Source organism: Gigantopelta aegis, chromosome 4 (genome assembly GCF_016097555.1).
Source record: "Gigantopelta aegis isolate Gae_Host chromosome 4, Gae_host_genome, whole genome shotgun sequence".
In the NCBI taxonomy this organism is placed as follows: Eukaryota; Metazoa; Mollusca; class Gastropoda; order Neomphalida; family Peltospiridae; genus Gigantopelta; species Gigantopelta aegis.
The window spans coordinates 119553332-119622926 of NC_054702.1; the positions used below are offsets into that span (position 1 = coordinate 119553332).

The 69595-nt window shown below is 37.1% G+C and overlaps 2 protein-coding genes across 7 annotated transcripts; both read right to left on the reverse strand.

Annotated features, from left to right (window-relative positions):
- Nucleotides 1-28001: 28001 nt before the first annotated feature.
- Nucleotides 28002-32255, reverse strand: LOC121371915 (zinc finger protein 665-like). Its single transcript, XM_041498157.1, has 2 exons — nucleotides 31678-32255; nucleotides 28002-30077 (listed from the first exon to the last, which is right to left on the reverse strand). The coding sequence occupies exon 2, from the start codon at nucleotides 29301-29303 to the stop codon at nucleotides 28095-28097; it is 1209 nt and encodes a 402-aa protein (XP_041354091.1). The 5' UTR covers nucleotides 29304-30077; nucleotides 31678-32255; the 3' UTR covers nucleotides 28002-28094.
- Nucleotides 32256-43067: 10812 nt separating this feature from the next.
- LOC121371916 (gastrula zinc finger protein XlCGF8.2DB-like) lies at nucleotides 43068-57752 on the reverse strand. 6 transcript variants are annotated; one of them, XM_041498161.1, is made up of 4 exons: nucleotides 57657-57752; nucleotides 53867-53964; nucleotides 52083-52264; nucleotides 43068-46213 (listed from the first exon to the last, which is right to left on the reverse strand). In XM_041498161.1, exon 4 carries the CDS (start codon nucleotides 45750-45752, stop codon nucleotides 44613-44615), a length of 1140 nt encoding a protein of 379 aa, XP_041354095.1. In that variant the 5' UTR covers nucleotides 45753-46213; nucleotides 52083-52264; nucleotides 53867-53964; nucleotides 57657-57752; the 3' UTR covers nucleotides 43068-44612. The 6 variants fall into 6 exon arrangements, with proteins under 6 accessions (XP_041354095.1, XP_041354097.1, XP_041354092.1 ...); XM_041498163.1 differs by having other exon boundaries at nucleotides 57673-57733; XM_041498158.1 differs by lacking the exon at nucleotides 52083-52264.
- Nucleotides 57753-69595: the final 11843 nt, after the last annotated feature.

Here is a 69595-nt window from a genome sequence, read left to right on the forward strand (position 1 = left end):
GACTATCTTAAGGGCTGAGTTCAGCCAGACTAAGTGAAAACAAAACGTTCGTTAGACTGATTTGTGCGCTTCAAGTTAAACCAAATGGAGACGACGAACACCAATCAAATAGTTCGCGAACGTCAGGAAGAACGTTTGTTGGCTGAACCGAGGACAGCTCTCAGCGCAAATATACATCACGCTTCAGTCCGCTGACACCCACGTGTCAAGAGACATCGTTGCAGACTCTAAACAATATGATTACACAGGAGTAAATCTTGATGTAAATTTCTAGAAAAACAATAGTTGTTCGCATCAATGAATACCTAACTGCAGTTTTTGCCTATTTCCTTTGTCTTTGTTAATTTCGTACCTATGGTCGAGAGCACGCATTCAAATCATGATCGCAGGAAATGAACATGCATTATTTATACAAATTGCAGTTAAATGTACACTGAATAAAAATTAGTTTACAATAATCATATTTGTTAGATAATTTTAGATACAAATTTGTAAAACTGTGAGGTGACATTTAATAAGTTCTAAAGCTGGATTTTAAAAAGACCGTAAATTTTAATTGTATTAAGATTGTTTGGGGTTTTTTAATAAATGGAGTATACTGTGAATTCGGCATTCTTAGCCTAGATATTTTGCAAGAAGAAATCACAACAAGCATTTAACACGACACTGAAATCAACAGCAATAACATGGCACAAATTATGAAATTGTTTGGGGTGGGGAATTGATGGGTAACTAAAAAAAACAAAAAACAAAAACAATTCAAACTAACATAAAGATTGCCATTTAAAGAATTAATGAGCTCTATATTAAAAAAAACCCACCCTTTATGTTTGTTAATTTAATGTCATAGGCCTTAGAAGTGGGGGTGGATGTACGGGGTACTGGCTTCCAACTCTGAAGATAATGCATTACCCCAGAAAACCCCACACACCCACCCTTCAGTGAAAAATCGAAGTAATATATTAACTGTCCCTACCCCCACTGAGGTTTTGTTATTCAGATTTATTCCAGTTTGTACACAATTAGCTGAAAAAGATGCATTTTCATATTCATATATAAAATTTATATTAAATACTCTATAGAAGCCACGGTGATGTCACATGTTGTGATCACGTGGTACCGCGTGAGCTCTGGTAGGCAAGAACCACTGTTGACATTAGTAGTAATGAACAATTGAATGTTTTTTTCGTCAATTAAATCAGTGTAGACTAATTTTGATGAATGGTATTTTGTCATGGTCATTTCATACGTTGTTGTTAGCCGCACAAATCACTGTAGGAAGGATTGTGGAATTATTTTCATCAAATTGGGGTCTACTACTGGAAGCGAAACGTCAAACAGTAAGCTGACAACAATCAACTTTGCCTATCCCACATTTTATGTAACTCTGTATTGACAGATCCATTATAGCGGGTAAAAAAAAATCTGAGTGTATTTTATATTGTATCATGCCATAAAATATGTAGGTGGCTGGAGTATTTATATTTTTAATTAAATAACAGGGAGCTGTGTGTGTGTGAGAGAGAGAGAGTGTGTGTGTGTGTGTCAAATCATGCTGTAGTTACTAATACTAATATGTACACAATATAAAACTTTCATACTTATATCATAGAAAATTAACAATTTTGATATTTTTTCTAGATATCAATGATCCCTGTTTCTGGACAAAAAGAGAACCGGCAGCTCTTGGTTGAAATAGGGCCTTTCAGGATGATATATGGGATTTTAGGGTGAATTAAGGGATGCTAATCCCTAAGGAGAACACTGGTATCAGATTCGGCATTTGTTTTCTACAGTATCTCATGTTTCTGTGAACAAGGATACCAGAACTTTTTTCACTGACTTTCCAAACTATGCAACATTATTGGGGCTATTCAGTATTTGATGACGACATTAATAACACATCTTTTTTTACCACGATCTCTATTTTCTAATAAAAACAGAATTTACAAAATCAATAAAATTATATCGAGAAACAATAGACAAGGCATATTTTTTTTTTTTATCATTATAAACCAATGATCAAATGATATTTGCATTGTGTTAATTTGTGTTTTAAATTATTTAAACATAAAAACATTTTATTGTTACAATTTACAGTAATTAGTTGTTTTAACTGGTTTTTTATTAATCAGGTTGAAAGTGAAAGCCTTTTGAAACTGTGCCTCTTGCCAAAGGTAACTGACACAATTTGGGATTTGAAAGGAAGGAATCTTTTATTTAACGATGCACTCAAGGCTTTTCAACTCAATTCGCGATGAGAGTAGACGTGGTTAGCTGCGCTCTTGACTTACCCCCCCACCTGGGGGGACTGCTCGCCAGTTTTGGAAAGCTGAGTGAGTATCGCGTCACGCACACCGGGTCACGGGCTTCCGTGACCTTGGTGTACGGGACGCAATCTCACCGACAAGGAATCGGAAGTGGAGGAAGAGGAAACCTGCGCCAGGAGCGGCACGGGGGGGGGGGGGGGGGGGGGGGGATCTAAGCTGGCGGCTCAACCGCCAGTGGCGGTCCCTTCTGCGACGCCGCCCCCAGTCCAACCGGTATCTGGACAGCCAGTCGCCAGGCCCCGTTTGGAGGAACCGTCGGCCACCGAACTGGACGAGCTCAACACTGCGGTGTGTGAGACGCCCCAACGACCCTCCATCCCACGACCGTCACATGGCCCGCGAAGAACTGGCCGGTATCTCCGGTACAGAGGCAGTCGCCTCGCCACTCGGCCCGATCGGCCACCGTTGGAGGACAAAACAGGAAGGCAACACATCACCGATACGACCGGCCAGCCAAGGCCGAGAGACCAGCCCCGGTAGTGCGTACTTTGCTACCCCAACCATGGGAAGAGTCCGAAAGTGACCGTCGCTGTTGAACGGACTGAATTTTTTTATAAATAAACAACTTCACCAGTACATGCAGGGGGGTTTTACACGACTGACCCGACGTAGGATTTTAGGAACTTAGGTCTACGAGGCAGCCACCTCAACACAGACTGGCCCGAGATCCCTGGAGGGGCGGGCGTGTGACGGAGCAAATACGAACTCCACAACAAGATGTTTGGAACTCATGACACTGTAGTCGTGACGCACCAGAGGGTCAAGACCTACCGCCAAGTCATACTTCCTATTTTGCCAAGTTGGACAACAAGAACATCCACAAGATGATCCGGGCGGTCTGCGGCCCCGACTACGGTGCTGTAGTGCGTACTTTTCGCTACGACGCCAACATGGGCGATCCTGCCTCTACTCCGGGTTATTAATCTTCAGGCTCGCCAAAGTAGACACCATTGTCGTACCTCCATTTTCCTTTTTTGGGCTTAGTTGGTTCTACTTTTTTAAAAACTCCCAAATCTCGGCCGCGGCGCAAAATTCTTTATGTTTATTTTTTTGATAAATTAGTCCCGAACGCACCTTTACTTTGTGGCCCATGCGATCAATCGGTCCCTAGCGTCAGCTTGTCAACTATCACCTTAAAACCTTTTAGGCCGAGCAGTCAAAAACTTTTGGTTTTAAATTCTTAGTCCGGACATGTGTAGAAGTTGTAGAATGTCGTTAGGATTTTAGGACAGAATACTTACCAACCAACCAAACACAAATTTGAACTATTTTTTATTACTTAATTTACTGTAGGTCTTTGACCGACCACTAAATTTTTTATTCCAAATTCCAGCCCACCTCGCAACATAACCCCTCCCCCCTCCTGGGCCCGGACTTAGTCACTGGTAGCGGCGAGAAGTCAGTGAGTGATTAATTAATCAGTGCCGGTTGAAGCCAAATTTCACATGGGGTGCGAATGAAAACTTCGTGGTATCGATACGCACGTGTAAAAGCATGCTTTTAACGCCTCGGACATCACTCAAGTCTACAAACCCTAACCCTTACACTAACAATAAGTTCATAACCATTGTCAGCCATTGAAACAGGGGTACGGGTAGCCCGAGTACTCTGACCGTAAGAGAGCTAGACGGACATTTGGACATAAACACGCTCTCATTACAGCCCAGTGCGCGATCACGTGGTCTACGTCTCGAAATAGATCGCCGAGCTTTGCAATTGTTGCGACGGAGTGTCACGAAGCGTAGCTGAATGTGGGTGCTGTCGGGTTTCTTTCTGTAGTAAGTGTATTAGTGATTAATATGTGGATTTTTTTGTATCACTTAACTCGAAAATGATTGATGTAAAGGTATTTGACGTCAAACATAGGATTGTTGTGGTATTAGAGCGGGACTCGTTGCCTACCGTTTGGTAGTCAGGAATTGCCAAAAAAAGACATAGGTTGGTCTCTGACTGTAATGAGAGCGTGTTTATGTCCAAATGTCCGTCTAGCTCTCTTAGTAAGAGTAAGAGTCTTACAGTCAGAGTACTCGGGCTAGGGTACGGGTTGAACTCATGCCCATTTATATATCCACTTGTGTCGGGTTTTTTGTTTTGTTTTACATGTTTCTACATCTATCGCTACATGATCCGGTTGGTGGGGAAAATCTGCTGCCGTACACACGACAGCGTTCTGCGCAGCCTTGTCTCGGACAATGTGAATGTCCGACTTCATTTGTCATTTCAGTAGTATCCGCGTTAACACAAGTAGACACACAACTTTACTCCTACATGTTAAATACAAAAACAACATTTAACAACGTTCGAGTTAACAACAATGGAATAATTCACAAACCAAAAACGGATCTAGTAGCTCTCTCTTGAGCTGTTAATGGAGGGTTGATATTTAAAAGTTGTGCAGCACTTGCAGCCATGCTTAATCGTTTGTGTTTTAATATTCCTCCTTCCAGTCTGAAGCACCACTTCACAACTGCTACTTACCTGGTGTTGCGCTGACAGTATAGTAAAACATTTTTGGTATAAAACCCCTGACACTCTAGTCCGCACTTGCTTATTTATAAGATATGCTTAATAGTAACAACATTGACAAAAGTCTATTAACTAACGCTAAAATTCACCCAAAACCAAACACTAGCTACGTAAGCAAAGTCTTTGATGACAGATATTACGAACACTTTAAAAACTAAGCAAAAGAACTCTGAAAAACCCCATATTAAAAACAAATATGAAATGGCAAATTACTTGAAATAGTCCGTGGGCCTGTTTCGGTGAGGTCCCTGTTTCGGTGGTTTCATCGTTTGTGCCCAAAAGTACGTACATTTGAAGATTTCTGACGTTGTTGACTTTTGCATGAGTAAAGTAAACAGATGTCTGTAACATTGACAGAAATGTTCGAAAAATAAGGTTAATACGAGCAAAGAAAGCAAGATCTAACAACCCTGCATAAACACTGCACATTTCTTAATACCTTTTTTTTCTATTACTATTTTTGTCTGTTCTCAGCTGTACTGCTATTTTGTTATTGATGTCACATGATTGTCACGGCGTCTGCTGGCAAAACTCTCTTTACAGATACTTGCTAAAATATATGGTCCTTATATCTTTTAACATAAATATATTTCTAGATATCTGTTTATATATTTATTAAAACTCAGAATGCAGATTATATTTCTTAACCAAACAATTTTACCATTAAAACTATTAATTTGTTCAACTTTTAACACAATTGCAAGACATCAGAATTGTTATATTCGATTTCCTACAATGTTGTCAGTTGACATTGGTTCTCGAGGACTCCATTTTGTAATTTGTCTTAAAATATTTAAAATATTTTTTATAAATTATTATAAGTACATGTTTTGTTGAACAACATATATGTTTTGATAAAACACTGAACAGTTTTGTGTTAGAAAGTTTTGGTTGTAAGCTATACCACTAAAGGTTTCACTCACCGAAATAGGTTACGTAGTTAACAATATTTACTGCTGATGCATGCTACATTTTTTGACGCACGTGCGGTGATCTTTGCTACATAGAGGCCAGTTTAATGCTCATTTGAAGCTTAGAAATATTAATAAAAAGGTAGCTATATATATATATATATATATATATATATATATATATATATATATATATATATATATATATATATACCAATTTTGGACAAGCTCTCACTAAAGTACGTCTATGTAGTATGTGCTCACAGACTGGAAATAGAGATTGGACGTTATAGGAATATTCAAAAAGAACCAGAAGATGAGATTAAATTTTGAATTCTGTGTCCAATAAATATGCATTTAAGAAAAATACTATACTATAAAGTCAGTCAAATATGTTCTGAGTTCACATTTCTGTCTGAACTGAAAAAAAAAGTGTTTTCCTTCTTGACAGTCCAGAACAGGTAACTCCAACTGTTGGCCAATAGACCTCTTTCACATTCCCATTGCGCATGTGCGCAAAGAGTACCGGCCCTTGCCGAATTGGACGGTATCGAGGCTATATACAAATTGGGGGCATGATCGACAGTTGTCATGAGCGTCGTGAGTAGCTTCGTAGGAGCTGTGAATCTCTAGCGACTAACGTACATATTTTGTATAAATGTTAAAATGGCTGCGAAAAACGGTCTACTAAAGTTTACATCGGAATAGTTTAAGACCAAAAGCAGTGAAACATTAACTTAGACGAAGTCTCTGGAGCCGCCTGTCAAGGGTATTTTAACTTTAGTGGAATGTGTTTTTCACTTTTAACGATTAGAATTATAGTTAAATACTCACGAGGGTTTCCAGTGATGTTTAATACTCCACATGTATCAGTATTTAAAATTAAATAAAATATGCCTCCCCTTCCCACTAAAACCCCCCAACAAAACCCCTAACTCACGTAGACCTTTATCACAGCTCTATTTTCCCCTTATCGTTTCATTAAAAAAGACAGTCGTACTAATCAATGTTACATGTCTAACTACAAATTATTTATTTATGTATTTATTTATTTACTTATTTATTTATCTTATTTTATTTATTATTTTATTTTATTTTATTTTCACTATCATTTATAACAGATACATACAACTTCACTTGAAATAATATCTGATATTTACGAAGTTTTAAAACATATATACAATACAATACAATACAATACAATAACTTTATTTCCATGTTCATATATGTATAATAAAAACATAGTCTGGTTGACCAGCAAAAATAAAGTACATAAAATTAAACGCTAACATAAAAAAACAACTAAACTACAACTCTTGTTTAATAAAGTACATGTAGTGTAACAGGTTCTATTGTCTTTTGTCTGTTCTTCAATATTTGGTTAATTAAAATGAATAAATATTATTAAGTGGCAGGGGGTCTAGTTAGAAGGCTAGTTCGTGCTGTGTCCAAATCTGAGCAGAGTTGTGCGACTGTAATGAGTTGTGTTTTATGTAATTTTCTGATTTATTTCATTTATTAGTGGGTATCTGCCTAGTTCACTTTTACATGCAATATTGGTTGTGTTTCTTCCTACCTGTAAGTTGAATTTGCAAAATTTTATATGTACTTTTTCGAATGGTTCCGATTCTAAAATGTCTAGTAGTTTATTAGGGTCATGTATTTTCATCTTATTATTTAGTTCAATGCCCCAGATTTCACAGTTATAGAGAAGGATCGGTTTGATTAGGGTGTCGAATAGTTTGTTATATATCTGGGGAGGTGGAGGTGATCCAGAAAAGGATTTTTGGAGTCTGAATAGGGTTTTACGTCCTTTAGTTGCAAGATCTGTTTTGGTTGTACTCAAGTTTCCATTGGTGTTAATGGTACAGCCCAAATAGATATATGTGTGTGTCTGTTCGATTTGTTCCATGCCGTACTGAAATGCTACATGTTTTGGTTTTCCTTTCTGTATAACCATGGAGTTTGTCTTTTTTAAGTTGACTGATAAGTGTGGAGTTCATCTAACGCTTTTTGTAGACCTTGTTGAGTTTTTGATAAAAGTACTAGGTCATCTGCCCATAATAAATGCGACACTCTTTCATTTAGTAGGTGGGGCGAGTGGCAGTCGCTGGAGAATGTCATATCGGCTAAATATATGTTAAACATAGTGGGACTTAAATTATCTCCCTGTTTCACTCCTACTGTAGATGGGAACATGTCAGTTATTTGATTGTTAATTTTGACGGCTAGTTTGGTTTTGCTGTACATAGCTTTTAAGATCTGAAAGAATTTCCCGCCAATACCCAGTCTAAGTAATTTAAGGAGTAAGCCGGTTCTCCAAACAGTGTCGAATGCTTTGTGGAAATCAATGAAACAGAGATAAAGCTTGCTTTTTTTCTGTTCAATGTATTTGTTAATCAGCGTTTTTATGATAAAAATGTTATCTGTAGTTCTTCTATTCTCTCTAAAGCCAGCTTGGTTGTCTGCTATTAGGTTTTCTGATTGAATGTGACGTGTTAATCGTTTATTTAATATGGAGGAGAATATTTTCCCTAGACAGCTTGTAATAGTAATTCCCCTATAGTTGTTTGGGTCTTGTTTAGATCCCTTTTTGTGTATTGGTGTGATATAACCAACTGTCCAAGAGGACGGTAGTATCCCATACTGGAATACTGTGTTGAATAATTTTGCTATGGGTGATATGATGATTTCATTTCCATATTTTAACATTTCGTTTGTAACTTGGTCTAAGCCACATGCCTTATTGTTTTTCAGTGATTGTAGGGCTGTTTTAATCTCTTTGATAGTGATACTTTGGTCTAGTACATTGTTATTAGTTTGGGTGGATTCCGTTATCAAAAGTTCATCGAGCAATCTAGCATCAGATTCTATATTCACGGTTGTGTGTTGGGTAGGTTCAGCATTTATATCACTAAAATGTTCGTGTAATTTCTTTGCCATATTTTCTGGCAGGTTGATACTTTTGCTGGTTCTTTCTGTTAGGTTATTTATTATTTTCCAATAGGCCTGTGGGTTACTGTTGTGTAGGTTTTGGAGTTTGTCATACAACATGTTTTTTTCCCGATTGTTTGTGTGCTTTCTTTGCTTTCTTTAGTTGCTTTTTATATTGGATGTATTTTCCCCTAATTCTAGTGTTATTAGGTTCCTTAGATAGTGATTTAACAACTTCGGTAAATTTACTCTTGAGGTTTTGGATGTCTATTGGCATTTTTTTAATTTTTGCTTTTTTGTTTTGTTATTGCAGATGCGAGTCTTAGGACATGCTCTAGATGCTGCTCCAATGAGTATGTTGTTGAACTTGTTTACTGTTGTTTCTATATTTGTGTAGGAGTTATTGATGGGGTCATTCATAAAAGTTTGTATTTTGTATTGTGCTTCATCTCCTAGGAGACTGTTTATATATGCCATCTTGTTTTTTTCAGACAGTTAATATTTTGTATGTATTGGATGAAGTGGAATAATGTCACTACTGGTATGGGTTATGTTATATTTCAGTCTGACAGATAGGGAGCAGTGGATAGATTCTTCTGCTAAGTAAGAGATGTAAAGACCGACTACATGTTTCATAGTTCTGTCATCGGTTAGAACATAGTCAACTGCGCTGTTTCCCTGGTAGTTGAAGCATGTGAGTTTTCCTAGATAATCCCCAGGTGTTCGTCCGTTGAGTATTCTGACACCACTTGTTTTACATAGTTCAATTAACTTTTTGCCGTGATTATTGTAAGTTATGTCCTGCGAGTGTCGTTGTCGGTATATGCTATCGGAAATGTAATCAGATGGAAAAGGTATGTGATTTGTGGGATCATGTTCTATGTAGTCTACTATAGGTAGGCGAGTATCCCCAGTACTAGCGTTAAAATCACCCATTATCAAGACCGAGCCCTTTTCGCTGAATGTTGACAGTTCATTTTCGAGCGTTTGGAATTGGTCCTGAAAATATGGGGAGTCTGCTGGTGGTATATATACACAACATATATACAGATCACGTGACCACCCAAAGTATGTTTTTGAAAGTCTAAGCCAAAAGGCTGTATGCGCTGCTTGTTTGGACTGTGTGTACCTGTTTATGGTATTTTGTTTTGTAGTAGATGGCTATGCCACCCGATCCCCTGCCCCTTTGAGTTCTTGAGTCCTTTATGGCAAGCTTTGTTGTATTCGAGTAACCTTCAATATTGCTTTCTGCATATTCCTTATCTCGTATATGGGTTTCTTGAACTGCAATAAAATCATGTTTTGTAAATAATTCTCAAATTTCAGGTATATCTAGGTTTTTTTAAGTCCATCTATATTCCATGACATAAATGATAGCATGCTGTTTTGATTCATACTTAAAATAAGAAATATTGATTTAGTTGTCCCGGGAATTTTTTTTTGTTAAAAGATAATTGTTCATTTAGATGTGTTAAGTTGAGTTTGGTTTATAGAAGACTAAGGTTTTGTTCTATTTTGTTCCTCCATGATGTAGATGTCTGTTAATACATAGTAATGGAACTATGAAATATAGGTTATACATTGTTAAGTAACTATACTTTGCTAGTATTCGCTAGTATACTAAGAGAAAATGTACTCCAATAAATATTTCCATAAACATGTCTATTACTAGTGTTAGCTAGTCCATAATAATGTACAGGGCCAGCTCTGGGTTAACACAAGGTTTCGCCAAACTATCAATTAAACTTCAAAAATGACAGAAAGCCAGTTATTTTTGATAGAATTATTTCGCCAACTTAAAATAAGATTTGCCAGTTGTTTTTAAATTTCGCAATTGGCGAATTTGGCAACTGCCAGAGCTAGTCCTGTGTGTATCTATATATACTAAAAGGTGTAATCAGATAAACATGTCTTTAGACATACATACAAATGGCTCTATATATATGCTCTATATACCAGGTTTGTATCTATTATGTGCTGTCATGAACCTGTATGATCAAACACAACTACTTCTAAACTTCTCTCTTTTCATACACACTATGGTACATAATATTCAAGTACCAGCGGTACTATGAAATGCATATATTTTGTCATATAGATATATACTTAGCCAGCATGATTAGCGGGGGTAGTGGGGGGTGGGGGTCGAAATTGTATGTAAACGGAACTCATCAATATATATACATATATATATATATATATATATATATATATATATATATATATATATATATATATATATATATATATATATATATATATATATATATATATATATATATATATATATATATATACATATATATATATATATATATATATATATACATATATATACATATATATATATATATATATATACATACATATATATACATACATATATATATATACATACATATATATATATATATATATATATATATATATACATATATATATATATATATATATATATATATATATATATATATATATATATATATATATATATATTTATATATAGAGGATTCGTCACGAGTATTTTTTAATATGGGAAATATCAACCGAGGCTTCGTTAATCTGTATTTGTCGAGCCTTTGGCGAGACAAATACAGATTAACAGGCCGAGGTTGATATTTACCATATTAAAAAATAATCGTGACGAATTCTATTTATCATATCACTGTCAATTTTGTTTATTTTTCATGATTAATAAACAAAACCCCAACGCTCGGACGTAACAATTTGTTATGACGTATGAATACATGTACATGTCAATCACTCAGCTGGTAATCGGTTTGTCAATACACCTTGAAGGTTATCTATGCTTTCTGAAACTAGGTTAAAAACGGACAGAACGATTGTAGCTATTTAAACAATTTAATACTAATTTAACAGTTTTATATATAAACAATGAAATTATAATAAAATAACTGACAATAGCCAAATTTTTCAAAATAACTTTTCGCGGCATTTTGCTGAATACTACGTCATTGTCAGACATAGGCGTATCTACGTCACTGACCTATTTAAGGGCTTCATCAAGTTCAGTCGCCGTCGGAATCTACCAAAATGATTCTTCGTTGTTTTATGGGGACAACAGGACTTTTAGGCTGAGCCAGATTTATTACGATGTTGCCCCTACTGACATTGCCTCCAAACATGGTGTTCACACCGCCGGAAATATTGATGATCTGTGATTGTTTCGAATTTAAAAGTGTTGTCGGATTTCCTTCGAAGACGAACACGCGGGAACCAAACTTGAGGATTCACCAGATGTAGATATCGCGGACAGAATGTGCGACAGTTCTTTGTGTTGGTCGTGATTTATATGGCTGTATGCATTAACTGAATGAATATTTTTGTGTCCTGTTATCTGCATGTTTTAATGAGCAGGAACGTGATTGTCGTTCAGTTTTTGGACTAGATATTTGTGTGCAGAGTGGTTCGTCAGTCGTTTAGTGGTACAAATATTACCACTCGAACACATGTTTTTCATCAGTCCAGCAAGTTTATTTCTACCAATGCATTGCCCGAGGAACCACTGTTCTCCTGCTTTCGGCATACCGAGTGTGTGTGTGTATGTGCGTGTGTAGCAATGTAGAATGGGTCGTCAGCACAAAAGTTTCGCGGTCGTTTTGAAGAATAAAACTTGAAAACTTCAACGGGACATCGAAGGGGATTTTGTGTGTTTGCCCACATTTTTGGAATAACGTCTCTGCAATCGCGGGGATTTTCTCATACTTTGCATACTTGCAAAAGACAACTTCAAAAGACGCCATGTTTGTTCGTCAACAATTTTGACAGGTGAAAATAGTTCCACGTTTTGGTATATAATTTGCGTAATAATGTAATTTGCATACTTATGTTCTAAATATTTGCATACTTATGTCTCAAAATATGTGATTTATGTAATGGGCGTGCCCAGTGCTATTCCTTAGTAGTGATATGATAAATATATATATATATATATATATATATATATATATATATATATATATATATATATATATATATCGTTAAAAAGTGTATGTTTATCTCTACATGACAGGCTTGTTTCGTGAGAGAGTTTAATTGCTCTCACTCATCAGATGTAGATTTAATTACACCGTCAACGGAAAGCTGATGACGTAATGGACTCTGTGACGTCGAGGTTACGTCACTATGCAGGTCTATAGGTGATGTGTGGTATGCGCACAGAAGGTATTTGCGTCTGTGTCGACATGCTGATACGAGTTCATTCTTGGAGTTTAGTGTGCTGGTTTCAGGTTTATACATTATGAACAGTTTTTCCTTCGGGCAGAGGTTACATCTTTTGCTCGCTGGAGAGTATGATTTTGCTTTGGATAAAATGTTCCACTTAATGGTGTATGGGGTGAATCTATCCTTCAGTGTCCAAATGTACTGACTTAGCGCTGTTGCGTTCTTCTGTGTTGCGTTTTGAAAACTGCTCGTGTGCGCGGTATATCTCGTCTTAAATGTGTTCTCGGTCAAACCAACGTATGTTTCTTGCTTGTTGACATCGAGTGTATTAACGGTAGCTTGATATATTACTCCTTTCTGCAAGCATTTACCCTCAAGTGGACATTCAGCTCTTCGTCTACAGTTGCATTCTCTGGGGGGAACGGCGTCTTTGTCTCTGTGTTGTTGAAGTAGAGTTTTGTTATGCGCTGAAATTATTTTCCCAACATTAGGCATGCAACTATAGCTAATTTTAACGGTGTTTCGATTTATAATTTTGTGGAGAGGGTTGCTTTTGGGAAAGCACTCGTCGAGTAATCTGAGGAACTGGTGACCTATGTTGGTTTTCACGTTGGAGCTATATGGTGGGTTGTACCAGGTGATGTTTCTATTGCGGTTGTTTCTGCGTCTGTTGTTTTCTGCTGTTGGGGTGTATTTGAGGTTATAGTTATATCCGCTCTTGAGTAAGGCTTCCTTATATGGGCGTTTCGCTTCTTCAAAGATGCACTCATTCGAAGATATATCAGAAAGCCTTTTATTTTATTTTTTTGGTATACTGCGGATGATATTTGGAGGGTGGTTGCTCTTTTTGTGGATGTATAAAGGTGTGTTGTTTGGTTTCATATAGGGTTTGACTGAGCTCTTTTCAAGATCTAGAGTTACGTCTAAGTAATCTACAGATTTTGTGTTGGCGACTATGGTGATCTTGAGTTTATGGTTTGCAAATATTCTGCAAATATCTTTTTTGATGATCTCTATGGTTCTCGGTGACTCATTGAATGCAGCTAGGCCATCGTCGCGATATAGTCCTATATTGTTGCCGTATTTGGCTTGTAGTTCTGAAAGAAGAAAGAGCCCGACTATTTCGCAAATTTCTGCTCCATCATAACTACCCATAGTTACATCAAACCGTGATTGTTTGCCTCTTTTGCACCACGCCTTGCTGTTGTTAAATAGCAGTGAATTTCTTGCTTGTAATATTATTTCCATCTCATCGCTAGAAATATCGTCGAATTTGGATGCGAACTGTAGGGCTTGTTTCACGAGATTTTCTGTTATGGACGGATAAAAATCACATATGTCGAAACATATGAAAGAATAGTTGGATTTATTGGATATTGCTTTAAACCACTTAATCATAGATATACATACATACATACATACATATATATATATATATATATATATATATATATATATATATATATATATATATATAGATATATAGATATAGATATGTGTGTATATATATATATATATATATATATATATATATATATTATATTCTTACGTCATTTGAATATCTAGTAATGGCGGACTGGAATTAAAGTTGCGTGTACAGTTTACAAAAACACGTTGTATTAAGCTTGAGATTATATGATAAAGAGATTATTACCCTCGTGTATTTCGGTATCGTCAATATCATATATTAGGAATAAAAATGATGTATTCCTAATATATGATATTGACGATACCGAAAAACACTCTGGTAATAACCTATGTATGTATATATATATATATATATATATATATATATATATATATATATATATATATATTATATATATATATATACACACACACACACACACACACACACAGGAGGATCGAACCTTCAGCAAATGGAACCTCAGACAGACATTCTTGTTATGTTATCCAGGTCATTTGGGGACAAGGACTTTTATAATATGTAAAATCCGATTTTTTTTTTTTCCATTTGAGCGGAACTCTCAATCCTGCGTGGACGATTCCCCCGATCCCCCCCCCCCCCCCCCCCCCCCCCCCCCACCTGGCTACGGGCCTGACATGGTACTTAATATGTTTGTTTCAAACATTCAAACGAAATACCATAGCTCAAATTTCATATGTATCATTTAATTTTATTCCAAATACCGAACCAAATTTTTAATAACTTGGTGAAAAGAAATCCCGACAAGAATCCTAAATGTATTTATCTGTATAATGCTTTATAAATATTTAAATTATGTTAAATACAATAAATATCTGCATACATACACGCGCGCACACATTAATATTATTTCACAGAGGCGTCGGAACTGGGGCGGCAGTAGCGGCGACCGCCGCCCCAGTATTTGGACAAATCAGACAAACTTTTTTATTGTCATAAAACTATCAGTGAAATACCCCCTTTTTACCAGTACTTTTGCTACAAAAATGTGTATGAGATATCTACCAAAGTTGTCTCTTAAATGCAGTAGAATGCAGGAAATGGCATCTAGAATTCAAATATTTTCCGAGGGGGGGGGGGGGGGGGGGGGGGGGAGACGTGTCGCCGGACACCCCTGGCACTCCCTCCCTTCGCTCGGGTCGACATTCGCCTCCCCAATTTTAACTGGCTTACGATGCCTCTGATTTCAGCCCATATCCGATATTTATTGCGTACGAATCCGAATCGATGGGTTGTCAGGCGTTAACAACAAAATATTTTTTTATTTTGTGATAAGCAATAATTCATAAATGTCTCCAATAAGTCTTGTTGGATGTCGACAGAATTTTCGGGTTCCCTACTGATAGAATAACTTTTCATGGAGATATTCACATTCCTGTTGCGTGGCCTCCTATTGTCAATGCCCCGCAACTTGTCCACCAATTTAATTAAAATTAGCTCCACTATGACATGTGGATCTAACACCAGCCAGTTGGAGCTCATGTCCACTAATCAAAACCTTACTTGCAGAATCCTGCCAGTGATTTAAAAATAATTTGAAAACATTCCGAATTATCCTGAGGGTATACGATATGTTTCATGTGAATTATGAATGCCTTATTTAGACCAGTAGAACTAATTTTAATCGGATTGCTAACAACACTGCGTAGTCCCCAATGTCCAGGTAACATTTCATCTGTAAATAATAATTTAAATATTGACCAATGACACTTCGCCTTTTATAACGTTATTTGGGAGCATACAAATTCTAAAAATATCGGGCGAGTCTATTTTAGTGGCCGCAGTACAGCGAACCATACCAATACGTACGGGATGGGTTATCAGTCTTCAATTTTACATTAAAAATTATTTATTTATTTATAAAAAAAACCCTAACTAAATCAGTCTTCAGTTTTACATTACAAATTATTTGTTTTAAGGCATTCGTAATTCACACGAAACATGTCGTATACCCTCAGGATAATTCGGAATGTTTTCAAATTATTTTTAAATCACTGGCAGGATTCTGCAAGTAAGGTTTTGATTGGTGGACATGAGCTCCAACTGGCTGGTGTTAGATCCACATGTAATAGTGGAGCTAATTTTAATTAGATTGCTTGTCCACAGGTATATTTTTGCGAGCTCTCGCGTGAGTTCGCAGTTTGCGTCCTCGGGTTACCCCGCAACGGGCACATGCGCAGTGGAATGTGAAAGAGGTCTATTCTGCTATGAAATGTTCAACCATAGGCAAAATGAACTTACAGACCCGCTACTACAACACCAAGTTGAATTAACACATATACACACTACATACATATATACGTGTACACCTCGTATAACTAGTACATGTATATAATCATTGTCATCATTACTATTACTAAGTATCTGATTTAACCAGTTTATATTCGCATTATGTTGTCCAATGTATACCATGCCATTTTTATATGATTCATATATAAATAAATTCTTTGATTTGATTTTGAATCCTTTGATGATGTTAATAGGGTCTCCACGGGTACCCAGGCACGGGTCGAGTCTAACAAGACCGTCGCAGGATGCTATTACCTGTACAAGGACGAGCACTCTCATTTAATTCTATTTGTGTACGACATTTTGGCATATACTTGCTGCAGGTTACATCATACTATGCCGAATGTGTGGAATGCAATACAATGGCATACACAATGTACTGTTCTCTCTTACGACAGAATGGACATCACCATCACACCAGTCGTACACGTTTACCCGATTTTACCTTGTTACTGGTATATTATAATTAAGATGTTTTTAATTCTTTTAATATTATGCCCCCCCCCCCCCCCCCACACACACACACACACACACACACTCCAGATATTATTCCTACTGGCTTGAGTAAACGATTTTTTATGCGCATATTCTCGACATCAGGACAACATGAGGTGGCCTGAACACTTATCACCAAGTATTTCCATCATTCTGTCATGGTGCATTTTATTTGTACCACCAATCATTATTTCGGTCCACTCAAGCCGTCAAACAACAGCAAATGAGGAATTATTGTACAATAATTATTTACAGAAAGCAAGAAATTGCATTTCTAGTTTTCAAAATTTTCTGCGAAAGGAAATGTTTTATTTAACGACGCACTCAACACATTTTATTTACGGTTATATGGCGTCGAACATATCAAGGGCGGATTATGCTTTTGGAAGGGGGTGTTTCCGAAACAATATGTAAATATGAAATTATAATTTTTACGTGGACATCAATTTAGATCTACGTGGTGGGGTTGCATTTTTTTAGGGGGGGGGGGGGGGTCCGTGCAACTGGGGGAAAACCCCATAATCCGCCCCTGCATATGATTATGCATATATACTGAAATAGGAAACCCGCTGTCGCCACTTCATGGGCTACTCGTTTTGATTAGCAGCAAGGTATCTTTTATATGTACCATCCCACAGACAGGATAGCGCATACCACAGCCTTTGATATACCAATCGTGGTGCACTGGCTGGAACGAGAAATAGCCCAATGGGCCCACCGACGGGGATCGATCCTAGACCGACTGCGCATCAAGCGAGCGTTTTACTCTGCGAAAGGATTCTCCGAATCTTTCTAGAGGTGACGTAAACTTGCTACCAAAAGAGTCATTGAACCATTCAGATTCTTTTTTTTAAATAGACCTACAAAGTTACATAGTAAATTGAACATAGTACATTGAAAAATGATAAATTTTGTTTTGTTAATATTCAGTCATTGTTTGTTATTATTTGCGATTACAATTTTAACATATTATTGATTGCATCGTAAGTAATTATTTCATTTGATCCAATAATTTGGTAACCATAATGAAACTATATTGTTGAAAATGCCAGGCGAATGTTGCCAACAAATTAGCTGTCTCTGAGCAACTCGTCTGTCTCTGACGGCCAAATTCAGTCAATTTGTCAAATTTTGTGGATTCGACGATTTCCTAAGATTTTTTACTATTTGAAAAGACAGGAATTTAGTCTTTTTACACGGTATAAGCATATTACAATTTCGATATTCTTTATTTATATATGGAAAGATTGTGTATGTGATCGATTCGTTTGCAGTTAAATCTAAAACTAACGAAATATGTCATTTGTAACTGCGATACAGAACCTTTAATATCAAGGAATACAAATTAATCACATTGCACTTGTTATTATATTATAGTATTCTGATATTAGAGGCGGTTATTTCAATTTTTGAAGTTTATTCCTTTTTATTTTTGTTACATTTTCGGAATTATTTTAAAATTATCTGTCCTATATCTAAGTTTTCCAGTGCTAATGTTTAATTCACTACTGATTTTTAAAACATTTTGTACATGGTTTACAATATGTCTGAATGCAGTGTCAAGATTAAAATTTGCTTTCACAAATAAACAAGGTTGCATCGCCTTTAGCTAAAAGTATCAGCTGTTAAAAAAGAAAACCCGAAACAAACCCACAAACACAAACAAGAAAACATTCAATATTTTATTTTGAATTAATATACAGAAAAACTAAACCGTACTTTATTTTTGACCATATCTTACGACAAAACTAGACACAGTGCAGTGGACAAAACCGTCGAGTTGATTTTTGACATGCTGTTTATAATTACAACCATTACATTCTACAGAATACACCAAACATTGCCATCATAATTGCATTTTAAAGATTAAAGATTGAATTTTCTTAAGCAAAGCTAATAATAATTATAATTAAATGGTATAAATTGATGTTAAATGTAAAAATACGGGAACTGAAAAGGTAAACCTCACGTTACTTCGTTCATATTTAAAATGTTCGGCAATATATGTACTGTAAATCGTATGGAACATAACGTCTAACACCCTGCCTTGTGAAATACGAACAATTACCCAACACCCGAATAGGTTCAGCTCTTTCTAACCAATATTCGTCATCGATGTCTAGACTTATTTACATGCAGAGAATGATCGGAAGTGTGACCAAACATTTTGGGCCGTTCTGGAATAGTAACAGTGATTTTGCTTTATTGCTTAGTCTCATCATTATCTAGTGTAGGTGTTGGGTACATGGGTACTGGTCGAGTTTAACCCTCGGGTACTCGGGTCCGGATGGAGTTTGACCCTCGAGAAAAAGTAAAGTTTGTTTTATTTAACGACGCCACTGGAGCACATTGATTTTTTCATCTTATCTTCGGCTATCGGACGTCAAACATATGGTCATTCTGACACTGTTTTTAAGAGGAAACCCGCTGTCGCCACATAGGCTACTCTTTTACGACAGGCAGCAAGGGATCTTTTATTTGAGCTTCCCACAGGCAGGATAGCACAAACCATGACCTTTTTTGAACCAGTTATGGATCACTGGTCGGTGCAAGTGGTTTACACCTACCCATTGAGCCTTGCGGAGCACTCACTCAGGGTTTGGAGTCGGTATCTGCATTAAAATCCCATGCCTAGACTGAGATCCAAACGCAGTACCTACCAGCCTGTAGACCGATGGCCTAACCACGACGCCACCGAGGCCGGTTTGACCCACGGTATTTTTGACTCGTCATGGCCCTATATTAACAGTGATTAGCACTAAAACTTCAAGATGTTTTTACAGTTCAGTCATAAGCGTACGAGACAGGAACAATACCTGAAATTCGGGCAAAAATGATAGAGATATTTGGGCAAAATGTCCATTGTTCTACACTCAAAATTAGTTGTAATCCATGTGAAAATGTGTAGTGACTCGTTTGCAACCCTATATAGCTGTTTAGTTAATATGAATACATGTTACCCAGATTCGGGCATCTTTCTTTAATTCGGACAAAACTCCTGCCTGTCCCTCTACAAAAAGCGGAGCCCGTACGCCTATGAGGTCAGTCATTTTATCATAAAATTACTGGGATTTTCTGTATTAATTAATTAATTTACACTTATTACCGTACTTATATCCTTTTCCGACTTCTCTACTGGACATTCACACACACACACACACACACACACACACACACACACGGCTATCTGGACTATCTGTCCAGGACTTGGAACTTGGAACATTTTTTAATGTGCACATTCAGAGCAAGCTATTTGAAATGTCCCTTAGGATTAAGCCAAAGGGAAATGGGTTCGCATTTTGATGAAGGAAATTTGGCGCAATTTTGATGGTCGTTCTAAAGAATAAAAAGGTAGGGAGCTACGTATAGGTTTGGATTTTAGAAGGCCGAGAGTAGCTCGTTACTTAGGACCTGCGGATGATGAGGTGTCTCCTTAGGTTGCCCGTAGGGCCCTTAGAACGGGCCTGATCTCTTCTGATCGTGGCATGACAACCCAGGGGAGACTCGACGCAATTGTGCATGTATAATGCAATTGTGTATGACTGGGAGGTAAGGTCTGCGAGTCCTGGTGTTTCCCTTAAGTTCCGTCTCCTGTCAACTGCCTAGTGATCCGTATGATGTCCTCTTCTCCCATCTCATCCGTTCTTGTGACCTTGGTGCCTCCGCCAGCAACAAGGAATTTTGGGGTTGGGTAGAGGGAGCCGGTATTCTTTTGTCCAGCTCCCTCAAGGTGCATTGCAATTGTGTACTCGGAGCCGGTTTTCTTTTGCCCGACTCCTTATTAAGTCCGGTACTGGCCATTATTATTTTAATTTGTGGGCGGATGCGTGATTATTATTAGACCAATGCACCCTATGTAGTCCCTAGTTGGTTTTAAGGTTTTGTTTTGATTAAAAAGCATAGTGCTATACATATAATACGAGTTTAGTAGTAGGTCCTGTTCATTCACACACTGATTCATACAGTAGTCCCAATGGGTAAGCTAGGGTTAGGTTAGCGCTAAATTTGACCCACTCCCAGTGTTGAACCGTTATGGTTCTAATAATAGTCTAGTATTGTTATAATCCCCAGCTTATAAGATGTTGAAAATGAACTTATTTCTTATCTGGTTTTCGTTCCGGGTCGTTCTGGAACACCTATTAACTCACCTAGGGGTTTGCTTGAATGAACATTATCTGGCATACTAAGAAAGTACAGAAGATGGTGCGAAATTTATGTACATTTTATTTGGTCGCTGTGGTATTGATGTTGGTGATGTTTTCTCCTATCTGATTTGTTCCACACGGTTATAATGGAGTGAGAGGCGACCTCTGTGTTGGTGTAACCAAGTTAAGGTTAGATCTTGTCCACCGTTCGGCCAGGCCAGTGGACTGGTGGTAGTTGTTGTAAGTGGTTACTGAGTGAGAAGTCGGCGTACTGGTCTTAAGATTAATTCATACTTCGGCCAGGCCAGTGGGCTGGTGGTAGTTGTTGTAAGTGGTTACTGAGTGAGAAGTCGGCGTTGTGGTCTTAAGATTAATTCATACTTCGGCCAGGCCAGTGGGCTGATGGTAGTTGTTATAAGTGGTTACTGAGTGAGAAGTCGGCGTTGTGGTCTTAAGATTAATTCATACTGTGATTACCGAAATTTAGTTTTGTATTAGATAAACGAAAACACGTTGAACGAACGCGTACCAAAATATAATATGAACTGTGCTAAAATCACACTGAACTGATTGGAAAATGAGGATCAGGTTTGAACAGAAGCTGAACTGGGCGAGTCAACTACTCGCCAACAAGAGTCGGCGGTGACGTAGAAATCCAGCTTTACAGGTCCTACCCAATGAATCGTTAAACTCTCTCTGGGTGGGGGCCGGTACCGGTATGCGAACCCAGTACCTACCAGCCTTAAGTCCGATGGCGGCTTAAATACGGAAAATACCACCTCTAAGAAGATAACATTTCGTCTCAAATTAAGTTTTTTGTTTTGTTTGTTTAAGATCACTAGAGCACATCGGATATTGGATGTTAAACATTTGATAATTTTGACATATAGTGTTAGAGAGAAAACCCGCTACATTTTTCCATTAATAGCAATGAATCTTTCCTATGCACCATCCCAAAGACATGATAGCACATACTGCAGTCTTTGAATTACCAGGCTGGAACGACAAAATAGCCCAATGGGCCTACCGACGGGGATCGATCCCAAACCGATCGCGCATCAAGCGAGCAATTTACCACTGGGATATTTCACGCCCCCTATCTCACATTAGGCTCAGGGCTTTAATTAACAAGTTGAAAAAAGTTATACTACAATAAAGACAAAAACGTTATACTATAATAAAGACAAAATCGTTATACTATAATAAAGACAAAATCGTTATACTATAATAAAGACAAAAAGGTGCAAATAGAGAATACTACATGGCTGGCCGTTAGACACCATTTATCTTACGAGTTGTTTTAAAACGTATTTAACGAGCGAAAGCGAGATAGATACGTTTTTAAACGAGTTGTAAGATAAATTGTATATTTCAAACTATATTAGTTTTACTATTAGCAGTAACAAGAACTGGTTTAGTCGTAAATTTACGTAGGCTTCGATTTTGGGTGAAATTGGGCCCAGAAGCACGTCTTGCATGTTACAAGAGAAATGAGGCAATATCGTGGTTTGTGTTGGACAGGATATATGGAAATCCAGAATCAGTGATCCGTTGTTTGACTTATTTAACTTGTTTAGTAATTAATTTGCATGTAGTACATATCATTTTGACTTATTTAACTTGTTTAGTAATTAATTTGCATGTAGTACATATCATTTTGACTTATTTAACTTGTTTAGTAATTAATTTGCATGTAGTACATATCATTTTGACTTATTTAACTTGTTTAGTAATTAATTTGCATGTAGTACATATCATTTTGGAGAAAGCTGGCTACCCGGAGTCCCCTAGATTATCTTAAATTTCTTGAATATTGTTTAACTTTACCATAATAGGATTTTGCGTTATTGTATATACATTGTCCATCATGCAGATTTTTGGAAAGATTCTAGTTTCTGACAATTTATACATTTACTATGTATGCCAAACAGTGTGGAAAGCATCCGAGCTATCCAAGAAGGCAACATTAGTGCAATCACTGCGCTCTATGTAACGGTTAATGGTTTCTGGAAGCACGAATGACGTGTCAAGACTTGAAAGAACGTGTTGAAATCCACAAGAAAAGAAACTTCACAGACAGATATAGAAATTAAAATAATATTCCCTATAAATAAATATGTGTACTTTGGACTAATTAGGTACCCCGGAGAGCGATATTACATTAGTGTTTTTTAATAAACTGATACATAGTAGTCGGGATAATCCGTCTAGCACGACCATATGCTTTTGTTTTTATCGCACTCAATTTATCTAATGACAAACTAAAAACAGGGATCTATTCAGCCGTTCTGCGAGTCCGAACATGGGCCCTTTCTACCAGAAAAAGTTTCACTGAAAATTCCCAATTTCTATGTTTAAAAATTCCTAATATATTAGTCTAGGATGTTATGTCAATTTTTTGAAGGTTCCATTTTCTTTTGCTCAAGTTAATAAAATTTTGGTCATATCTTCCCATGACTTACCTGAACCAGAAATCCATTGGTAGCATTTTTTCTGACCACTATCAAGTCAGCCATCTTGAAATTCAAAATGGCTGTCATTTTCAAATATTTTGTTTATACATCTCCACTCTTATTTAACATAGAAACATATTTTTAGGGTCTATTACAACATTTAGGTCAGACAATTCAAAGACAATCTTTTTATTTACATCTGTTCATGGTAATCATCTTGAAATTCAAAATGGCTGTCATTTCAATATATATATATATATATATATATATATATATATATATATATATATATATATATATATATATACAGTAAAGTACACTTATAACGAACTGCAGGGGACCAGGACCATCGGTTCGTTATATCAGTAGTTTGTTGTAAACATTTACAGAAGTTAGCCGTTTTCATTCAGGAAGTCGGCCATTTTGGATTTTTGACATTTAAACACCATAAACACAAGAATTAGTGGGGTGGGTTTTTAAAAATATTTCTTTTATTATCACCAATAGAAGCAAAATATGCAAACAAATACATGTTGAATCAAATGAGTGTTCAGTCAGTCACGTTTTGAAACAAAGTTGCTTATTTTTGTCTGCTTAGTGAGCGTTGGTCTCATAGTCATGTCGCAATCGAATGAAACAGGCATATATATATATATAATTTTTACTCCCATTTTCCAATGCCATATAACCGTAAATAAAATGTGTTAAATGTGTTGTTAAATAAAACATTTCCTTCCTTCCCATTTAAAATAGAAACAATTATTTTGGTTTCAGTTTACATCTATGAGCTCAGATGATGTAAACAAAAATTTAAAAATTGTTGTCTGGTCTTGGCAGCCATCTTGAAATTCAAAATGGCTACCATTTTAATATATTTTTCAAATATCTCAAATCCCGGTTAACGTGGAAGCACAATTGATCATTTATATAGTCTTTCAATCATGGTAACCATCTTGAAATTCAAAATGGCCACCATTTTAATACATTTTTCTTATATCTCAACTCCTGGTTAACGTAGAAGTAAACTTGTTTTGTCTATGTACATTTCAGTAGCCAATGAATCTAATTCTTTAGATTTATAGTCATCCAATCATGGCAAAAATCTTAAACTTCAAAATGGCAGTCATATGGAAATTTAAAATGTTTACCAATTTAATAATTTGGCAAATAATTCCCCCCCCCCCCCCCCCCCCCCCCCCCCCCCTAGTCCACATACAAATGCAATTTTGTGTTCCCAAGTACATGTTTAGGTCAAATAATTAAAATGTTGCAATACTGACTTTCATGTTCTATATTTTAAATAATAAAGGAACATACCAATTGTAAATTGTAATTCATAATAGCACATAAAGTACATTGTATACGTTTCATCTGCAATTGTATGCACATTGCAGTAGTCCTCATCAGCTTCGTGTTTGCTGCCCTTTGTACACTGAAGATCGTGTCCCTTACACTAAATTACAGGTACATTAACCTGAACACTTACTGACCCCATGCCCAGTTGCATCTGATAAGTTCTGCCACCACCTCTAGTGCAGCTTGCACCCCCAACAGCACTGTCACAAATATACCAACCCTCTTGACCCAACCAAATCTGCATGGATAAGAATTTCCAGATTTAGCATGGAATCTTGAGCTCAGATATTTGCTTGGAGATGTACTCTTTGAGTATGGTGGTTCCATACCCCAGAGGTAGGTGGCGGTGTATTTCCACATTTTGGTTTGGTGATGGTTTCTTGAACTTCTTTCATCTCAGAGTAGCTACATAAGTTGTAGAAATGACCCTTGTGCTTGGTTCCATGCAGTAGTCTTCACATTTTCACCTACCTCTTTGTATGGTTCACCACCGATTCCAAGCTGGTTTCAGTGTTACTTATCTGTGGAGCTTTTGTGAATACACTGAATTCTTTTTATTAATGTCCACCCATCACCAATGTGTCCTGTTGTGTCATACCCAGTTACAGCATGAAAATCTTGTAATCCGAGTCTATATCTGGACACAGTTCATTATAAAATGGTTTCAGGTTAATCTGGCTGTGATTTACATATAACTATTTGTGTAACCTTCTAATGATGAAAAGCCAACAGTCTATGTCTTTGATGTAGAAATCCTCCTCATTCCCTGGCCCGATTACTTTACGAGTATGAGGAATCGTGAGCATGTCTGCTTCTTCCTGTGTACTGGCACATGTGGTAGGATGGTATTTTGGTACATTTTAGAGAACATCTTTTATTGTGTTTGTGACTGTAACTAACATTTTACGTTAGTGACTAACTTTATCTGCCAGATGTATTATGAGATGATCGTTTGTATATTTAGTTGATGTCAATGATTGGATGAGCATCCTCAACTTATAAGTTATCTCCACGACCCGGGCCCATAGTTTCCAAGCTACCTTAGTTATATAGCATAAAAACCCCATAAGCTTTGGCATGTGTCATTGTCACATCACTGCATACAATATTTTTATGTCATCGTAGCGCTATAATAGCTTCAAAAATGCTTCTGATCACTGACAACATATCTGGTAGATAAGGAGGTAAGACTGTTGGGTTCTCATCCTGAGGTTACACACATGGGTCCCAATACATGAATAATTATAGGTACAGACGTAAATTGCAACCAGATCAACATGCTACTAATTGATGATGAACCGGGTTCAGAGGGAACCTCAACACTACCAGGGTTTCATGCATTAACTGGAAGTGACACAACATGACAAATTGCTTGTATTGGCAGAAATGTTATTGAATGTATTCGGAAAAGTCTCACCGACTACATCTGAAGCTCTTAGACAGCTTGGAATTAGTGATGAACGATACAAAGAGGTCAGTACTGCATGGTAGATGAACCTGTAAGGAATACAACCTGCAATGTACAGAACTCTAAAAAGTGTGTAGCTGGTGATGATTGCTGCAATACACATGCCATTACAGACGAATTATTTGCCTAATCAGGGAAAGAAATTAGTTTTAGCCAATTTTCAGATGTGTAGTATTTGTTTAGAAATTATTAAAATATGGCCAATTTAAAAACCATTTTATTAACCAGATACTAAATGTTGTAGCCTTTTGTAAACAAATTTAGCTTGAGCAGGGTAGGCCTGTTAATGTGCCATTGTGAATTAGTTTACAATGGGTACATGTGTATATTCCTCTATTTCATTAGTTTAAAATCTAAATCTTCAAAGTCATTAGTAATGTAACATTTTAATTATTTGCAATAAAATGTATGTGGACTAAATGATTAAATTGGTGACCATTTTGAATATCAACGTGGTTGCCATGACTGGAAGATGGTTATAAAAATGTCACCATTTTAATTCATTGATCCTAGAAATGTACATAGGAAAAAATAATTGTGCTTCTACCTTTACCGAGAGTTAACATATATGAAAAATATATTAAAATAGTGGCCATTTTGAATTTGAAGATGGTTGCCATGATTGGATGACTATAAAAATGTCACCAATAAATTCATGACTACAAAAATGTCACCAATAAATTCATGACTACATAAATGTACATAGACAAAAAATATTATGTTTCTATGTTAACCGGGAATTGAGATATATTGAAAAGTGGAGGCCTAGGTCAGACAACAATTTTCCTTTTTACAAATCCATTCATTATGCTCATAAATGTAAACAGATACCCAAATTGTTGTGGGTCAACTTAGAGTAAAGATATATATATATATAAATATTTAAATGGTGGCCATTTTGAATTTCAAGATGGCTGTCATGCCTAAAATAACTAAACAAAATGTTATCAGCCAGTTCACTGACCTCAAAAGTGTAAATAGACACAAAAATTACGTTTCTATGTTAACTGAGAGTCAAGATATATGTAAAATATTCTAAAATGATGGCAATTTTTAATTTCAAGATGGCTGCCATGATCAAATGACTGAAACAAATGCCACCAATGGAATTCTAATTGTCGATAGTCCCAAGAATAAAAAACAAATACATTTTACTGATGAGCCAAAAAAAAGAAGCAAATTTACATAACTGCCTGGACCATATATAACTGCCTGGACTATATATAACTGCCTGGACTATATATAACTGCCTGGACTATATATTGAATTAGGTCCGTTGTCTCTTTAACTGTGGTGTACTACATCATTCGGTGGCCTGAAAAATAGTCCAAGTATGATTTACTCACGCTAAATTACCCAATCACATCAGACAGGGGACCATGGTAAAATATCCTCGATAAATTCATACAAAAGAAGGATTTTTTCAACTGATATACTAAACATCATGCGGGAGACAACAACATTTAGCAATTGTTCATTTATCTCAGAATAAGCGTACAGGTTTGTGGATTAACCAAACTTAAGTGTTCATTTTCATGGGTTAAAAAACTTTCATTTATAAGGCATCACCAGATTCTCCTCTATGGACCGCCATATGCAGTTTTATTTTCCTACTATGTATAAATCCTTTCCCACACTCCCCACAGGTGTACGGTCTGCCGCCAGTGTGAATGTATGCGTGAAATTTCATACTGTAACGGTCTTTGAAACATTTCCCGCACTCTTCACATTTGAATGGTCTCTGCCCAGTATGTTTGACCATGTGGTTTGTCAGATTGGAACACTTTGCAAAGCAGAGTCCACACTCCCCACACCTGAAGGGCTTGTCACCAGTGTGAATACACATATGCTCCTTCAGACTGGCGCGGCGTGCGAACCGTTTAGCACACACCTCACATTCAAAACGCTTGTACCCTGTGTGAACCAACATATGTTGCTTCAAGGTGTCGCGCTGAGCAAAACTCTGCTCACAAACTTCACATTTGAAAGTTTTCTCTCCATGAATCAACATATGTTTTTTCAAGTTGCACCGCTGTGTAAAACATTTTGTGCACAATTCACATTTGTATGGTGTCTCCCCCCCATGAAGTAGCCGATGACGCTTTAAGTACTGACCTCGGGAAAAACCTTTCTCACACACACCACATTTAAAAGGCTTAGTGCCAGAATGCACCAAAATGTGTATTTTCAACTTGCTCCTCTCTCTAAAACATTTTGTACACTCTCCACACTGGTAGGGCTTTTCGCCGAAATGAATCAACATATGACGTTTCAAGCTTGCAAAATGTGTAAAACACTTTGCACACTGTTGACATACCAAAGGCTTGTCATCAGTGTGAACAAACTTGTGGAGTCTCAGGCTGGAACCGTTTATAAAACATTTTGTGCACACTTCACATTTGAAAGGTTTGTTTCCAGTATGCATCATCATGTGCTGCTTCAAGTCCTGGTTGCGAATGAAGGCTTTTGTACACACCTGACATTTGAAGGGCTTATCACCCGTGTGAATTGACCTGTGATGCTTCAGACTGGTACTGCTTGTGAAACACTTAGTGCACACTTCACATCTAAAAGGTTTCTCACCAGTATGCATATACTTATGACGTGTCAAATTGGCAAACTGTGTAAAGCATTTTTCGCACTGCTCACATTTAAAAGGCTTATCACCAGAATGAACCATGATGTGAAGTTTCAAACTGGAATGATTTGGAAACCGTTTTGGGCACAATTTACATTTGAGAGGCCTATTGCTGGAATTAACCATCACGCACGACAATTCTGGGAACCAAAAATGTTCACCAAACTGTCTATTAAATGTTTTGAAATGGTAGAAACCCTCCAGAGTTATTTTCTAACAAAATATTAATAATAAAATGAAATTATTTTGAAAAATTTAAACAATATTTGCCAACTGTTTATAAAATTAAATGGGTGAATTTGCATACATGTAGTGGGACCCAGAGCAGCTGACCCTGATCCTGTGTCAAGTTCTCACAGTCCAACACTTCAGCGCCACACTATGTGAAACATTCTGTGCTGTGTCAAGTTCTCACAGTCCAACACTTCAGCGCCACACTATGTGAAACATTCTGTGCTGTGTCAAGTTCTCACAGTCCAACACTTCAGCGCCACACTATGTGAAACATTCTGTGCTGTGTCAAGTTCTCACAGTCCAACACTTCAGTGCCACACTATGTGAAACATTCTGTGCACCCTCCACATACAAAATGAATGAGCCTATGTCACTGCCGAGCTGGTCTACATGAGAAATACTTGAGTTAACTTTCAGACAACAGGTTTCTCACCAGTACATGTTCTTTCCCTTCACTATTACATGGAAAATATTCTAACAGCAGCTAACATTTGAGAAAAGGGTTACTCCCTCCCGACTGATGTCTGTACCAATTGTCTTGAATAAAACTTGAAGCATCTTCCTCCAGTAAACATCATTCGTGTTTTTCTCTCGCTCATATTGTCTTTAAAAGCACCATGGAGTAGGTATGCTTGAAAATGATCCAATATTTTCATTCTAAAAACTCTGCAAATAGAAAAAAAAAAAAAAAATAATAATATACATGGTGGCATAGTAGTTATTATGGAAACAGTTGCACTTAAGGCTTGTAAGTACTGAGTTCGCATCTCAGTACCGGCTCCCACCAAGAACAAGTTTTAACAAACTCAAAGGGTAGGTGGAATGAATGAATTCATGAATGGTGTACCAACATGCACAAAGAACACATTGGCTATTGAGTATCAAACAATGGTATGCCACTGCTACATGTAATTGGAGCATGAAAAAAGAGGTGATCAAATCTATAGAAGTAATCACCACAACATTTATAAGGGCCAGTATATATAAAAAAAAAAAATTGTAATTTGTACAAAAATTTAAGTACAGTGACAGTTGAAGTTAGTTTTGTTTAATGACACCACTACAGCATATTGATTTATTAATCATCGGCTATTGGATATCAAACATTTGGTAATTTTGATGTCTATACTTGAGAGAAAATCCACAATTTTTTTTCCATTAGCAGTCCACTTAAGGGATCTTTATACACCATCTCACAAACATGATAGCACACACCACAGCCTTTGATATACCATATTTCTGGTGCACTGGCTGGAATGAGAAATAGCCGAATAGGCCCACCAACAGGGATCGATCCTAAACCAACCGTGCATCAGGCAATCGCTTTACCACTGGGCTACATCCCACCCGGCAGTGACAGATAATGAAAAGTACTCAGAGATGTTGTCAAAACATTGCAAATTACATGTGCATCAGTCTTTCTTTTTTTCAACTCACAGCTTGTTTGGTTGCTGTAAAAATAGTGTCACAAAAGGATAAACCAAATCCAAAATTGGTTTACTTTTCAAAGCTGTTTTTGTCGACTAAGGAGGACACCTGCCCGAAAACTGCACGGTGCATGTGAATCTCCTTTTAAAAATGATCGGGTAGGGTGTGTATAAATTCCTGTGGTGGCCTTAGGCCAGGCCAAGGACATGCGACAGTCAAAGGTTAACAACCCTGATGTAATTTGGAGTGGTCAGTGGACACATTGGGCTATTTCTCGTTCCAGCCAGTGCACCATGACTGGTATATCAAAGGCTGTGGTATGTGCTATCCTATGTGATGATGCATATAAAAGATCCCTTGCTACTAATGGAAAAATGTAGGTTTTCACTCTAAAACTCAAATGTTTGACATCCAATAGCCAGTGGTTAATAAATCAATGTGCTCTAGTGGTGTCGTTAAACAAAACAAATCTTTTTTTAATTTATGGTGGGGTGGGGTGGGGTGTGCTATGCGTACGCACCCCACCTCACCCTCCCCAGTGTACGGGTCTGATTAGTACACTGGTGCCACAACATTCCATTGGAATCGGGCTTTAGACAATCATGCTTAGTTAGCACAGCACGAAACTGATCCAAGGCGGACCCAACAACACACTGAGCACTACGTTCGATTTGGACTAACTTCACTAAGAATGAAACCTGCGATTATCAGTCCGAATCGGTGTTCCAGATCAAGGTACAGATTCTTTAAAATAATTCGTCTCTAAACGGAATATCTTACACAATATTAAATATAATAATAAGGATAATAATAATAAACAAATGCTATTACAACTTACAAGGGATTATAAAGTAACACTATTTACTATTGTCATTTATATATATACGGGATGCAGACTCGCACAAAAATACCAACTCAACTGGTCTCAAAAATACACTGCTTACATGATTTCCTTCCGCTTAAGAATAACAAAATGTACCAAAACCGAAACGTACCCAGGTTTAGTCCTAACGAAAAGTTACACGATTTATTCACGGGTGCAGGAAGGTGCCAAAGCGCGAGCGCGCGCGCGCGCGTGTGTATGTGTGTGTGTGTGTGTGTGTGTGGGGGCCTGTGGGAATTTCATGTTAATTTTTGGAAATAATAATATTTATAATCACGTACTATTGTATACACTTATACAGATTCAGAAAAAATATGGTTCCATATTTTTTCTGATGAATATCAAGGTCATTTTAAGGTCACCTAAGGTCAGCACTATGTAATACTATTGACGTGTGGACATTTGTATATTAATATAGTTTTATATTAATACATTGGTTTTATTTGTTTTCATTTAATTATAATGATTTTATTTCCACGAACAAGTAATGAATTACAACAGATTGTGTACCTTTAATTATTTTATTCTTGTAATGTAATAATGACAGATTCAGAGGCGGATCGGGGGGGGGGGGGGCAGGGGACCGCCCCCCTAAATTTTGCTACAGTTATAATTTTATTATATATTATTATTATTTTTTATTTTTTTTACCATCCCCTCCAAACCTCATCCAAAGTTCCATTGGCATTCCGCCTCATGTCATTGCCCCCCCCCCCCCCCCCCCCATTAGATTTTCTGGATCAGCCATTGAGATTGATTACAATTTTCAGGTGTCTTGGCTTGTTATAAAACTGCACAAGCATGTATGACACCATGTCAAATTCCCTCAATCAAAATTGCGCACCCTTTTCTCTTTGGCATTTAACTGCTCCATTCAAATTCCATAGCACCACCACCACCCCCACCCGCCTGCTACCGATTTGATCGGGCTGCTGGTGCTCACTTGCACCTGCCAGTGCAGGCGGTCCCTCCTCTCCCCCCCCCCCCCTTTCCTGTCATGGACGGAGGAGCCGGCCAAAGCCGGCTCTTGTGCCCACGACAGGCGTGCGCTACAACAGCTTGTTCTGAATGTGCACGTAAAACCCTATGACATGACATGACATATGACACCATGTACAACTTAGTAACAATAGCACTATCACCGCGCCTTTCCTATTGTTTCCAGCTCAGGTATGTACAGTGTTAGCTGATGTGGTTTTAGTTTTCTTGTCTGAAATCACAGTTCACTGGTGTACGTCTGGTATTGTGGTCCACAACATATTTTGCTCTTTATCTCTATCGTTAACACTTCACGTTGGTTATTTTATTGAGGATATCCCTGGAGAAGATTTAAGGTTAGTTATAGGCCTAGTGTTATTTATATTCGGTTACTCTATAATAACATCTATTTTAGTATAAATGTAATTGACTAAATGATGCTAAAACCTTTATAATAAGTAATTATTATATCTTTCTGCACAACTTTATAAAGTGTACAGTGTAATATTAATTCTTGTTAATTCAGTAATTAGATTAATCTAAATCTTAAATATGTGATAACCATAATTTAGTATGATTGTAATGTGTATTAGTGTATGTTTGTGGTGATGAACACTTTAGAGATCGTTGTATTTTATAATGTATGTTATGAAACATAACGTGTTTCTGCGTGGTTATTTATTATTATTATTATTCTTTTATACAGATACGTCAACCAGATCCATTAAATCCTGGTGTTACATACTTGGTATGCAATATATTTGTGTGTGTGTGTGTGTGTGTGTGTGTGTGTGTGTGTGTATATATATATATATATATATATACATATATACATATATACATTGATATATATATATATATATATATATATATATATATATATATATATATATATATATATATATATATATATATATATATATATATACATACATACATACATACATACATACATACATACACATACATACATACATACATACATACATACATACATACATATATATATATGTTATTACCAGTGTTTTTCGGTATCGTCAATATCATATATTAGGAATACAAATTGTATTATGCGAGCCTCTGGCGAGCATAATACATTATTTTTATTCCTAATATATGATACTGACGATACCGAAATACACGAGGGTAATAATCTCTTTATCATATAAGCTCAAGCTTAATGCAACGTGTTTTTGTAAACTGTACACGCAACTTTAATTCCAGTCCGCCATTACTAGATATTCAAATGACGTAAGAATATGTGGCGCGGTGTATTTTTGAATGGAAATGACGTCAAACTATAATATAATTCTTATTTCAATACATATTTATATTTATTACCCATATGGGCTAAAATATTTTGTCGATCTCTGCACAGTGTGCAGATTGCTTCTACAGCCACTGATTTGCTGGCTTAAAAATCACGACGTTTGGTTGGTTGCTTGCTATGGCCGGAACTTCACTTTCATTCATATAATGTTTCCATTCAAGAGTCAGATTACACATACGTTATACGATCTACACAGATTTACAAAAAAAAAATGGACTCATTTGTTTCGTAAACATGAAATGGTATATTTTCATAAGCAGCGGCTTTAGTAATATATAAAAATAATTATTTTCAAATGCAAATACAGTTGTATTATTTTGTACTGTAAACATTTGGCTGTAAAAAGAACGTCGTTAATGCTATGACGTCACTTACATTACGTCATGTAATGCGCGTAAGATTATATGACGTAATGGCTGATGGCTTTGTTGTAGACTGCAGAGGAATTTTTACATTAAAAATCAGTTAAAATTGACAATGGGTAATAAAGAGAATAACCAACTCGCTACGAGGAGTTACGAATTATCTGTCCCTCGTAAATGAATGTTGTAAAACCCTCGCCAAAGGCTCGGGTTTACAACATTCATTCACTCGGGACAGATAATTCGTAATTCCTCGTAGGTCGTTAGTTATTCTCTAAGTATTTGACATGATTGAATATCTTTTGTATTGTAATTCGTATTGATGATTGCATATGTTACATCATTTGTATGTATGTATGTATGTACGTATCTATGTATCTATGTATGTATGTATGTATGTATGTATTATAATTATGTCTGTTATTATCACAAGGCATATTGCATATTATGGATTAATTATTTGTATGTCATGTAATGTTAAATATTATAATTTAAATGATGGAATATTATGTATTTTGTGTCCTGAGATTTATATATGCATAATATCTGTATTGTTATATTGTATTTTAATTATATTGTTACAGGGTGAAAAATGGAAAATCTCAGCTAAATTAAAGAGCCATTTGACCCGAAACATTGATGTTGTTGTCAATAATTTAAAACGATGATGCTACTACAACTATAAATCTGTTCAAGGCGCGATGTGAAATACGGTATCACTGTATAACGTGTTTAAAATATTGTGATGTAGCATATTAAAAGAAAGGACAGCATGTAAACTACAGTAAAACGTGAATAAATGTTTGTTTTGTTGTTGTTAGGGACGGATATAGAAATTTGAAAAGGGGAGGGGCGAAATGTTTAGTGTGCTAACTACTAGATGTTATGTCACATTCGGAGAAATCCACCACAAAGTTTACACAGTTTCTGTCAAAAAAGAGGTGTTTTTTTTGTCTGTAAAGAAAAGTCTGTTCAGTGTCTCCCAAAGTAAGGGGTGCACACACGTCTCTGCAACGTGTACAACGTGTACAACGTGTGCATTGACTAAAGCACCACTGTAATATGGATAGTAGTATGTCAGACTACTAAATGGGGCTCATCCATCAAGTATTTAATCACAAAGTTAGTGATTGTTTTACCACCACCCACCCGCCCACCCACTCGTTTTGTACATTTCATTACCCGCCCCCTCCTTCCCGTACGTACAGGTGTATGTTATCTTCCAAACTGAAAGGTACATCGGATACAATTAGGAGCAATTAGGAGTACAGATGGCATCCATTTTACACCAATAAATGAATTCCGGCGTATGTACCACTTCCTCTGTACGCTTTTCATTCGGTAGAACACTTAACTGGTGACCAGTATCATTAAAGAAAACAAACTTTACCGTTCTAGCTCTCTATGTTACTCCAACGAAAGGTAATGTTGTATTGGGCTTAAAAACACTCTCTATTCTCTGGTCTGGTTAGAGCACAGAACGCTGTATTAGTTTATGTATTGCCTCACCAGTAGTCCGGCATGTTTACATGCCCCTGACAATGAACATACACAGCAGTCAAAGGAACATGGCCAATGAAAGACGCCTGTCAGGTCCTAGATTTCAAGACATCACATGGGCACCCAGCTATCGAACACGCATTTCCAGCGTCAAAAGCAACCGATAGCTATAAAAATATTGAGTTTCTCAGATGTTGCTGCAATGGCTAGAACCAAAAACAACTGTCCATTGTGTGCATTTGGATGTTAGAATGTCCTTCACTGACAGCATTACCAACCTAAAGCAAAATGTGACGGGTTGGAAAAAAAAACCCATCCTGTACTTGATAAGGAACGTAACAAAGCCTGGAACAGTCTTCCTTCAAGAAAGATGCTGTTGTTCTCTGGATTTATTATGAGCTAGAGGTCATTTGAAGAAAAGATTATTCAACTCGAAATGATCTGAGACAAAAAGCCATTTCTTCATAAATATATCATACTGGTCCTTTCCCAACGTACGTCTATACATCATGTCATTGGACTCCAATGCCTCATCTATTTGCTGCTTTCTCTGAATATACTTTCCATAAGTCCCAACCTGATATATCAGAAATGTCTTTTGGGTGTATTTGGTCTGTTCATGGTGTCTGAGGTTTTCCAACATTTGACTGATCTTCGTAGATCACTCAAACTCTCCTATTAGTTGAATGTTTCTGGTCCATATACCATCTAGTATTGAGGATTGCCATCTTTATATAAAGGCATCCGAAGAGCACACTTAAGTTATATTGACTATGCATTAATGGGCATATACATTCGATCCGTTTGTCATTGGCATACAAAGGCTGGTCCAGAATGATTATACGGACATTTGGTTAGGATTCACCACCCACAGTGATGAATAGGCTGCGTCACAGAACTGGCATACACAAGAAATGATGGCCGCATTCCTCTCAGGAGCAGTACCTACCTACTGATGGTTATCATCACCACACGAAATAATCTCACCTTCGTCTTCACCACATCATTGGAAAATTATTCCAGGTGCATAGGACTCGTGTGTCCTACAGGGTTCATGCCTGCAATATGTGTAATGGCCACAGGTACTAAGCGTAGTACGAACCCTATGAATGTTTGAAACATAATTAAGTATGCAAGCCACTTTTCCCAAAGAACCGCTTTTGGTATTAATTCTGATGCTTTCACACACATATTTATTAAATAGAAGCTACACTAGATTTTTAATATACTAGTCTAGTATGAACTACGTAAATATTTAATGTCAGCTATTTCAAAACAAATTAAAGAAAATGTGGACAACGTTTTTAATAAACAAATAAGTATAAGTAGCTATTGTTTTGGATCTCAGCCTACCATTGTCATTAAGCAGTCACCCTACATTCATTCATTTCGACTTATTTTAGTGCTTATATCCAATTAAGGTTCAAGCACACTGTCCTGGGCACACATCTCAGCTATATGGGATGTCTGTCTGTTAGTTGTTAGTGAGAGAGAAGTTGGTGTAGTGGTCTTACACGTCCACATTGAGTCCTTAAAACTCGCTCTGGGTGGGAGGTGGCACTGGGCTACGAACACAGTATCTACCAGCCTTATGTCCGATGGCGCAACCACGACACAACCGAAGCCGGTAATCCAACAAGATTTGTAATGGATTTATATATGTAAGTTAGTGTAATTAAGTGTGAAAATAACAAGATATATGCTCAATTCTGACGCCAACACCGGATTTCATGGCAACCGAAGTGGCCATTTTGGAAAAATTGCTTGCACGGCAACCACCGAATAAATCTCCAATGTTCCTATATCAAACATATTTTTCAAGATATGTCCCAAAATGGCATGCTTTTATCATGAAAGACACACATTTGTCCTTGATGGTGACGAGTCGAATGAGTGAAACCTTTTAGTAAAAAAATGTCATATATTCCCTTATGTTACCTAAGAAACAGAGATAATTTAGGCATATATAAATTTGATAATACAAACTAATTCCACAGGTTTTTAGAAAAATAAAACCCTTTTTAAAATTATATTTAATTAAAAATGGATTTCAACGTTTTAGTATCCTGTATACTATATCCATACATACTATCAATCTAATTAAAATTAGCTCCACTATTACATGTGGATCTAACACCAGCCAGTTGGAGCTCATGTCCACCAATCGAAACCTTACTTGCAGAATCCTGCCAGTGATTTAAAAATAATTTGAAAACATTCCGAATTATCCTGAGGGTATACGACGTTTCGTGTGAATTACGAATGCCTTAAAACATGTTTTATTTTATAAAATAAATAATTTGTAATGTAAAACTGAAGACTGATTTAGTTAGGGTTTTTTTTATAAATAAATAAATAATTTTTAATGTAAAATTGAAGACTGATAACCCACCCCGTACGTATTGGTATGGTTCGCTGTACTGCGGCCACTAAAATAGACTCGCCCGATATTTTTAGAATTTGTATGCTCCCAAATAACGTTATAAAAGGCCAAGTGTGATTGGTTAATATTTAAATTATTAATATTTAAATTATTATACTTCATATCATTCATATCATCCTAAATACTGGCCCACCTGTGTTACATGGATAACCTGGGGGGGGGGGGGGGGGGGGGGGGGGGGGGGGGGGGGGCCGTGGTAGGGTGCATAATTGGGTGCGGTAGGGCGTTGGCGGTTTTGGCCGATAGGGAAGCCTGGTAGGAGGCCTCCCCCCCCCGGAACGCCCCCCCGTGGAAATCCGGACTTACCATAGTGGGCCTCCCGCCTGTTGGATCGCCTGATTGCCGGTGGCGCGGTGCTCCCCGCTTTACGAATCCTTCATCCTCCAGGGCCTAATTAATAAAATAAAAATATATATATATATATAAATATTATTAGTAATTAATTAATTATATTATATAACTATTTAGATTTGCCCGATCGAAATTTTAAGTAAGTGCACCTACTAATTATATAGTAAAACAATAGAAAGATATAAGGCTTTTATTTATGGTGCTACTATAAATATGAGAGTGATAATATATAAATATGATAGATCCCTAATTATAAATGATATAACTATTTAAGTTTGTAAGTGGTCATACCACAACATTTAAAAATTACCCCATGCATTTCTACAACTACCCCTCCCCCCCCCCCCCCCCCCCCTCCCGCCCCGGAATCGACAACTGGCGATGTCAGAGGCTGAATCCGGGGTGGGCGTGCCTGAACCCTCGTGGATAGGGGCACGTAAATATAGTTACCCATACCCATAAATTATTATTTACAGACGAAATGTTACCTGGACATTGGGGACTACGCAATCCGATTAAAATTAGTTCTACTGGTCTAAATAAGGCATTCGTAATTCACATGGAACATATCGTATACCCTCAGGATAATTCGGAATGTTTTCAAATTATTTTTAAATCACTGGCAGGATTCTGCAAGTAAGGTTTTGATTGGTGGACATGAGCTCCAACTGGCTGGTGTTAGATCCACATGTAATAGTGGAGCTAATTTTAATTAGATTGACATAATATTGATTTATCTGTATAATACTCATCACTAGCTATCCATTGATATGCTACATGCCTATGTTCTGAAGAAAAAACCATACCACTCACGTTGATGCTGTAAGTCAATTTTGGGTACTGACCTTGAACATCGTCAAAATGACCTGACCGTGATTAGAAAAAATGGAACCATATTGTTTTGTAATCTACATACCATAACAATTACTCATGGATGGTTCCAAAATTGAACATTCAAGTCCCACGGAATTACATATGCCCCTACACTAAACTAGCTAAACAATTCGTATAGTTACAGGATCATATTGGGATGAATTTACGCAACCTGCGTTTCATAAACGCAGGTGTTTAAATATTGTAAATGTATGTTGTAGGACACACTAGGCTTTGAAAAGTCGGCCCAGTAAGATTAGCGTTCAATATCCGTAATGCTGTGGATGCGAAGCCTCTTTGAATGTGCATGTCAAACTGTTAAAAAAATCACCTCCATTAACTGAAGTCCAGTGATCTGTAGCCTACTAACTCATCGATCTAAATTAATCTTACAACGAGGCACCCCCCCCCCCACCCACACAGACACAGACCCCCCCCCCCCCCCCCCCCCCCCCACACACACACACACAGACAGACACCCAGTTCCTACAGGCCTTTCGCATAATAGACTATGAAAGAAAATTCGCTTTGAGCAAGAAAGTGTTACTTCCCCCGAACAGACAACTGGACTCGATGAAGATGGTTTAATAGGGTCCTTTATTCCGGAGAATATGGATATATAGTCAGAAACCGGTTGATACGTTCAGTATTGTGACAGACGGCCAGTTTCAAAACAGAAATTAGCACATGGTCATATAATTATTGTGTAACTTATATCGTTGATTATTATCCTACATTGTCCATTGTATTACAGTTGATCATTGTATTCCTCCTTGTACGCTAGACTCGACCCGTTCCCCCTGCTCCAACATTCCCCCCCCCCCCCATATATTTCCAGGGTGCATGACTCGACGGTCTCATAAACATCGCTCAGCAGTCTCGAGCTCCTCTGCTAAAATTACTGCACACGCTCATGCGATGTTTGATCCCTGTCACAATCCAGACCCCCACCCAACCCCCATAAACATGCATGCACACACAGGCCTGACATGCACACACGGTTAACACAGGCCTGACTTGTATCACGGTTAACACAAGCTTGACTTGCACACACGGTTAACACAAGCTTGACTTGCACACACGGTTAATACAGGCTTGACTTGCACACACGGTTAATACAGGCTTGACTTGCACACACGGTTAATACAGGCTTGACTTGCACACACGGTTAACACATGCTTGAGTTGCAGACACGGTTAACACAGGCTTGACTTGCACACACGGTTAATATAGGCTTGACTTGCACACACGGTTAATACAGGCTTGACTTCCACACATGGTTAATACAGGCTTGACTTGCACACACGGTTAATACAGGCTTGACTTGCACACACGGTTAATACAGGCTTGACTTGCACACACGGTTAACACATGCTTGAGTTGCAGACACGGTTAATACAGGCTTGACTTGTACACACGGTTAATACAGGCTTGACTTGTACACACGGTTAACACAAGCTTGACTTGCACACACGGTTAACACAGGCTTGAGTTGCACACACGGTTAACACAGGCATGAGTTGCAGACACGGTTAACACAAGCTTGAGTTGCACACACAGTTAACACATGCTTGAGTTGCAGACACGGTTAACACAAGCTTGAGTTGCACACACGGTTAACACATGCTTGAGTTGAAGACACGGTTAACACATGCTTGAGTTGCACACATGGTTAACACAAGCTTGAGTTGCAGACACGGTTAACACAAGCTTGAGTTTCACATGCCGTTAACACATGCTTGAGTTGCACACATGGTTAACACAAGCTTGAGTTTCACATGCGGTTAACACATGCTTGAGTTGCACACGCGGTTAACACAAGCTTGAGTTGCACACACGGTTAACACAAGTTTGACTTACACACACGGTTAATACAGGCTTGACTTACACACACGGTTAATACAGGCTTGACTTACACACACAGTTAATACAGCCTTGACTTACACACACGGTTAACACAGGCATGACTTACACACACGGTTAAGACAGGCTTGACTTACACACGTGGTTAATACAGGCTTGACTTACACACACGGTTAAGACAGGCTGGACTTACACACACGGTTAACACAGGCATGACTTACACACACGGTTAAGACAGGCTTGACTTACACACGTGGTTAATACAGGCTTGACTTACACACACGGTTAACACAGGCTTGACTTACACACGTGGTTAATACAGGCATGACTTACACACACGGTTAACACAGGTTTGACTTACACACACGGTTAACACAGGCTTGACTTACACACGTGGTTAATACAGGCTTGACTTACACACACGGTTAATACAGGCTTGACTTACACACACGGTTAATACAGGCATGACTTGCACACACGGTTAACATGCTTGACTTACACACACACACGGTTAATACAGGCTTGACTTACACACACGGTTAACACAGGCTTGACTTACACACGTGGTTAATACAGGCTTGACTTACACACACGGTTAATACAGGCTTGACTTACACACACGGTTAATACAGGCATGACTTACACACACGGTTAATACAGGCATGACTTACACACACGGTTAACAGGCTTGACTTACACACACGGTTAATACAGGCTTGACTTGCACACACGGTTAACATGCTTGACTTACACACACACGGTTAATACAGGCTTGACTTACACACACGGTTAATACAGGCTTGACTTACACACACGGTTAATACAGGCTTGACTTACACACACGGTTAATACAGGCTTGACATACACACACGGTTAATACAGGCTTGACTTACACACACGGTTAATACAGGCATGACTTACACACACGGTTAATACAGGCTTGACTTGCACACACGGTTAATACAGGCTTGACTTGCACACATAGTTAACACAGGCTTGACATACACACATGGTTAATACAGGCTTGACTTGCACACACGGTTAATACAGGCTTGACTTGCACACACGGTTAATACAGGCTTGACTTGCACACATAGTTAACACAGGCTTGACATACATACACGGTTAATACAGGCTTGACTTACACACACGGTTAATACAGGCTTGACTTACACACACGGTTAATACAGGCTCGACTTACACACACGGTTAATACAGGCTCGACTTACACACACGGTTAATACAGGCTTGACTTACACACACGGTTAATACAGGCTCGACTTACACACACGGTTAATACAGGCTTGACTTGCACACACAGTTAACACAGGCTTGACATACACACACGGTTAATACTGGCTTGAGTGTAGCCCCAAGTACTCTAACCATAAGTGAGCAGGACGGACTGTTACAACTGTCCAAATGTCCGTCTTGCTCTCTTATGGTCGGTGTAGGCCTACTCAACCTAGCTTGAGTGGCATTGACACTCGGTTGGAATTTTGGCACCGACGAATTCCGATTAAACAATCGGTATGAACAAAAGGATTTGAGCACCTATTGTTATTTTCAGAGAGATAAACCGTGTGTTCTCTATAGCTGCGATCTAGACAATCGCATCGTCAAAGAAAAAACAGTAGTAGCAGAGTGGTATTAAGTGGTTTAATGATGGTAGAACATTTAAATACAAACAAAACAGCGACGTCTTCAAAATAAAGACAACAATCTATAATACAGGCCAGTAGACGCGATATCTGGTGTGTGTGTGTGTTTGTGTGTGTGTGATAACCTCTAGTAGGGCCGCAGTCTGGGTGGGGGAGGTATTACAAGCCACAATGACACACCAAAAAAAATTAAAAATAAATACCCCCCCCCCCCCTCCCCAAAAAGCCCGCACATTATCGTCTTCCTGATACAGTCTGAGTGGTATAAACTGTTGTAATGACATTATCATAAGAGGAAACAGAATTATTAATTTACGTAAATCAGTTGGATGCAAAACAGAATATCCACCTTTTATATTTACCTGTTGCCCCATAACAATTCATCGATAGTAAAACATTGGTACACTATTGTCAAATGATAAGTGACCCTCTCTCTCCCCCCCCCCCCCCCTCCCATACACACAAATATACGCACACATCGCCAGTCGTAAAGGCTCACACAGACTGGATGCGGCGCGTGCGTGCGTGCGGTCCGACTGTTGCGTCTGAGCCCTGCATTTTGAACGTACACACCATATACTGCTGCTGGTTCTGCAGACGTACACACCACATACTGCTGCTGGTTCTGCAGACGTACACACCATATACTGCTGCTGGTTCTGCAGACGCACGCACCATATACTGCTGCTGGTTCTGCAGACGCACGCATCGTACGCATTCAGTCTAGACGTTTTCTCTCTTCTTTTTTTTTAAAGCCGAACAGCATGCAGTCTATGTGAGCCTATGTGAGGGTAAATTCGTGTAAGGGTTTAAGACAAAACGTATTAAAGTTACATCGAGCCTCACCATATTATTACATCATTTATCACTGCAAAATACAAACCAAGTACAATTTTAATAAACTCACAATTTCTCCTTACCGTATTATAACACAAAACACTAACAGTTTGAATAACATACCTAGTCTCACCTCACCATAGTAACGACATTTACTAATGCAAAATACAAACACAACAACACTTTTTATAAACTCACAATCTATCCTCACCGTATTATAAGTTTTAACAAATTAAACAAGAGCTTTAATAAACGTGTGTTATCTCGCCAGTGGCATTAATACACAATAAAAGTGTTTTGTTTAACACCACTAGAACACATTAATTTATCAACAATCGGCTATTGGATGTCAAACATTTGGTAATTGTGACATATAATCTTAGAGAGGACATCCGCTACCTTTTTGTTTTGTTAGTATGTTGGGTTTTTTTTTTTTTTTTTTTTTAGTAACAAGGGATCGTTTAGATGTGTCATTCCACAGACAGGATAACACATACTGTGGACTTTGATATACCAGTCGTGGTAGAGAAATAGCCCTTTGGGCCCAGAGACGGACATCGATCCTAGACCGACCGCGCATAGGGCGAACGTTTTAAAAATTAGCCCCTGTCTGTGTTCATATGCGTATTACACAAACCACAGTAATTGGAGGTGCAGGTGAGGTAGGTGTTCATTGGTGATGGTGGTGGTGGTTAATTTTCAAAAGATGGAGAAAACAAAATAATATGTGGGAATCGTAGATAGGCCATCGGAATTTGTCCTGTTACCAGGGACGTGTTCGATTCTTGTTTGACCTCGGTCTTATGAGCAGCATGAGTGCGCATGTGCTGTACCAAAGCGCCCTTGTTCATAAACCATCTCTGGCACACCTCACACTGGACAGACTTCTCTCGAGTATGAATGAGCACATGAGACTTCATTTCTTGGACTCGACGAAAACTTCTCGTGCACACTGCACATTTGAAGGGTCGTTCCCCGGTGTGAATGGTCAGGTGCTGCTTCAGGTTGCGGCTCTCGGTGAACTCCTTGTGGCACGCCTGGCAACGAAACGGCTTCTGTCCAGGGTGCACCACCATGTGCTGCTTCAACTCCGTGCTCTTCGTGAAACTTGCTGTGCACTGTCCACATCGGAACGTCTTGCCACAAGTGTGCTTGGACATGTGCTTTTTAAAACTGTACGGGTTTGAAAACGATTTTGTGCACTGTCCACATTTGAAAGGTTTGTCGCCGCTGTGCACCAGCATGTGCTGTTTCAAGTTGCCATGCTGCGTGAAGGATTTTGTGCACACTTCACATTTGAAAGGTTTGTCACCAGAATGAATCCACATGTGCTCAGTCAGACTGCTTCGCCGCGCAAAACACTTTGTGCACACGTCGCATGCGAAACGTTTTCCAACAGCGTGAATCGGCATATGGCTTTTGATGGCGGATTTACACGAGAAAAACTTCAAACACATTCCACACTGGAAGGGTTTCTGTCCAGCATGCACCAGGAAATGCGTGTTCAGCTGAGCCTGGCTCAAAAAGCATTTTGTGCACTGTTCGCATTTGTAAGGCTTGTCGCCGGTATGGGTGAACATGTGATTCCTCAGACTGGTGCGATGTGCAAAACATTTTGTGCACAGTTCACACCTGAACGGCTTGTCTCCAGTGTGAACCAGAATATGCTGTTTCCAGCTGGAAAAGTGTGCGAATCGTTTTGTGCACACTTCACATTTGAAACGTTTTACGGCAGTGTGAATCAGCATATGGTATTTAATGACGGTTTTATTTGAGAAGCGTTTTAAACACACTCCACAGTGGAAAGGCTTCTCATCAACACCGACCTGCATTATGTACAGGTATTATCAATGGCTAGATCAATTTAAAAAAAAGAAGAGGGCTCCAAGACCTACTCATGTGAAAAATCGTACACCAATAAAAGGACTGACTTTTTGTTCAGATACTCAATGTTTAGAACACCATTTTAACTTTTCATCAATAAATACATTATTTATTATCGTTTGTTTTATTATCTTTTGTTTTGTTTAGTCCTTTTAGTGTTTTGCACACCACTTTAGCTCAATAACCATCATTATTTGTTAACTTTTGGTTTTCTTATGGTTTTTATTTATCTTTTTAGTGTTTTGCACACCACTTTAACTTTTCACCAATAAACATCAACTGTTATATTTTGTTGATTGTTTTCAATGGTTTTTGTCTTTTTGTGGTTTTGTTTTTTCCCAGTAATATACTTCTTTAAATGCTGCATACTGAAAATGCTCTGTGATATAGTTCCAACAGTTTGCAGACACTGAAATGGAAGAAATAAATAAATTAAATATTCACAAAGCAAACCAGGACTCAAAATATGATGTCAAATATGGTCTGCTAATATTTTTTTCTAAAACAGCAGGCCATCCACCCCCCCCCCCCCCCAAAAAAAAAAAACCACACAACAAAACAACAACAACAACAAAAAAACCCTCAACAACAACTGTATGGCATGTTAATAAGAAATAATGCTGGAAATAACATAGCATGGGCTGAATGGTGGGTTTGTGAGTAAAAATAAAGTTAACAACTGTATGGCATGTTAATAAGAAATAATGCTGGAAATAACATAGCATGGGCTGAATGGTGGGTTTGTGAGTAAAAATAAAGTTAACAACTGTATGGCATGTTAATAAGAAATAATGCTGGAAATAACATAGCATGGACCGAGTGGTGGGTTTGTGAGTAAAAATAAAGTTAACAACTGTATGGCATGTTAATAAGAAATAATGCTGGAAATAACATAGCATGGGCTGAATGGTGGGTTTGTGAGTAAAAATAAAGTTAACTGTATGGCATGTTAATAAGAAATAATGCTGGAAATAACATAGCATGGACCGAGTGGTGGGTTTGTGAGTAAAAATAAAGTTAACAACTGTATGGCATGTTAATAAGAAATAATGCTGGAAATAACATAGCATGGGCTGAATGGTGGGTTTGTGAGTAAAAATAAAGTTAACTGTATGGCATGTTAATAAGAAATAATGCTGGAAATAACATAGCATGGGCTGAATGGTGGGTTTGTGAGTGTGGGAAAGTACACATCTATGATGTATTTCAGAGCATTGTAAAATTAAAATATACCAGAATCATGAGCTTGGCATCAGCTAAATACAAGATAAGATGATAGTACCTGTATACATCGGTCTCTTCCATGATGACCTGCAATTTTTTGGTAATTTTAGCAGGTGAATATTTATTTAACTTGCTATGTCTAAAACAGTTCATTGCTTTTAGCTTTTCACAGTCAGCTATTTCGAGCCCTGCAAGTACATATATATAAATGCCAATATAGCAGACATGGATTTGAAGAGGTCCATGCATGGACTTAAACTGTAACCAGAGTAAGTAGTTGACCCCTGCCTACCAGACTCCGGGAATGCACACTACTCATTTTACATGTGTGTGTGTCCATCCGTCTGTCTGTCAGAATGACCAAATTCGTGATTTTGTTTCTCCATGGGTCAAGGACTTCTTATCAAATTTAACTGGAAATGGTCTAGTAGCTGTGAAGAAATTACAGTTTTAAAGCATTTCTCTATACAACTCTAGTAGACTTCACCCATCCCCAGGGACAACAGAGGACCCAAGATTTATGAAATTCACAACTTTGATAAACCATCTAATGACTTTTACATATATGAAGACTATTCAGTTATAGCATTTTTGGATGTAGAATAGATTCTAAAAACTAATATTTTTCCTTTTAGGCCCAACCCGGGAGTAGGGGATATTGGATGACCAAATTGACAAATAAATTTTTCCATGTGTCAAGGCTTGGCATATATGGAAGAAGAGAAGAGAAAAAAGTGTGTTTTTATTTAACACCACCACTAGAGCATATTGATTATTGTCCGTTGCCCTGTTTTTTTAGGTTCCTATTTGGTGATTGCGACGTTTGTGCACAACAGTACGTACATTTGAATAGTTTTGACAAATTTGACTTTTGCATGGAGAAAGTAAACAAATGTCTGTCATAGTCACAGACATGTGAGTAAAAATAAAGTTAACAACTGTATGGCATGTTAATAAGACATAATGCTGGAAATAACATAGCATGGACCGAGTGGTGGGTTTGTGAGTAAAAATAAAGTTAACAACTGTATGGCATGTTAATAAGAAATAATGCTGGAAATAACATAGCATGGACCGAGTGGTGGGTTTGTGAGTAAAAATAAAGTTAACAACTGTATGGCATGTTAATAAGACATAATGCTGGAAATAACATAGCATGGACCGAGTGGTGGGTTTGTGAGTAAAAATAAAGTTAACAACTGTATGGCATGTTAATAAGAAATAATGCTGGAAATAACATAGCATGGGCGGAATGGTGGGTTTGTGAGTAAAAATAAAGTTAACAACTGTATGGCATGTTAATAAGAAATAATGCTGGAAATAACATAGCATGGACCGAGTGGTGGGTTTGTGAGTAAAAATAAAGTTAACAACTGTATGGCATGTTAATAAGAAATAATGCTGGAAATAACATAGCATGGACCGAGTGGTGGGTTTGTGAGTAAAAATAAAGTTAAACCGAGCAAAGCAAGATTGAACTTCACCCACTCATAAACACGGCACTTTTCTTAACATATTTTTTTCTATGATTTTCAAAGACTAATTTGAAAGAAAACTTAATTTTAAAAACTATTTCTGTTTGTTCTCAGCTGTACTGGTAGCTGGTTATTGAAGTCACACGCCTGTCATGGTGTCTGTTGGTAAAACTCTCTTTACAGATACTTGCCAAAAAACATAACGTCCTTATATCTTTTAACTAAATATCTTTCTCGATATCTGTTTATATATTTATTAAAACTCAGAATGCAGCTTATATTTTTAACCAAACAATTTTACCATTATAACCATTCATTTGCTCAACTTATAACATAATTGCAAGAATTGTTATATTACTGTTCCAAAAATGTTGTCTGTTAACTTTGGTTCTCGAGGACTCCATTTTGCTATACCACTAAACGTATCACTCACCGAAACAGGCTATATATTAACAATATTTACTGCTAATGCATGCTAGTTTTTGATGCATGTGCGATAAATGTAGCTACTTAGCGGCCAATTCAGTGCTCATATGAAGCATATAAATACTAACAAGAGTACCGGTGAAGTATATGATACGTCCATCAGGAGTTTGATGGAAAACCATATCTATATTAATGAATATGTTATGGGTATGATTCAAGTCTAATTATGTGAAATTTTTGCAATGGGATGGATGAACAGTTTGTTTTGGACCAACCACCATCCCAAATTGTTCCTACATGTGAGGTTTGATGGTCCTGTATGCATATGCATGCAAGATATGATCTGGACAAGGAATTACTGTTATGTGCAGTAGACAGTGAAATGTAGATCACAGTGACCTTGTAATAGAATGTGACACACCACCATCCCAAGTTGTTCCTGCATGTGAGATTTGATGGTCCTGTATGCATCTGTATGCAACATATGGTCTGGACAAGGATTTACTGTTATGTGCAGTAGACCATGAAAAATAGGTTACAGTGACCGTGTAATAGAACACGACACACCATCATCTTAAGTTGCTCCTACATGTGAGGTTTGATGGTCATGTATGCATCTGTATCCAAGATATGGTCCGGACAAGGATTTACTGTAATGTGCAGTAGACTGAAAAGTAGGTCACAGTGACCTAGTAATAGCATGTGACACACCGCTATCCCAAGTTGTTCCTACATGTGAGGTTTGATGGTCCTGTATGCAAGATATGGTCCGGACAAAGATTTACCGTTATGTGATGTAGACTGTGAAAAGTAGGTCACAGTGACCTAGTAATAGTACTCGACACACTGCCATCCCAAGTTGTTCCTACAAGTGAGGTTTGATGATCCTGTATGCATCTGTACATAAGACATGGTCTGGACAAGAAAAAGTTAACAGACTGACATACAGACGAACAATGCCATTCCATAATATGACCCATAGATGGGTGTATAATAAAAAGGTAGGAATTTGAATAATAACCGTTTGTTTATAAATATTGATATGCTTTAGAATCAAATGTTTGTGCTCAACAAAACTGGTTCACCCATGAGAATTAATCATCGACTATTGGATGTGAAACATTTTGTAATTCTGACATGTAGTCATCAAGAAACCCGCTACATTTTCCCCCAATACAGTAAGGGATAGAAGAAGAGAAGGAAAATTTAGGTGGTAATGGTCTAGTAGATCAGGCCCCAGAATTACCTAATTCTCCATGTGCCAAGAAAGCATTAAACAAAATTTGCCTGGTCAAGTAGTTTTAGAGAAAACAATTAAAGAACTTACAGTTTAAAAGGATTTCTTCCTCCAGGGAGCCCACCATTAATAAATTAGATAAAACCTGTTAACCTTTACAAATAAGAAGACTATTCGGTATTATATATAGCATTTATGGAAGTACATTGTAGAGAAGATTTTTAAAAAATTGGCTTAATTTCCCCCTTTCAAGTTCCACATTCAGGCCCCTGGGGGTCAGAATAACCAAATTTTCATCATTCTATCCACAATGCTAGTTATAATCCATGCAAAAATTTGTAGTGATTCGTTTGCAACCCTATATAGCCCTTTGGTGTAATGCTTATACGAATAAATGTTGTCATCTAAATTTGGGCATTTTTGTTTAACTCAGTCAAAAATCAGTCTGCAGCCTTACGAAAAAATGGAAGCCTGCACACCTATGCAAAGTGGAACATTTTGTTGCTCATTTTCAATATTTAACCAGATGTTTTATAACATCCCTAGTTGTGCACAATATTGGAATTACTTTTACATGTTTCAAGGACAAGGCTACTTCACATAGTGGTACCAGATGAAATAAAATAGCATACATGTCATATATTGCCCAGATTAAACTAACTTTTTGACAACAAACACTGTCACATTTATCACCAATGGCAGGACTCGGGGTTAGGTAACTGCTCTATCATAAGTTGCCGTCCATCTCAAACTGTGACCCAGCCGGAAATTATTTGGTTTGGTACTACCTAAATCACTAAATGGGATTACCAGTATACACATTTAATATATAGTGTCAAAGTGTTTTAGTGTATTTCTGACAATTCAATATTTCTAATAAATGTATCTTCAGTTCCTAAATACTGCAATGTAATGTCCACTTTTGTCACTCTACATTTTCTTACATGCTTCCAACTAAGCACCAAGTTTGTTCTTTGACCTTGCTAACTCAGAGGTGTTGTCCTGTACGTCGGGGGCAGTTTGTGTTACAAATGTAACTTTCCCAGTTGATGCAGCTTTCTTATATAGATTATCTGCATTTCCCCCTGATTCAAATCTCTTCTCTTTCCTTTTGAATTCATCAAGGACTTCCATTACACCCTTCCTCTTATTTTGCTCCTGTACAGTCATTTCCCTTTGCCTTTCCTTGTCAAGATGTAACGGGGAATAAATATTTGGCCGTTTGTATATAAATAACATATTTTATCTATTACTATTAATATTTATTTTAGGATACTATTTATTTTATTATAGGTTATTCTCAATCTGCGTTGAGAATATCATATTGGTGCATTAGACAAAGCCTTTTATGGTTGTTTCCAGCCATACTGGCTAGGGACGAGCCATTGGTTGATTCTATCCAATGGCTATGTGTATTTGGTGTCACGTAATGGTGAGTCAGGTCCGTGCAGTGCTGAGTGTAGACAGTGACAGCACACGTTACATACACAGGCTACAACGACTTGCCTTTTCCTTTTCCTGAGCCTTTCATTATCTTCAGACTTTCTTTTGGCACTTACAGGTTTGACTAATATGCATGTATTAATTGTTATAATAATGTTTATTACATTATTTTAGATATATGTAAATGTAATACATAATGTGGAAAAGTGTTTAGATGTCCATAATCAATGCTAAGTAAATACGTTTTAAATATTGAATTCACTAAAACACACTAAACGAATAAATATATATATGGACGAGTTAACATTATAAACAGTAATAAAGTAAAGGTGTTGGATATATACTATTAAACGTATAAATATAGATAGAGGTGCAGGTTAATTGTATAAGCAGAATTAGTGATTAGTGTTGGATGAAGAGATGTCTAATTGCTGTAGTTTTATTATCCATTTGAGTGGTAGCTTATATTTTACCCATTTATTCACAGGATGAAGTCCAGGTACATGTAGTAGTGTTATCATCCTATACGGTTCATCGCCCACAGCGAAGGTGTATAGTAATAGTAGTATTGTCTATTTCTGTATTACATGCAATTCTTGCAGCGAAAGTATTTCACGTGCGTCTTGACCAACGTACGTCACTTGTTTCACCTGCGCTGTAACAGAGTTGTTTATGTATATATATTTTCTTTCTGAAAATTGAAGGTTCCAGTTTGTATTCTGTAATGGTTTTTATTTTAATGTTTTGTCATACAAACCCAATCGTTATTGGTTATTTTATATTGATAGCATCTGAAATGGGGAAGTTATTTGTTTTGTAATCGAGTGACGTTGGCAATAATGTTGCCATGTCTTTACTGAGGTTTAAAAAAAAAAAATTATGACCGCATTTAATTATCTTCAATGCATGTAATTATTTTGATGATTCTTTTTGGCACTAATGTCGCCGAAACGCATATGTATATTTTTGAAGGAAAGTATTGCCAGTAACTTGGCATAATTGTGTGATAATGATTTAAATGAGTATATATATATTGCTATGTAATATGACCTATGTAATTTATTTTTATGATTAAGTTGAGGTTGTTAATTATTATTACTACTAGTGTATTTATTGTTTGAAATTATTTTTACAGAACCATGCGTATGATGTGATAGAGCGTCAGCCTTGTTGTGTTTCTTTTGGGGAAATGAATACTTTTGAGTAGGCTACAGAGATACATTTCATACTTCTGTCCTGATATTTTTGCGAAAAGTAGAACAAGAAGCTCTCTACTAAGATCAATATTCAAAATTCCTCCAACACAATTTTTCTGAGCTACCAAAGAATTCTGTCTTAAGTTTTCTACTTCTACTTCTTTATTGGCACTGAATACCCCTTTCAGTGGCTGCTTGGCCATGGGAAAAACATAACAGTAATTTAACTACCCTTTTGTACCAGCTGCCATCAGTTCATAGAACAGTTCATCAATGAATACCATTCCAGGGTTTCTGCCAGAAAGAAATTTTTGGAATTGAATATTTACAATGCAACCACAGTCAAGAAACCCCAGAAAGAAAATGGGTTAGGGTTAATAAAATCATACAGTCCTCACCCAGCAAATGTTTTTAAGGTAATAGATAGGTTTAAAATTTTAGCGAAAAATTGACGAAAAGTGTTTTCTGTTTAATTGTTTACACAAAAATATGTTCAGTTTTTTAATTTAAGGAGTTTTTTTGTAAATTCCAAGCATTTAGTCACAAAATTCAAGGACTTTTAAGCATAAATTCAATAAGTACAAAATTCAAGGACTTTTAAAGCACTACCCTGAAATTCAAAGATTTTTCAATGTCTGTGCGAGCCTTGGGCAATTGCCATTGTTAATTTCAAGCCCTGGCATCACCACATCAATTTTGGAACTTTGGTCTGACCAGAGACTGACAACATTTCTTTTTGCCTTACGGCAGAATGAAAACTTGCAAAGAATACTTACAGAGAATACTAACAGAGAATACTTGCAGAGAATACTAACAGAGAATACTTACAAAGAATACTTGCAGGATTGTTTCCTGGTGCCTGCATTACTTTTCACGAGCCTTGGTCCTCTTAACACATTAATTTCACATCAGCTAATACTTGTAGAGAAAACTTGCATACTTGTAGAGAATACTTACAAAGAATACTTGCAGAGAATACTTGCAGAGAATACTTACAGAGAATATTAACAAAGAATACTTGCAGAGAATACTAACAGAGAATACTTACAAAGAATACTTACAGGTTTGTTTCCTGGTGCCTGCATTACTTTTCATGAGCCTTGGTCCTCTTAACACATTAATTTCACATCAGCTAAGGTTGATGTCTCGCTGTCACTTCCTATAATAAATACCAAAATATAAATAGTAATACGTACCTTGCACTCCCACCCATCCACAATACACAGAGGTGATCATTTTGGTTTCACTCTCACCCATCCACAATACACAGAGGTGATCGATTTGGTTTCACTCCCACCCATCCACAATACACAGAGGTGATCGATTTGGTTTCACTCCCACCCATCCACAATACACAGAGGTGATCGATTTGGTTTCACTCCCACCCATCCACAATACACAGAGGTGATCGATTTGGTTTCACTCCCACCCATCCACAATACACAGAGGTGATTGATTTGGTTTCACTCCCACCCATCCATAATACACAGAGGTGATCGATTTGGTTTCACTCCCACCCATCCACAATACACAGGTGATCAGTTTGGTTTCACCCCAACCCATCCACAATGCACAGAGGTGATAGTTTGGGTTTCACTCCCACCCATCCACAATACACAGAGGTGATCGTTTGGGTTTCACTCCCACCCATCCACAATACACAGAGGTGATCGATTTGGTTTCACTCCCACCCATCCATAATACACAGAGGTGATCGATTTGGTTTCACTCCCACCCATCCACAATACACAGGTGATCAGTTTGGTTTCACCCCAACCCATCCACAATACACAGAGGTGATAGTTTGGGTTTCACTCCCACCCATCCACAATACACAGAGGTGATCAGTTTGGTTTTGCCCCAACCCATCCACAATACACAGAGGTGATAGTTTGGGTTTCACTCCCACCCATCCACAATACACAGAGGTGATTGTTTTGGTTTCACTCCCACCCATCCACAATACACAGAGGTGATCGATTTGGTTTCACTTCCACCCATCAACAATACACAGAGGTGATCGGCTTGGTTTCAAAGTGACCTTTTTGTGTAGATGGGAAAACACCTTCCAGTATATTAGTTAACATCCCATGACATATTTATTACTGTTCCTGAGAGACTACATGTATGCCATAATTATCCAAAGTTTGACATCCAACAGCTGATGATAATAAATCAATGTACTCTTAGACTAGTGATTTTGTTATCCAAACATTATACAGGGCATGAAATAGCAGCCTGCAAAATGCAGTCCATTTTAAAGACCTAGCAGGCCATTTTTTAAGAGACAGATCTATGTATACACAATTACCTCAGGCCAAATAAAAAAAATAGGTGTGGCTCTGGTTACCCGACCGACCCTATTTGTTTACGGCATTCAGTGAGAGGACGCAGATTTTTGTTTGTTTGAAATGTTACTTTATTTTTTTAATTTGGCCTCATCTCTTATTTAGCTTGCGATTCTGTTATATTTTAATTCCATAACAAACTATTAACTGGTATGAATGTATTGCCTATCTGTATTGGGGGGAGAAAAGAGGTCAACTGACATCCACAATAAAAATTAATCAAAGTGTTCGTACATTGTGCATATTTGAAAAACATATATTTTACCATGTAGCAGGCCTCTGAGAGTTGAACATCTGTGTAAACCATTTATGAGTTATACAAAAACAAATTCAGGAAACCCATTTGATATTTAGGTAACCCATCATGAACCTGTAAATGATGTAAAAAAAATTAATGTGCAGACGAACATGAGTTATGCAAACTACACTTATGCGAGCAACACAAATGAAACTATTGTTCTGGCAATTTTCAGAAGCCTGTGAAGTGGCTTTAAAAATTGGAAATGACAAACTGCACAGGCACGAAACTGCATGTGCCTGAACGCAGTTAGAAACTAACATGCTTTCCTCTTAAATACTGGATGGTGTTACACTTTTGTTCGGATTCGTTTTACGGTCACGTTGATTTTTTTTGGTTACTAAAAAATATACAATATTCTTTCCATAAAAATTGTATTTGTGTCGTTAGCCGAACGCAGTGTGGGTCATTGATGGTTATCATGGTATCTCAGTCTTAGCTCAAGTACTCTGCCTTTCACAGGCATCGAAATAAGCACTGTATCTGGTAACCCATTTACAGGTTACCACAAAACAGAGCCTGGTAACCTATAGGTTACCACAACTATATGAAAGCTAGACTTGAATTCCTGTTACTACTATAGTTACTTTTAACGCAGACGTTCTGAAATTGTATCGGTGCGTGTAGTGTCTTGGAACTTATAGTGAACATTGTGGTCTGTCCTGGTACTCCTATGAGATACGCATGCGTAGAGGAAAACAAAACAAACATCCGCCCAAGTAGCGTTGCCTCCATGTTTACGTTTTTATTCAACATGAATAAATCTGATTAAACACCAAACATGTTCCTGTATGTAGACAGGACACCATAGTGCGCATGAACATTGGTACGAGTAACGAAATCCGGAAGTAAATTTATCTAGTGGGCACTGCTTAAATGTGGATTGCTGAAATTGCTTTCAATTGCACAAGTACGCACGAACACCGGTGCAATTTCGTACGAGAAAACGGAACACGGAAGTAAATTCATCTAGTAGACGCTGCTTAAACGCGGAATGACTATAATTGCTTGTAATTACACAAGTGTGCATGAACATCGATACAATTCCGTTCGAAAAAATGAAATGCTGAAGTCCGGAATGCATTGCCTGGTTTACGTTCGGAAACGAAACTACTGTTCGTTGAAACAAATTTCAAAAACAAACACTGTTCTCGACTTTTCTTACATGTGGTAACCTGAATGACTATTCTTGATATTTCGATGCCTGATTTCAAGATTTAGGCAGACTTTTGTATATTTATTATTGCTCTCTGCCGTCAGAGATCACTTTATAGTAAAAATGCAGAATGGCTGATTACCACATGGTAGATAAAGATTCCCGTTCACTGTTTTAGTGGAACCAGACACAAACAGTAACTTGTAATTACTATTTAACAACTAGGAATCACCTCTTCACAAGTTCATTCGAATGCAGTCCTAATAACAATTACAGCCGTGAATCAGTTTAATTACAAGTATATATTAGCTGGCTAATAAATATGTGGCTGGCGACTGAAATATTATACTTTACTGGCCAGGGAAGATGAAACCCGACAGCACCCCTTTCAACAATGTTCTGGTTAAATACGTAGGTGTTAATGTTTTTTGTCCTGTAGTGTGTGTATTAGTGGTAAATAAGTGAAATATTTTTATCAGCGAACTCGAAAATTATTAATGTAAAGGTATTTAGCATCAGACTTAGAATTGTTGTTGTATTAGAGTGAGAAAATTTGTCTATTGTGTGGCAGTCAGCCATTCATACCATCCAAATGTCCGCCTAGCTCTCGAACGGCAGAGTACTCGGGCTATAGTCCATCCCATCCTCCTATAAAAATTATTTTTGTAAATATTTTCAGTTTGGTTCGAGGTAAGAAGAAAAGGAAAAAGTGTTTTGGAAATAAGAAAAAAATACTATTTCTGTGTCCAATTTAGAAAACAATCGGTTCAGAATTAAATAACTTGTAGCAAATAGCATAGCTATGTAGGTTCATCAAGATAAACGTCTCCGGCACGATATTTATTATTGTGATGGTTATGGCTGTCCAATAAATGTCAAAATATTATAAAACGGACTGTAGTCTGTATATGTTTACCTTGGTGAACTAACAAACGTTACCAATCACAACAAAACCGGCGTTTAGGTGCAGACATTCAAACAGTACATAGTACATCGTGCTATTTATGTGAGTATTATCAAAAAATATATACACACAGTTTATAAATTACCTAGTTTGACACCCACCATAGTAAATGGTTATCTAAAAACGATTTTCAACATTTTTTTTAATACGTTTACATTCAACCGGAAACAGGAACCAGAAATGGAACTTGACAGGTTGTTTTGTCTTTAGTACCTAAAAACCTAGTCAATATCGTCCCGGGTAACGTCGTCCAAACAGTGAGTTCGGAAAACTGCGACAACAATCTTTTCGTTCGCGCGTCTCTCACGCAAGTCTATTTTTGCATAACCTATTTATTGTTCGCGCAATACACCAAGGACATCATTTACGCGGACATAACGGGTTGCACAATACGGCTAATAATTAATTGGTTACCTGAAGTTTTTGCATAACCGACAAATGGGTTAGGCTTGAGTGCACTAAAATGAGACTTCTTGGGACCTCGTCCCACTAGTGTTCTATCAGAGTTACTGATAAGTGCCTGGTGGCTCTGTCAGGGGGCGTTGTCCTGCTGGAACATGTTATTCTCACAGTGTATCGTGTATGAACGGAACTGTATAGTTTTAAAAAACATTCCGGAAGCTGTGACTATGTTAAGCGACGATCACGTATTTTCGATTCAGTTGGACGTTTTAGTCCCAGTAAGTTTGATCATATTTGTCTTCTCTCTAGGTATAAATATAAAATACAAATTATTGTTGTGGCAAAAACTATCCATCCCAAATTAGCACAACCAAATTTTATACATACAAATTCAAGAGAACAGATGCATTCAAAATTTGTATTCATCACTATCTGGTAAAGTCATTTTAAAAATTCATTTTCACTCCTTTTTAACATATTTTCTCATAGAAAATGGTATCCAGCCAGGGCCGTAGCTACGATTTTTTGTTTGGCGGGGGGGGGGGGGGGGGGGGGGGGGGGGGGGGGAGGGGGGGGGTAACTGAGTAGTTAATAGTCTAAAACTCCTTAAACGGTTAAGAAGAAAATTTTCTTTAAGTTACTATGTTTTCCGGATTTTTGTCTGCACCCCCGCTAGCTTCAGCCCTGCCAGCGTATTAAATATGTCTGGGACGAGTTAGGCAGAGGAGTGAAAGACAATCATAGGAAGCAGATGTTCCAAAATTGGGACAATTCCACTAGGCAGAGTGGCAGGTTACACTACAGGACCTGGGAGGGGGTGGGGGTGGGGTGGGGGTTCTTGCCCCAGGCTACTCACAATTGGTCTAACGTTTCCCTCACCTGTCACCAGTGCTGATTTGTATGCAGAACTGATCAAACGTTAAGCTATGAATTTTGTACTATAGTAATATTTAAAAACACAAAGTGTCAGTTAGCAGGTTTCGAACCTACTGCACCGATTCTAATGTCATTTAATAGAAGCACTTGAACCTGTAGTCAAATATATATATACATACAATATATTGATATGCATATATGAATACATACATGCTTACATGAATACATACAAATATAAAATTCTGGCTACATCAGTGTTGTAGTTGATCCCTATTCCTCCACAAACTTTGATGCTTTGCCAGCCCTATGGGCCTCTCTCCATTCGTCTATGTAACATTTGTTAATTGTTCGCTAGAACCTTATCCTGTCATCTGCAGTGGAATCACAGTACCAACTGTTATCGGAAATCAATGGTTATCTACCCACTGCTGGTGGCGCCACTGTTGGTTAGCTGTGGCCCTTTCCAGTCGTCTCTGCCGGTAATTGGTTTGGACGTTAATATGACATGTTGTTAGTAGTCGAGCGATAACGGAAAGTTGGCACTGATGGGTCGTTGCTTGGTTCCAATAGTTTGATGAGCTGTCTTAGAAGAATCAGAATTCCCCATGAACGCATTTGAGTGCATTTATGTTAAAGGGACACACCCTAGTTACGGCTAGTTGTTTTTCACTATTAAACCCATTTTTTCACAAATAAAATTGCACTTTACTTACCGTTTATTATTTAGAATATACATTTCCATTCACCTGAAGTGTTTTTTGGTAATCCTGGTAATCCTGGTGTTTGTAATACCACAAAATGCATTTTTCGTATTTCTGAAAAACGGGCGCACGTTTGAGGAAAAACCGTTGAGCAGACAAGGTCTAATCTATTTTTAGACGGGATATTTCCATTTCAATGTCACAGACGTTGGTATACCACGTGACCGTTATAATTTTGGTTCGGTTTGTTTTCTCGTGCACGGTTCGCGCGATCAACATCATTTGTTGTTGTTCATTTGTAGATTTTTCTACACAGTTCGTGAACATTTTCAGTAACAATAAAGTTCAGACAAGTAAGTATCTCAATAAAAAACGTTACAAACCCTTAAAACCAATAATTTTGCTAAGTCCTACGATATCTGGAGAGGGGATAGAACCAGGACAGAACAGTTGGAACATGTCCAGGAGAGGTGAAAAGAACGCACCCCAAGTCTGTGAAATTTGTCGTGACGTAGGCATTGTTGTGCTTCGAGCGACATCTACCGGTGACATCAGAATACAAACTTTCAAAATTATTTCAAGCAATTGGGACATGGGGATTCCCATGGTATTTATCGATATAAAACCTGCTTTTTCACTCCATTTGATAAAAACGTGATCTAAGTGTGTTACAGGTTTGTAGATTAACCCAATTATAATTTATTTTCGCTGGATGGAACTAGGGTGTGCGGCTTTAACACATTTCACACATTCAGAGTGAATATTTTCGTAAAAAATTCCCATTTGTCCATCACACCTCTTGCCCCGTCGTGATACGGACATCATATATCCGCTCTCCACCTGCCAGCATTACTCTGTATTGGGTTCAATGAAATGTTGAACAATTTACTACTAGGGTAAAACTTGCTAAAGATTTTCTCTATTGGTGTAAAAAAAAAGAAGAAGAATTATCCTATTTATATATTTCACGATTATCTATTCATTGGCGAAGACAATCTTGTATTGGTCAGCCATCACGGATTACTGATTAGGCGAATGTCAAAACCCGAGAAAAGTATTTAGGACTATGGAAACATAAGAAAACGATATATTACTGTAACCGGATGTTTCAAATTGCATATCACATGCACTACAATTTTAAAACAGTTTACATATATCACTGTAACACTACAAATTTTATCACAAACAATTTACAAACAGTTTACGATATATTACTGTAACCGGATGTTTTAAATTGCATATCACATGCACTACAATTTTAAAACAGTTTACATATATTACTGTAACCGGATGTTTTAAATTGCATATCACATGCACTACAATTTTAAAACAGTTTACATATATTACTGTAACCGGATGTTTTAAATTGCATATCACATGCACTACAATTTTAAAACAGTTTACATATATTTTATTCTTTCTAACTCTAATAGTGCAAAGCTGTCCCTTATTTTGTTTCTATTGTTTTCCTGTGTCTTTGGAATTGTCAGCTTGGGTTGTGTTCACCCTCAACTCAGTGTTCAGGCCAGGTAGTCGTTCAATAGTAAGCCCATCTATTGTTTCTATTGTTTTCCTGTGTCTTTGGAATTGTCAGCTTGGGTTGTGTTCACCCTCAACTCAGTGTTCAGGCCAGGTAGTCGTTCAATAGTAAGCTCATCTATTGTTTCTTTTGTTACCTGGTGTTCTCTGGAGTCAGAGACTTTTAAACATTCAAGCAAGACAGAGGTGTTTTTGTGCATTACAAGTTTTTCATGTCAGGGCGACCAACTATCCGGAATTCCCGAATTAATGCCAAATATCCGGAATTTTTTCCAAATTCGCTATCAATATTTTTTTTGGAAGCAACCATTTCTGAATATATTTTAAAGTTTCTATATTTTTAAATCCCGAGTTTATTAAACAGAGTTTATCATTCTGCATCCTCCATTGTAACCTGGATTTGGTATTATCGACTGGTTCGTGCTATTACTAAGACGTTTGTCTATTAGCTGTATTTGTCAACAGCCGACCAATAAAAATGAAATTATTGTTATGTATCTCATTGGTTGTTGTTATTTTTTAAATGTCAAATATTGCACTGTTTAAATAATTTTTTATATTTTTGAAAATGGCGTTTTTTCGTGCTTTAAACTATTGTTTTGAAAGGGGCGTTCGCGTGCTTAAAAATGAAAATACCAGGAAATTTCGGAAAAATATTTCCATTAGGTTGGTCGCCCTGCCATTTGATCAAGTCCTGCACGGCACAGTTATTAACAGCACAGGTAAATACAAACATATATTTTAAGATATAACCATGTGTTTTAAGTAGTAAACTAGATTAGTGTATGCATATTTTATGATAAGCCTTAAATTAGAACTTAGCATGTGTAAGCAGTTGATTAAACTTATTCTATAGCGAACGAGTTAAAGTAATGTTTAATAATGTTTATAATTATATAGGGATAATTGGCTTCTAAGACGAATATTTGATTAGGTTCGATAATACAAATAAGTAAATAACTAAATCAGTTATTAATCTACTTTATTATTAAGTGTATATATGAATATATTCTATGTGTATATTTTATGTGCTCCTATTTATAAGTGGTATTTGGTTGACAGGTTATCAATGTTGTAGCACAACCAGCATCATTATTCAAACGACCTGACCCACAGTCGGTAGGTTAAATATTTACTTATATGTGATGTCGTGATTCTGTGTGTCATAGAATATACAGACAGGTATTTATATAGTTTTATGACGTGCTTAGCACATGCTTATAGCAATGATGTGATAATTAAATTAACCTTTGAATTATAATTATATTTGATTTGAGTCTCTTTGAATTGAAATGTTTGTGTTAAATGTACATTAGTAATATAATATTGTAGTAATTTGTACTTGGCAAATAGCGTTATGTATGGTAAAATAATATATGTTGTAACCTGGAAAATGTAACTGATTTTATGTCCTTTTGTTATTCCAGGGTCGTTATTTGTGTGAGAATGTTTTTATAAACATCGGGATCTTCACATCCCTCCAGGTGATCCCTGAATAAAGACCTTAAACCCCAGCTGAAGTCTTCTGTGATATATCTAGAACCTTCGGTAACATTACAAGCTATATGGCCTCAGATTACAGTTATCTTCCCATTTGGTTGTCCGGAAAATCCGGAAATTTGTCCGCGCAAGTAGTCTGCTGTTTGACTGTGATGGCAGACAGCTATGAAGTGGCAACTATTTGCCTGAAGTTGACAGTGGAGAGCATGTATATTGTTTGTAAACATGTGTAACTTGTTGACATCGAAGACTTGTTTGTGTTAATTCTGGCCCATGCAAAAGTAGTGCTTTTTGTGTAAAATGGGTGTACTCCGGCTAGTTTTGGTGGGTGTGTTTGTTTAAATCAATAGGGGGGAGACTATATAACGTCAGGGGATATATACGGGGAAGTGAGAGGGGTTAACCGTTAGCATGTAAAATATAGAACGTGTGCAGTTGGTTCACGATCACGAAAGGTAACCCCATATTTTGAGATGGTACAGGCTAGCAAATGTGATTAATGTAAAATAGAACCATGCTGGAAAAATACAAAAAATCATCAATCTTGCAGCACTTGTGTTGTTATAAATCTAAAATAATTTTCATTACGGCAACAATTTTAAGTCGCAAGTATTTAATAGCCATTTATATTGATTCCAAGTGGAAAAGCAATTAAGAAAATATTTGATAACATTGTGTATATTTTATTTACGTCTCGATATGTATGTAAAATGACCTTATTGACCTCTGTGACCATCAAATGAACCTAACATTAAAAAAATAAAACTTACACATCTTGAACATATTTAGTAATCCTATTAGAATGATAGTAACATGGAAAACTGCTTTTAACATGTAAATGCCATAATTTTTTGTCCACTATTAGGCAAAGGAAAGGGTATATTAGGAGAATGAGAAGGTATGCTAGGAGAATGCAAGCGTATATTATGAGAATTAGAGGGTATATTTATGAAAATGAGAGAGTATGTTAGGAGAATGAGAGGGTATATTAGGAGAATTACCTAGAGAGTATATTTGGGTCATTCTACAGAAAGCGTCACTTTTCAAAATACAAATTCAAAATAAAACAATTAAACGATATAATTTTTTATAGTTAACTTTTAGAAACATAAAATTATATCTGGCCACGCAGAACTGTAATCGGCCTGCACATGCAGAAATATGTTGCTCTATGAACAAGCTCATTGTGTCATTGGTGTTACCGGACAAGTGGGATAGTTCAGCAGTGTGATCCAACTGGTTTATAGCGATCAAGAGCACATGGATGTGTTGTTTGGGTGTCCCTAATAGCATATATGGAATAACTTTAGAATTAAAAACTTTCCAAGGATGCAATTGTACATTTTCACACGGATATTCTATATGTGACTTAAATTATACACTGTGGCAGTTTTAATTATTTAAAAATATGGAGTCCTTCAAAATAAAGTTCATCAAAGTCATAAAGGTAGAAGGTATGCTTTCCTAAATAAACAATTTAAATTTCAAAAAATAAAGTTTTTTGAGAAATGACTGTTAAAATATTCTAGCAACACCAATAACAATGTGTAACACCAGTGACATTCAAGACTGTATCCTTGAAACACTAATATTCTTGAGACTACCACTACTTGTTAGCAATTAATATTTCCTTAAATGTTGTTTTTTCTGGGGGTTTTCTTCTTCAGCCTACAACTATTAAAGTCGCACGCCCTAGTTTCAGCCCGCGAAAATTAATTCTAAGTTTGGTTAATCTACAAAACTGTAACACACTTAGATCACGTTTTTATAAAATAGAGTGAAAAAGCAGGTTTTATATCGATAAATACCATGGGAATCCCCGTGAGCCAATTACTTGAAATAATTTTGAAAGTTAGTATTCTGATGTTACCGGTAGATGTCGCTCGAAGCACAGAAAAGCCTATGTCACGACATTTCCCAGAGTGCACACAGACTTGGGGTGCGTTCTTTTCACCTCTCCTGGGCATGTTCCCTGTTCAGTCCTGGACAGCGAAAGGAATGAGTTTGGAACAGGAAGTTACTTTACCAACATGGGTGCTTCTGTTGAGGAAGTGGCTGCTGCAGCAATCATGATACTTGAATCGGAATAAGACGACAATGATAGTCCGTCACTGACCATGTTGACTATACTACAGTGTTTGAAATAATAAATTTTATATATAAACCGCAATTAGCCTACATTTGCTATTCGGCACCGGGTACTAGTGGCTAACCTATTGTTATTAGCAATTAGATGCACCGTTTATTATTGTTGGTAGTAGTAGTAGTAGTAGTAGTAGTAGTAGTAGTAGTAGTAGTAGTAGTAGTAGTAGTAGTGGTAGTGGTAGTAGTGGTGATAGTAGGAGTAGTAGTGGTGGTGGTGGTGGTGATAGTGGTAGTAGTAGTAGTGGTAGTAGTAGTAGTAGTAGTAGTAGTAGTAGTAGTACAGTCTGTAGGAACCACAGGTGGGGAGGCACTTCCCCTCCCCAGGACGAAAATGTAAGTTTTTTTTTGTCCTACTCTATTTAAATAAAGGTAACAATATAGCTTGAGCCCCCCCCCCCCCCCCCCCCCGGTTGTATCCCATCTCCAGATACACCAGATATCGTAAGACTTAGCAAAAGTATTGGTTTTAAGGGTTTGTAACGTCTTGTATTGAGATATTTACTTGTCTGAACTTTATTATTAATGAAAATTTTCACGAACTGTGATGAAAAACCTCACAAAAGAAAGAAAGAAATGTTTTATTTAACGACGCACTCAACACATTTTATTTACGGTTATATGGCGTCAGACATATGGTTAAGGACCACACATATTTTGAGAGGAAACCCGCTGTCGCCACTACATGGGCTACTCTTTCCGATTAGCAACAAGGGATCTTTTATTTGTGCTTCCCACAGGCAGGATAGCACACACCATGGCCTTTGTTGAACCAATTATGGATCACTGGTCGGTGCAAGTGGTTTACACCTACCCATTGAGCCTTGCAGAGCACTCACTCAAAGTTTGGAGTCGGTAAATGGATTAAAAATTCCATGCCTCGACTGGGATCCGAACCAGCCTGTAGACCGATGGCCTAACCACGACGCCACCGAGGCCGGTCTAAAAACCTCACAAGCAAACGGCAACAAATCGGATGTTGAATGCGCGAACCGTGCACGAGAAAACAAACCAAACCAAAATTATAACGGTCACGTGGTATACCAACGTCTGTGACGTTGAAACGGGAAGATCCCCTCTAAAAATAGATTAGACCTTGTCTGCTCAACGTTTTTTTCTCAGACGCGCGTGCGTTTTTAAGAAACACACAAAAATGCATTTTGTGGTATTACAAACACCAGGTTTACCAGGATTACCAAACAACACTTCAGGTGAATGGAAATGTATATTCTAAATAATAAAATGTAAGTAAAGTGCAATTTTATTTGCGAGAAAATGGGTTTAATAGCGAAAAATAACGGCGCAATGGTTAACAACTAGGGCGTGTCCCTTTAAAGGCCTATTAGAATAATTGTGTGTTTTTATATTAATAAGTTACGGCCGGTCAGACAGTTTTAAAAATATACTAAATTAAGACACAAAATTATAATTTTGTTTGAATATTAAATTAAAGATTTATTCATTCATTAATTTATGTAGTTATTTTCGTGCTTATATTAAGGCTCAAAATCTATTTGACTGTATACATGTATTCACACTAACGAGTTAAAAGATGTAATCCTACTTTTGCTTTTACGCAAGCGCTGAAAACCTACGTGATGTCATTCTAATGTTTCCAGTATATACACTATACAGAAAATCAAAGAAATTATGTCACTATTCAAGAAATAAATGATACGAACTGCGTCATTATTCAAAAGAGTTAACTCTTTCCTTTTAACTAAAAAGCTATTTTAAAACAGGATTTTCAATATTTTCAAAAATAAAATTCAAATAGCCTTTATTGGAAATGAAAACATAATAATGTAATTTTCCGATATTTTATTACAACTTGGTAATACATTTTCGGTATGATTTTAACATTTCCGCGCATGCGCGGTTTGACATTTTCAATTTTTAAAAACAACTACATGACAAAATATATATATTTCTGAACTATGCTCAGTGGACAACACTTTGTTGAATTTTTTTTTTTAAAGGAAAAAATCAGTTTGTCCAGCGTTCTGGTTCGGTCCGCGTTTTGCCAACACCCATCGCTAAAACTTGATGTCAATACAGATAGGCATCACGTTCATACCAGTGAATAGATTGTAAATTATCAATTTTTTAATTAGTTGATTCTTAATTAACAGAATTTATAAAAAATATTTACAATTGTTACGAATGGATTATGTGTCTATTATTCACTACAGTCAGACACAAAAATGTAGTATACCTTTTGCAGATCGAATATATAGGGCTAATAACTGAAAACAAATTCTAACAATAGGAGGCTTAAAAGTCATAAACATTAAATGATTTGGCCTTGTTGATCTGGCACGTATGAGGTCATGTGACACGCACCGAATGTTAATCATCTTCCTCCATTATAAGTCAATTTCTACGAGTCAAGTGGGCCCAATATCGGTAATTTTAAGGAATAAACAAAAACGACTCTTAGTCGGTTCCACATGGAACGCCTTTTTCATACTATGAAATTTACTACATGTTATTTATTTCTCAGCCGATTGTTTTGTAAACAGGACACAAAAATAGTATTTATTTTTATTTCCAAAACACGTTTACTTGTCTTCTTACGTCAAACCAAGCTGAAATTATTTTTAAAAAAACCCCAAAACAACAACAACAAATCCAATTAAAAAAAATCCCCCAAAACCCCCCCAAAACAAAAACAAAAACTTTTGTAGAAGGATGGGACGGACTATAGTAAACTTAATGGTTTTAGGGATTTGTAAAGTTTTGTATTTAGATACTTACTTGTCTGAACTTTATTGTTAATGGAAATCTTCACTAATTGTGAAGAAAAACCTCACAGATGAACGACAAGCAGACGAAAACAAATCGGATGTTAATTGCGCGCACCAAGCATAACGCAGTTAAGGACGTTAAAGATATACTCTTTACATTCCAACAAAACATTTATTTTACACAAAATGCCATTATGCAACTATGATGTTGCACTAGTCTCTTTAATTTTCAAATCATCTTCAAAAATATGCAAAGCGAGGAAAACGGCATCTTATTAAAACGCACTGTCATTGGTGTTACTAATGGTCATTGGTGTTACTCAGTAACAGGTAACACCAATGAAAGGTAACACCAATGACAAATAAGTGCATAATTAATTAATGTTCTCTAAAGAAATAGTTGAGAAAACAGAAAACGTGCATGTTGTAGCAGAAATACGATGTCTATAATAACATACAAAAAGTTTCTTAAAATTATTAACCATTACATAAATACGAATGACAGTGAATAAACATACTTTTATATTTTGACAACACATTCATGACATTTAAAGAAAACTATTCAGAACTGTTCATATGTCTGCTGTTTTTGACAAATACGTTTGATGGCCGATATCAACCGGTGGAATGTTTCATCCAGAGAGTATATACAGTAACACCAGTGACAAAAAACTTCAGGGACAAGCCCAACAAAACCCCCAAAGAAACAACCCCCCCCCCCTCTCAAAAAACAACAACAAAACAACATGGTTGGGGGAATATGATCATACAAAGGACAACAGAGCAAAAAGTGGACTGTATCTTCAAAAGGATGGCCACAAATACAATAAGGAATGCCACAAATATATCTTGTGAATCTATGGGTATTTAGATCACTGCAATCTAAATGGAGTCTACAATTGATTATTTGGTTTGAGCGTGATCCAAATTCTAGAACGTATTTATGTGGTATTTTTTAAGTGGACATATTGCCTTTTCAAATTTGTTGAGAGATTTAACTTTTATACCAAGGGAATTCCAGTCCCGAACTGGTGACGGCAAAAATGGTTTCTTTTATAGTTCTGTTCTAGTACGAATGTTTTTCAGTTCATCAGCATTTCGAAAGGGATTACTGTCGGGGGCACTAATGATGACAAATAATTAAAAGTCATTTCTTAATCATTTAAAAAAGTACATGTTTTATGAAATTTACGTCGTTGGATTAAAGGAATAAATCCTATTTCGTTATAAATTTTATTGTGGTTAGTGCCCCTTACAGCGCCACACATTGTTCGAAGAGCATCCAAATGAAATTGTTCCAATATTTCTGCTTGACCTTCAATAGAGTTATCTCATACGTAGTCACAGTAATCGAACAACGGTAAAATATATGATTTATAAAGCATCTCTAGCGTCTTCCTATTTAAGCGATACTTCAGTCTACGGAAGCAATTTATCATTGGGCCAACCTTTGTAACCAATTATTCAATATGACAATGCCACTGGCCATCAGTTAGACCAAGATGTTTATGCTTTTTAACATATTTTATGGTTGGGTACGAAACTTAATTTTTCTTGAAAAGGCAATAGATTGTTTTACCAGGTGAGAACTGAACATGACATTTGTCTGCCCAGTCTGATATCAAGCGTAGATCTGAATTTAATTTACAATATCCCAAAGCATAATCATCTACAATAATATAAAGAGAAGTATCATTGGCGAATAATCTAATAGTACAACTAACATTGTCAACAATATCGTCAATATAAACCAAGAACAGGAGAGGTCCCAATACTGATCCCTGTGGTACCCCTGCCAATACAAATGTATTATCAGATGTACACCCATTGATCACATGTTTTTGCTTATGATTTTCTAAGTAACTCTTGAACCATAGGATACGTTTTCCACTTATTCCGTTTGCCTGTAAAACCTTTATGCCAAATACGGTCAAAGGCTTTGCTACTGTCACAATATACTGCCTTGACCTCTTTTCCGTCATCCATGGCTTTAGGAATGTAATTATAAATGTCTGTCAACTGATAAGCCGTGGAGTCACCTGGCCTAAAACCAGATACACAATGAGATATTATTTCATTATCAAGAAAGAAATTTGAGATATACTTCATAAGGCATG

Excerpts from the sequence above, each read along its gene's own strand:
- LOC121371915 (XM_041498157.1), bottom strand. The coding sequence starts at position 29,303 with ATGGTTAATTCCAGCAATAGGCCTCTCAAATGTAAATTGTGCCCAAAA.
- LOC121371916 (XM_041498158.1), bottom strand. The coding sequence starts at position 45,752 with ATGCAGGTCGGTGTTGATGAGAAGCCTTTCCACTGTGGAGTGTGTTTA.